This window comes from Triticum urartu, chromosome 7A (assembly GCF_056163025.1).
Source record: "Triticum urartu cultivar PI428250 chromosome 7A, HENAU_Tu73, whole genome shotgun sequence".
NCBI classification, from domain to species: domain Eukaryota; kingdom Viridiplantae; phylum Streptophyta; class Magnoliopsida; order Poales; family Poaceae; genus Triticum; species Triticum urartu.
In genome coordinates this window covers 177,819,093-177,891,181 of record NC_141879.1, presented here as the reverse complement: position 1 = coordinate 177,891,181, position 72,089 = coordinate 177,819,093, and the positions used below count along the sequence as shown (strand labels likewise).

The window sequence follows — 72,089 nt, the reverse complement described above, 5'->3', positions numbered from 1 at the left end:
TAACATTTACTTTAAAGAATGATGGTTACCATATAATGTGCGGCATAGCTGCAGATCTAAGATGTTGCAGATGAATTCGGAGAAAATCCGGAGGGCCAGCATGTTATGCGACAGCTAGAGGCTGGCAAACGCGTGCTGACTGAGGTTAGGCGGGAGAAAAACAATCTCCAAGACGCCAATATTAAGCTGAGCGTGGAACTAAAAGACGTTCGGGGCCAGCTTGCAGACTCCGAGAAGGAGAATAAGCGGCTTCGGCGCGGCATTTTCAGTAAGTGCTTGAGCGAATCCTTTTAAAGGAGTTCGGTGAAGAAGCCGACTAACAGCGTTATGTCTGTAGGTATGCTGACGAGTCGTCCCGCGGAGGAAATGCCTGGGTCTGCGGGTGATCTTCTATCCAAGCTGTCACATCTGCACGAACAAGTTCGGCAGGTGATGCAGGGTGTTGCCCAGGCCTTGTGGCCGTCCGTCTCCCTGCTAGAGGGCGTTGCAGAGCTTGCGGAGAAGCTCAAGGGAGCACGGCGGCGCTTCCGATTATGGAAGATATCGGCCTGCCGACAGGGTGCCAGAGAAGCCTGGGCCATGGTGAAGACGCGGTATACCAAGGCAGACCCAAATCACATGGCTGAGGTCGGACCTGTGGGGCCCGACAGAAAAGAGATCCCCGTTAGCTTAGTTTATGGGCAAGTAGAATTAGCCGCAAAGTATTCCCAACAGGATTGTAAGCTAGACTGCCTGTTGGATGGTATAGAAGAGGAATTTAGTTAGTCTGCATGACTATGTAATGAAAGTGACATGTATAATGCCTTCTAGCCGGATAGTAGATCATTTGTCTTGGCGGACCTTTTCGCTTCAACCTCGGGACCTGATAGTCTGAAGTGTATCCGAATACCCGTGCAGTTATATAAGAACCGGGGTATGCGTGGAGACCAGGCGTAGGGGTCATAAGGGCTTGAACAGACAAGTGACCAACTAGTTATGTTATATTACATGGGTAGTAAGAAACATCTTCCAGGGAGAATAGTTCCGTTAAGGGTTCCTTTCCCTGGGTAAGCATGCCCTAAAGTGCATGTCCGGACTGCGATATGAAACGCTGGAAAAACATCTGGGGGCAGATATGGACAATAAATAAAAATCATCTTTTGTTCACCGACCGAATATTCCCTTAAGAACGCTAGCTTTCGGCTTCACCCAGTCTGAGGTACACATCCGGCTGACCCGGCAGTAACAATCGCAGAGGTGCTCCCTTATGCCCTAGCCGAATTAACGGGAACGTAGGGAATAAATACAAGAGCCAGGCAACCCAGCTTGGCCAAAACTTAAGTCATATCGATGCATATAATGGCGAAAAAGGTACATGCGGAAGCGTGACACATGTTCGGGGCCTGAGGCCCAGATAAATGATTAAGCTTCTGTGAAAGAAGCCCCCAGGTATTATGAGCGCGGCTAGCGCATCTATAGTGTGCAAGCGAGGCACAAGTTGGCCCTTAAAGGCCTAGAGAAAGAGTAAAGGAAGGAAGAAAGAAAAGCAAGACTGATAATGTATATGCAAGAAATGGACGAAAGGAGGGGACGAACATAGAGTCTGGCGCTAGGCGTAGAATCTTCGGAGCCTGGCCGCGTTCCATGGGTTCGGCTCGAGTCGACTAGTCGATGCATTCCGCAGTCGGTACGCTCCACCGGTCAGAACTTGGTCAATAATGAAGGGACCTTCCCATTTGGGCTCGAGCTTGTTCTTTTTCTTATCCGGCAGGCGTAGAACTAGTTCGCCAACGTTATAAGTTTTGGCCTGTACTTCTCTGCTTTGGTATCTGCGAGCCTGTTGCTGATAAAATGCGGAACGGGCATTGGCTATGTCGCTCTCCTCCTCCAGGGTGTCCAGACTGTCCTGCCGATCAAGCTCGGCTTCTCTTTATTCGTACATGCGCACTCGAGGTGAGTCATGAATTATGTCACAGGGCAAGACCGCCTCTGCGCCGTACACCATAAAGAAGGGTGTGTATCCAGTACTACGATTCGGCGTTGTCCGCAGCCCCGAGAGTACGGAGTCGAGCTCCTCTACCCAGTGCATGTTAGACTCCGTTAAGGAACGCACTAATCTGAGTTTAATGCCGCTCATTATAACACTGTTTGCTCGCTTGACTTGGCCGTTGGTTTATGGGTGATAGACTGAAGCGTAATCGAGCTTGATGCCCATTTTGCTGCACCAGAGTTTTACCTCATTGGCTGTGAAGTTTGTGTCATCGTCTGTGATGATGCTGTGGGGGACGCCATAACGGTGGACGACCCCAGATATGAAGTCCATCACTGGTCCGAATTCGGCTGTTTTAACAGGCTTGGCCTCTATCCATTTGGTGAATTTATCCACCATGACTAGTAAGTATTTTTTTTTCTTGTGGGTTCCCCTTTAAGGGGTCCAACCATGTCAAGCCCCCAGACCGCGAAGGGCCACGTAATAGGGATTGTTTGGAGGGCGGTGGGTGGCATGTGGCTTTGATTCGCAAAGAGCTGGCAACCGGCGCAACGTTGGACCAAGTCCTGTGCATCTGCCCGGGCCGTTGGCCAATAGAATCCTGTACGGAAGGCCTTGCTTACAAGAGCCCGGGCTGCGGCGTGGTGACCGCCGTGTCCGGTGTGGATTTCTTCCAACAGGTTCCGCCCTTCCTCTTCGGAGATGCACCTTTGAAGGACTCCGGTAGTGCTTTTTTTATACAATTCTCCCTCGTGGACCCTGTAGGCCTTAGATCGCCGCACTATGCAGTGTGCCTCATTTTGGTCCTCCGGAAGTTCCTGCCTAGTTAGGTAGGCCAGGAATGGTTCTGTCCATGGGGCTATAAAGGCCATTATTACGTGGGCTGAAGGTGTGATTTCAGTGGTGGAGCCTCCGACTGTGTCAGAGTGTTCGGTATCGGGCATTTTGGCCGGGTCCGAACTATGGTTACCGGTGTCCCCTTCCCATACTACGGATGGTTTGAACAGCCTTTCCAGAAATATGTTGGGAGGGACCGCATCGCGCTTTGCGCCGATGCGGGCGAGGATATCGGCCGCCTGATTGTTTTCCCGGGCTACATGGTGAAATTCGAGCCCCTCAAACCGAGCTGACATTTTTAGGATGGCGTTTCGGTAGGCCGCCATTTTCGGATCTTTGGCGTCAAAGTCTCCATTTATTTGGGATATTGCAAGATTTGAATCCCCGCGCACCTCTAGGCGCTGAATGCCCATGGAGACTGCCATCTGAAGACCATGCAACAAAGCTTCGTATTCGGCTGCGTTGTTGGAGTCTGTGTACAATATTTGCAGTACGTACTGAAGGTATCTCCGGTTGGGGACGTCAGGACGACGCCAGCCCCTAGACCAGCCAGCATTTTAGAACCGTCGAAGTTCATGATCCAATTGGAGTATGCGCCGTACTCTTTAGGGAGTTCGGCCTCCGTCCATTCGGCGACAAAGTCGGCCAATACTTGTGACTTAATGGCTCGTCGAGGTTTGTATGTTATGTCGAACGGGAGGAGCTCAATAGCCCATTTGGCAATCCGGCCCATAGCGTCGCGGTTGTCTATAATATCATTAAGTGGCACTTCCGAGGCTACTGTAATCGAACACTCTTGAAAGTAGTGTCGCAGCTTCCGAGATGCCATGAATACCGCGTAGGCTATCTTTTGATAATGTGGGTACCGCGATTTGCATGGGGTGAGGATAGTGGATACATAGTATACCGGCTTTTGAAGAGGGAATTTATGTCCATCAGCTTCTCGTTCGACGACGAGCACTGCGCTTACAACTTGATGAGTTGCCGCAATGTACAACAGCATTGGTTCGCCGATGTTTGGCGCGGCCAGGATTGGGTTGGTTGCCAAAATGGCCTTTATTTCTTCCAATCCGGCTGTGGCAGCGTCCGTCCACTCAAAGTGTTCGGTGCGCCGAACGAGGCGATAAAGGGGTAAAGCCTTTTCTCCTAAGCGGGAGATAAAGTGGCTTAGAGCCGCCACACATACTGTTAACTTCTGGATTTGTTTGAGGTCTGTTGGGGTAGCCAACTGTGACAAAGCTTGGATTTTGGCCGGATTAGCTTCAATACCTCTACTGGAGACAATGAAACCCAGGAGCTTTCCAGCTGGTATGCCGAAAACGCATTTTTCCTGATTGAGCTTAATGTCGTATGTTCGGAGGTTGTCGAATGTGAGCCTCAAGTCGTCTATCAAAGAGTCGACGTGTTTAGTTTTGACGACCACATCGTCTACGTATGCCTCTACTGTTTTGCCGATTTGTTTCTCCAGACATGTCTGAATCATGCGCTGATATGTTGCGCCGGCGTTTTTGAGCCTAAAAGGCATTGTGTTGAAACAAAAGGGACCATATGGTGTGATGAATGTCGTTGCGGCTTGGTCGGACTCCGCCATCTTGATTTGGTAGTAACCGGAGTATGCGTCGAGGAAACACAATGACTCGTGTCCTGCGGTAGCATCGATAATTTGGTCGATGCGGGGGAGGGGGAAGGGATCCTTTGGGCAAGCTTTATTGAGGTCCTTGAACTCGACACAAAGGCGCCAGGATTTATCCTTCTTTGGTACCATCACCAGGTTTGCTAGCCAGTCCGGGTGTTTTATCTCTCTAATGAATCCGGCCTCCAATAACTTGGCTAGTTCCTCTCCCATGGCCTGTCTCTTAGGTTCGGAGAAACGCCGAAGAGCTTGCTTGACCGGCTTGAATCCCTTTAGGATATTGAGGCTATGCTCGGCCAGCCTGCGTGGGATTCCTGGCATGTCTGAGGGGTGCCAGGTGAATATGTCCCAATTCTCGCGCAGGAACTCTCGTAGTGTGGCGTCCACGGCGGGTTTTAACTGTGCCCCGATGGAGGCTTTTTTGTAGGGTCCATTGGGTGGACTTGGAATTTGACTATTTCATCCGATGGGTTTAAAAGAGGTGGACTTGGATCTATTATCGAGTATCATGTCGTCCATGTCCACTCTGGAGCATAGCGTGGTTAGCTCCTTAGCCAAGAGGGCTTCAGATAATGCCTCGAGGGCTAGTGCGGCTGTTTTGTTTTCGGCTCGGAGTGCTGTGTCCAGATCACTAGCGAGGGTGATGATTCCGTTGGGCCCGGGCATTTTGAGCTTCATGTACCCGTAATGGGGTACGGCTTGGAAGATCGTGAACGCCTCACGTCCTAAAAGGGCGTAGTACCCACTGCTGAACGGGGCCACTTGAAATGTAATTTTTTCGGACCTGTAATTCTCTGGCGTACCGAATACCACATCTAGTGTGATTTTCCTAGCGCATCATGCCTCCCGACTGGGTATGATTCCCCTGAAGGTTGTGCTACTTTGCTCTATGCGGTTCCAGTCTATTTCCATTTTTTGAAGAGTTTCCTCATAGATGAGGTTTAATCCGCTGCCGCCGTCCATGAGTACTTTGGTGAGTTGAAAGTTTTCCACAATTGGACTGAGGACCAGTGCGGCTGGTGCTCGGGCTGTTTGGAATTTAGGATCGTCACTGGCATTGAAGGTAATAGCCGTGTCACTCCATGGATTTATTGCTGCTACGTGGCAGATTTCGACCATGCTGTGGAGTGTTCGCTTGCACCTATTATTTGACGCAAAGGTCTCAAAGACTATTAACACCGTATTGTTATCCACAGGATGGTGCTCTGTGGCATTTGGTATAAGAAGATCATCACCTCTTTTGGCCACCTGCCGGAGTATCCAACATGCTCTAAGGCTGTGTGTTGGTATTGTATCTGTTGTACTGTGAATTTTGCAGGGTCCGTTAAGCCATCCCTCTAGTACAGTTCCATGCCCTGTAGAGGGTTTTTGTTTCTTTGCAACTAGCTCGGGCGTCTTATGATAGTGCACCCTTTTACTTCGGACTGGGTGTATATTCGGAGCCGGATTATCCCAAAATTTCGTTTCGGTTTTCCAGGCGCTTTCCATCGCACAATACTTTCGTACTATGGACGCCAAGTCAGAGAAGCGTGATATGTCACGGCGACTTAAGGCGTTAAGGATTCCCTTGTCTGTGCAATTATTGCAGAAAAGTGAGACTGCATCTTCCTCGCGACAGTCCTTAACCTTGTTCATCACAAGGAGGAGTCTGGCCCAATAATGATGTACTGTTTCATGGGGCTCTTGCCTGATGTGGGAAAGATCATTTATGTCTGGGTGGGTGGGTGGATTTGAGTCCGAACCCCTACCTGATCTGAGACCCAGGGGCCGAGGAGTTTCCAATCTTGGAAGTTCGGGTTCCGGAGTGTTACACGATAAGTTTGGCCCGCTGCCTGATTCTAGGTTCAGGGCTTGGGTAATGTCCTCCCGTAAGCGGGTATCCGGCTCGGAGAGCTCAGGAATCCGGACATAGTTAGTCCTCAAAATAGAGGAAGAGGTGCCGCATTGTTCCTCCACCACCGCAACGTGATGGGTGACCGGTGGAGAGTTAATCTCCCTTTGATCGGGTTTAAGCCCAATCCGATCATAGTTCGTAGTGACTCCCAAGGCGGCGATGCGATCCAAGAGATCGTTTAGGTAAGAGAGCTCCATTGGATCCATCTGCTCGGCGACTTCCAAGCCGACGTGGAGGCTGTTTTTGATGACCCGAGAAGTCATCGTCGGTGCTGCGGCCGAACAGGTAGTTATGAAGAAACTGCCTAGCAGGAGAGTTTGGCCGACAGCCAGAGCTCCCCCGACAGTAATGTTGCTTTTAACAACGAGATGAGGCATCCTTCCTTACGGCGATGTCACATAGGAACTCCCAATGAAAGCACCAATGTCGGTGTCAAAACCGGCGGATCTCGGGTAGGGGGTCCCAAACTGTGCGTCTAAGGCAGATGGTAACAGGAGGCAGGGGACACGATGTTTTACCCAGGTTCGGGCCCTCTTGATGGAGGTAAAACCCTACGTCCTGCTTGATTTATTCTTGATGATATGAGTATTACAAGAGTTGATCTACCACGAGATCGGAGAGGCTAAACCCTAGAAGCTAGCCTATGGTATGATTATATGTTGTCCTACGGACTAAAACCCTCCGGTTTATATAGACACCGGAAAGGGCTAGGGTTACACAAGGTCGGTTACAAAGGAGGAGATATACATATCCATATTGCCTAGCTTGCCTTCCACGCCAAGTAGAGTCCCATCCGGACACGAGACGAAGTCTTCAATCTTGTATCTTCATAGTCTAACAGTCCGGCCAAAGGATATAGTCCAGCTGTCCAGAGACCCCCTAATCCAGGACTCCCTAACCAGTTAATACAATTCTAGCATGAATAATAAACATTTATCATGATATAAGGAAATAAATAATAACTTTATTATTGCCTCTAGGGAATATTTCCTTCAGTATGATCACCACTTGTGCTTCCAAAACCCTTTAAACTAGTTTTGCCACTTGAGTCCACTATATCTACCTATATGCGGTATTCTTTTGCCGTTCTAAGCAAATTTGTATGTGACATCTCTACTTTTCAAAATAAACTTCTCTTTTGTGTGTTCGTACCGCTCGCGAGGCGGTGAGGGGTGGCTAATATTTTCCATGCTAGATGTGTTATTCTCACGATGAGTGTTTATTCACTTGTCATTGCACGAGAATAAGGCAAAGGTATTAGGGATGCCCGGTCCCGAAATGAAAAATGAATTTACTATATGTTGTCAAATAATAAATTACTTGGAAAGTGTTGGTATGGAGGGCACCCATGGATACGGTTAGCCATGGAAAGTGAAAGTATGGTGGAAAAAGGAATAAACCTTATTTTCTGTTTGGGAACCGCCTATGATATATCTAGCATGGAAAGTGTTCGAAACTCTAAGTCGTTTTTGTTGGTGGGAAAAGCAGACCTCCCAAAATGTTTTTTATCTCTAAGTTTTTTCGCTTTGAGCTCTAGAACCTCTACAAATCCCTACTTCCCTCTGTGAAGGGCCTTTCTTTTACTTTATGCAATTTTTAATTTGAGTCTCCATCCTCTCTTATAAAAGCACCAACTAGGAGGCATTATGATCGTACTTGAGTATTGGGTGTAGTTAATATGCGAGTGTGTTTCATGAATGGATCAACGTTCGAGCATGATGGGCTAGGAATAACTTATTTTAGCGTTGATATTTTGAAAGACATGGTTGCTTGTTGATATGCTTGAGTATTTAAGTCGTCATGTCAAAACTAGACAATTTCTTTGAACCATATAAAAGTCCAAATGTCCATGCTATAAAGAAAAGAATATGAGATGACATGTTAGGCAGCATTCCACATCAAAAATTCTGTTTTTATCATTTACCTACTCGAGGACGAGCAGGAATTAAGCTTGTAGATGCTAATACGTCTCCAACATATCTATAATTTTTGATTGTTCCATGTTGTTATATTATCATTCTTGGATGTTTTACAATCATTTTATATCATTTTTTGGTACTAACCGATTGACATAGTGCCAAGTGCCAGTTGTTGTTTTTTGCATGTTTTTTACATCGCAGGAAATCAATACCAAACTGAGTCCAAATGCAACGAAACTTTTTGAGGATTTTTTTGGACCAGAAGACATCCAGTGGGCCGGAGAAGCGCCTGGGGGTGCTCAGAGGGGAGCACAACCCACCAGGGCATGCCTGGGGGCCCAGGCGCACCCTGGTGGGTTGTGCCACCTCGGGTGCCCCTCCAAACCGCCTCTTTGCTCAATAAATACCCCAATATTTTAGAAACCCTAGGGGACTCAACGAAAATCAATTGCAGCCGCCGCAGAGTGTAGAACCACGAGATCCAATCTAAACACCCTCACGGAGGGGTTCACCACCTCCATCGGTGCCTCTCCGATGATGCGTGAGTAGTTCTTTGTAGACCTACGGGTCCGTAGTTAGTAGCTAGATGGCTTCCTCTCTCTCTTTTTTTTGATTCTCAATACAATGGTCTCCTGGAGATCCATATGATGTAAGTCCTTTTGCGGTGTGTTTGTTGGGATCCGATGAACTTTGAGTTTATGATCAGATCTATCTTTTTATATCCATGAAAGTTATTTCAGTCTTCTTTGATCTCTTATATGCATGATTGCTTATAGCCTCGTATTTCTTCTCTGATATTTGGGTTTTGTTTGGCCAACTTGATCTCTCTGATATGTGGGTTTTGTTTGGCCAACTTGATCTATTTATCTTGCAATGGGAAGAGGTGCTTTGTAGTGGATTCGATCTTACGGTGCTTGATCCCAGTGACAGAAGGGGAACCGACACGTATGTATCGTTGCTATTAAGGATAAAACGATGGGGTCTATTTCTACATAAATAGATCTTGTCTACATCATGTCATCGTTCTTATTGCATTACTCTGTTTCTCCATGAACTTAATACACTAGATGCATGCTGGATAGCAGTCGATGTGTGGAGTAATAATAGTAGATGCATGCAGGAGTCGGTCTACTAATCTTGGACATGATGCCTATATAATGATCATTGCCTGGATATCGTCATGATTATTTGAAGTTCTATCGATTGCCCAACAGTAATTTATTCACCCACTGTTTGCTATTTTTCTCGAGAGAAGCAACTAGTGAAACCTATGACCCCCGGGTCTCTTCTTTAATATATTTGCCTTTGTGATCTATTTTCCTTTGCTTTTATTTTCATATATATTAAACCAAAAATACCTTGCGGCACTTTTCTTTTATTTGGCATTCGATCTATCAATATTTACAACTTTCTCCCAGCTCCGCGCAATTTCTGGCGCCATTACTCGAAAGGGATTGACAACCCCTTTAACACGTCGGGTTGCGAGTATTTGTTATTTATGTGTGCAGGTGATGTTTACATTGTGTTGTTTGGTTCTTCTACTGGTTCGATAACCTTGGTTTCATCACTGAGGGAAATACCTACCGCCGCTATGCTGCATCATCCCTTCCTCTTTGGGGAAATACCGACGTTGCTTCGAGCCGCATCAAAAGGATTTTCTGGCGCCGTGGCCGGGGAGGATCTTCAACATATACCAGGTTCCTAATCACAAATCTCATCTCCTTGCAATTTACATTATTTGCCTCTCATTTTCCTCTCCCCCACTTCACAAAAATTTGATGTTTTATTCACCCTCTTTTTCGCCCGCCGTTTCTCATCAGATCTATCATTTGCTCGCAATCATGAGTGATTTCGGTATGACACCAACATATTATGGCCTAATTCCTAAGATGGGACGTACAAGCAATCTGGATGCTAGAACATTTATTTTGGGGCAAGGGAATGTTACGGGAAAGGAACATATCCGAGAATTTTTCAATTGTGTTGGAAATCTAAGTCTTGATGATGCTCCTATACTTAGAACTACCAGATCTTATGCGGATGCTATTTCACCGCTAGTTCTGAAGCTTGAAACTAAATTTATCCGTACTCATCCTACCTTGCAAAGATTGTTTTGTCAGCTACCCATTATAAAAAAACAAAGCTAAAAAGTTAGCCACTCTTGTCCTTATGAATGAGTTTGACTATATAATAGGGGAACCTAGGGAAATTTTTAATTTTTATGGTATGAATCGTGAAAAATTGGCGATAGATGAAATTATTTACAATAGCGATTATGTGTAAAGACATTTGCTTGGAGATAATCAAATATTTGATAACAATCTTAAAAAGGAAGTCCCTATTTTAGGTATAATCCATCAGGTTTTTAATAATGTTAATGAACATTATTCTTGGATTGTTGCCGGAAATCAAACAGGTTATCATGATAAGCAACTTAATAGTGCCAAAGTTTCTATGGACAATATGTTTTATGTTCTCTTTACAAAACCTCATGACAAAAATACCTCTAAAGAAACTAAGAAGAAAGATGACAAAACTCAGATCCTTGCTTTATGCCTAGCTAGGGGCGTGAAATAATAGCACTTGTTGGGAGGCAACCCAATGAATAAAATTTATTTTTGGTTTTTGCTTTTTGTTCTTGAGTGTTTGCACATGCTACTATTATGATTGTGTTTTTGTGTGTTTTAATTACTGTTTGTGCCAAGCAAAGCCTTTAGGATCTTCTTGGTTGATAGTTGTTTGATCTTGTTGAAAAACAGAAACTTTGTGTGCCAGTCACATAATTATTTAAAATCACAGAAGCGCGATAAAATCCTGAATTTTTTACACAAGTTTGATATACAAATTACCTAGGACGTCCTAATTTTTCAGGACTTTTGGAGTTACAGAAGTATTCAAAGTTTTGAGATTTCTACGGATTGTTCTGTTTTTGACAAATTCTGTTTTCTTTGCGTTGTGTGCTTGTTTTGATGATTCTATGGTTTTCTTTAATGAGTATTCGCCATAGAAAAGTTGGAATACAGTAGATATAATGCAAGAATAAAATATGAATTGGTTTGCAATAGTACTTATAGTAGTGATCTGATTTCTTATACTAACGGATCTCGTGAAGGTTTTGTTGAGTTTTGTGTGATTGAAGTTTTCAAGTTTTGGGTGATGTTACGATGGGTGAAGGAATAAGGAGTAAGAAGAGCCTAAGCTTGGGGATGCCCATGGCATCCCAGGCTATTATCCAAAAAGAATCAAGCAACTAAGCTTGGGGATGCCAGCGATTGGCATCCCCTCTTTCTTCTAACGACCATCGGTATCCTACTTGAAGCTATATTTTTATTCGTCACATACTAGGAGTTTTGCTTGGAGCGTCTTGTATGGTATGATTCTTTCATTGTTTTGCTTTGTGTTCTAAGTCATGAATCCTTGCTGGAGACACCTATTTGAGAGAGCCAAAATTATGCCATGACTTGTTTGAATTGCTCTCTATGCTTCACTTAAATCTTTATCAGCTATGGACTTGCTCTAGTGCTTCACTTATATCTTTTTTAGCACGGTGTGCTTTAGAATTTTTGAAGAAATGCTCTCATGCTTCACTTAGATTAATTTGAGAGTTAGTAAATTTTGAAGAAATTCCCTCTTGCTTCACTTGAATTAATTTGAGAGAAAGAAATATTATGCTCATGATCTTTACTTATATTTGTTTGAGCTATCAAAAGCAACACATGAAAATTAGTCCCAAAGTGATAGATATCCAAGAAGGATATAATAAAAACTTCCATGAAGAACATTGGAAAAAATAAACCTGATTCCTTGTAATATTTTTGAGATATGATGATGTGATATGTGAGTAATTTTGCTTTAGTAAGAATATTGGTGTTAAGGTTTGTGATTCCCTATGCAAGCACGAAAGTCAATAGTCATGCAATGAAATTACATCCTACTTGTGATGCATTATTCTGTGTTAATTATGCTTAATGCTCGCTTATGAGATTATTCATTTCTTGGTTGGTCGCTTCTCAATCTTTTGCTAGCCTTCATTTTGCACTAAGTATGATCACCACTTGTGCATCCAAAACCCTTTAAACTAGTTTATCCACATGAGTCCACTATATCTACCTATATGCGGTATTCTTTTGCCGTTCTAAGCAAATTTGTATTTGCCATCTCTACTTTTCAAAATAAACTTCTCTTTTGTGTGTTTGTACCACTCACGAGGCGGTGAGGGGTGGCTAATATTTTCCATGCTAGATGTGTTATTCTCACGATGAGTGTTTATTCACTTGTCATTGCACGAGAATAAGGCAAAGGTATTAGGGATGCCTAGTCCCAAAAAGAAAAATGAATTTACTTTATGTTGTCAAATATTAAATTACTTGGAAAGTGTTGGTATGGAGGGCACTCATGGATATGGTTAGCCATGGAAAGTGAAAGTATGGTGGAAAAAGGAATAAACCTTATTTTCTGTTTGGGAACCACCTATGATATTTCTAGCATGGAAAGTGTTCGGAACTCTAAGTCGTTTTCATTGGTGGGAAAAGCAGACCTCCCAAAATGTTTTTTATCTCTAAGTTTTTTCTCTTAGAGCTCTGGCACCTCTACAAATTCCTACTTCCCTCTGCGAAGGGCATTTCTTTTACTTTATGCCATTTTTAATTTGAGTCTCCATCTTCTCTTATAAAAGAACCAACTAGGAGGCATTATGATCGTACTTGAGTATTGGGTGTAGTTAATATGCGAGTGTGTTTCATGAATGGATCAATGTTTGAGCATTATGGGCTAGGAATAACTTACTTTAGCGTTGATATTTTGAAAGACATGGTTGCTTGTTGATATGCTTGAGTATTTAAGTCGTCATGTCAAAACTAGACTATTTCTTTGAACCATATAAAAGTCCAAATGTCCATGCTATAAAGAAAATAATATTAGATGGCATGTTAGGAAGCATTCCACATCAATAATCCTGTTTTTATCATTTACCTACTCGAGGACGAGCAGGAATTAAGCTTGGAGATGCTGATACGTCTCCAACGTATCTACAATGTTTGATTGTTCCATGTTGTTATATTATCATTCTTGGATGTTTTACAATCATTTTATAGTCATTTTATATCATCTTTTGGTACTAACCTATTGACATAGTGTCAAATGCCAGTTGCTGTTTTTGCATGTTTTTTACATCGCAGGAAATCAATACCAAACTGAGTCCAAACGCAACGAAACTTTTTGAGGCTTTTTTTGGACCAAAAGACATCCAGTGGGCCGGAGAAGCGCCTGGGGGTGCTCCGAGGGGAGCACAACCCACCAGGGCTCTGCCCCTACGAACCGCCTCTTTGCTCTATAAATAGCACAATATTCCAGAAAACCTAGGGGAGTCGATGAAAATCAATTACAGTCGCCACAGAGTCTAGAACCATGAGATCCAATCTAAACACCATCACGGAGGGGTTCACCACTTCCATCGGTGCCTCTCTGATCATGCGTGAGTAGTTCTTTGTAGACCTACGGGTCCGTAGTTAGTAGCTAGATGGCTTCCTCTCTCTCTCTTTTGATTCTGAATACAATGGTCTCTTGGAGATCCATATGATGTAAGTCCTTTTGCGGTGTGTGAGGGAGTCCTGGATTAGGGGGTCTCCGGACAGCCGGACTATCTCCATTGGCCAGACTGTTAGACTATGAAGATACAAGATTGAAGACTTCGTCTCGTGTCCGGATGGGACTCTACTTGGCGTGGAAGGCAAGCTAGGCAATACGTATATGGATATCTCCTCCTTTGTAACCGACCTTGTGTAACCCTAACCCTCTCCGGTGTCTATATAAACCGAAGGGTTTTAATCCGTAGGACAACAATCACAACATACAATCATACCATAGGCTAGCTTCTAGGGTTTAGCCTCTCTGATCTCGTGGTAGATCTACTCTTGTACTACCCATATCATCAATATTAATCAAGCAGGACGTAGGGTTTTACCTCCATCAAGAGGGCCCGAACCTGGGTAAAACTTTGTGTCCCCTGCCTCATGTTACCATCCGGCCTAGACGCGTAGTTCGGGACCCCCTACCCGAGATCCGCCGGTTTTGACACCGACATTGGTGCTTTCATTGAGAGTTCCTCTGTGTCATCGCCATTAGGCTTGATGGCTCCTACTATCATCGATAGCGATGCCATCCAGGGTGAGACTTTTCTCCCCGGACAGATCTTCGTATTCGGCGGCTTTGCACTGCGGGCTAATTCGCTTGGCCATTTGGAGCAGATTGAAAGCTACGCCCCTGGCCATCAGGTTAGATTTGGAAGTTTGAACTACACGGCCGACATCTGCGGAGACTTGATCTTCGACGGATTTGAACCACAGTCGGGCGCGTCGCACTGTCGCGATGGATATGACCTAGCTCTGCTGCCGAACAGTACCCCAGATGTCGCGCCCGCATCAGCTCCGACCCTTAGTTTGGAGCCAACTGCGCCAATCGAGGACGGGTGGTTAGACACCGCCTCAGGGGCTGCGGTCTCAACGGCGATCGAGCCGAACACTTGCACAATCCTCTGCGCAGCCCGTGACTCTAAGGTGTCGGACTCTTTTTCTGACTCCGAACCGCCCGCGCCCCTGCCAATCGAATCCGATTGGGCGCCGATCATGGAATTCACCGCCACGGATATCTTTCAGCACTCGCCCTTTGGCAACATTCTGAATTCACTAAGGTCTCTATCTTTGTCAGGAGAGCCCTGGCCGGATTATGGCCAACATGATTGGGATGCGGACAACGAAGAAATTCGATGCCCACCCACCACCCACTTCATAGCCACTGTCGATGATTTAACCGACATGCTTGACTTCGACTCCGAAGACATCGAAGGAATGGACGACGATGTAGGAGACGAACACGAACCAGCACCTATAGGGCACTGGAAAGCCACCTCGTCATATGACATACATGGTGGATACACCCAACGAAGGCAATGGCGACGAGATAGCGGAGGATGACCCCTCCAAGAAGCAACCCAAGCGCCGACGTCACGGCGCCGCTCTAAGTCCCGCCAAAGAAAAAGTGGTGATACCGACACAGGAGATAATAATACTCCGGATAATGCCAAAGACAACAACAATCCCCTCCAGCAGGATTTAGAGTAGGAGGATGAAGGAGCCAGCTCCCCCGAGAGAGCGGCAGACGGAGAGAAGGAGGATGATCACATGCCCCCCTCCGAAGACGAGGCAAGCCTCGGCAACGATGAATTCGCCGTCCCAGAGGATCCCGTCGAACAAGAGTGCTTCAAGCGCCGACTTATGGCCACGGCAAACAACCTGAAGAAAAAGCAGCAGCAGCTTCAAGCTGATCAAGATCTGCTAGCGGACAAATGGACTGAAGTCCTCGCGGCCGAGGAATATAAACTCGAGCGTCCCTCCAAGAGTTACCCAAGGCGCAGGTTACTTCCCCGACTGGAGGAAGAAGCGTATGATATGGCTGATCGGCCACCTTGTGGCCGCGATAGAGAGGCATTCCAGCCAAAAGCTCAGCCTCCACCCCAACGCCATTCAAATAAAAAGGCATGGGGAGATACGCCAGACCTACGAGACATATTGGAGGACAAGGCAAAGCATTCAAGATCGATCTACGGATCACAAGGGCACACCACTCTGCGAGACGACAAACGTCATGCCGGATACAGTAAAAGCAAATCCGGCCGGGCCGAACACAGCGGGCAAGACCCATTCGAGATGCGTCGCGATATAGCCCAATACAGAGGCGCCGCACACCCCTTATGCTTCACAGACGAAGTAATGGAACATCAATTCCCAGAAGGTTTCAAACCTATAAACATTGAATCATACGACGGCACAACAGACCCCGCAGTTTGGATTGAGGATTTTCTCCTCCACATCCACATGGCCCATGGCGATGACTTACACGCCATCAAATACCTCCCATTAGAACTCAAAGGACCAGCGCGGCATTGGCTTAATAGCTTGCCAGCGGACTCCATTAGCTGTTGTGAAGATCTGGAAGCCACATTCCTCGACAACTTTCAGGGCACTTATGTGCGACCACCAGACACCGATGACTTAAGCCACATAATTCTGCAGCCAGAAGAGTCGGCCAGACAATTCTGGACTCGGTTCCTTACAAAGAAAAATCAAATCGTTGACTGTCCGGATGCAGAGGCCTTAGCGGCTTTCAAGCACAACATCCGAGATGAGTGGCTAGCCCGGCACCTTGGTCAGGAAAAGCCAAAATCTATGGCAGCTCTCATGACGCTCATGACCCGCTTTTGTGCGGGAGAAGACAGCTGGCTGGCTCGCAGTAATAACATATCAAAGAACCATGGTACCTCAGATACAATAGCAGGTCACGTCGCAACAAGCATAAGTGCCGCATTAACAGCGAAAATACTGAGGATACGGCAGTCAATGCCAGATTCAAAGGCTCTAAACCCGGTCAGCGGAAAAAGCCGTTCAAACAAAGTACGCCGGGTTCGTCCAGCTTGGACCGTATACACGATCGCTCGTGTCAAATACATGGTACCCCAGACAAGCCAGCCAATCACACCAACAGGGATTGTTGGGTGTTCAAGCAGGCCGGCAAGTTAATTACCGAACACAAGGACAAGGGGGCGCATAGCGATGACGAGGAGGAGCATCGGCAGCTGCACACTGGAGGACAGAAGAGGTTTCCCCCGCAAGTGCGGACGGTGAACATGATATACGCAACCCACATCCCCAAGAGGGAGCGGAAGCGTGCGCTCAGGGACGTATATGCGTTGGAGCCAGTCGCCCCAAAGTTCAACCCTTGGTCCTCCTGCCCGATCACCTTCGATCGCAGGGACCACTCCACTAGTATCCGTCATGGCGGATTTGCCGCACTGGTCCTAGACCCAATCATCGATGGATTTCACCTCACTCGAGTCCTTATGGACGGCGGCAGCAGCCTAAACCTGCTTTATCAGAACACAGTGCGCAAAATGGGTATAGACCCCTCAAGGATCAAACCCACAAAAACGACCTTTAAGGGCGTCATTCCAGGTGTAGAGGCCCATTGCACAGGCTCAATTACACTGGAAGTGGTCTTCGGATCCCCGGATAACTTCCGAAGCGAAGAGCAAATCTTCGATATAGTCCCGTTCCGCAGTGGTTATCACGTGCTGCTCGGGCGAACCGCATTTGCTAGATTCAATGTGGTACCGCATTATGCATACCTCAAGCTCAAGATGCCAGGACCACGCGGAGTTATTACAGTCAATGGAAACACAGAACGCTCTCTCCGAACTGAGGAGCACACCGCGGCCCTTGCAGCAGAAGTGCAAAGCAGCCTCTCAAGGCAATCAACCAGTCCGGCGCTTCAAAACTCGGACACCTTCAAGCGCGCTCGGGACAATCGGCAAATAGACCGCCTGGCGCGATCTGAGCTCGCGTAGCAATGCGGCGGCCACCCCAATCCAAGCCCAACGGCAATATTCGCGCCGCGCGTACATAATTACGCATTAAAAATACCATGGGCACAGGTGGGGAGGGGGGGCACAATTGCGGCACGCCCCAAAACACAGCCTAAACCGCACTAGGGGCTTCCCGTTTGGTTATTTTTTCTTTTTTCAGGACCTTAATCTCTGGAAACACTGCCCGGCAGCATTATTGCCGAACACATGATGCAGCAACCAAGAAGGCAGACATCTACGTTATACAACAGAATTCCCAGGTTGATCTCAGATTTCATATCATCCCTCAGCTCGCCCTTGGAAGGGACTTAGTCCTACTTTTTGCTTATCGCACTATCTGTATCACTCTGCTTTAACACAACTTTTTTATAAACAATGCATTACATTACGACCATTATTGCATTTTTTACATATATATGTGTGTTCATTAACGACGCCTTGCAACCGTACACTTTGGTATGGCCAATACACCAGGGGCTCACGTACCCCACAATGCGGTGTGAAAAGTCCGAACACTTTCACAAGTGCGGCACCCCGAACTTATAGCATTATATGCATCAGCTCCGAATCATGTCTTTGGTGAAATGTTGGGTTTGCCCGGCTCCTATGTTTTGGTACCTTACGTTCCGCTCTATCGGCGAAGGTAGCGCTAGGAGAACTACTGCGATTGTGCCCCGGTTCTGCCGGGCTGAGCACCTCAGTAGAGAAAGCTAAAACTGACTGTCATGATAAGGCGAGAGACTGGTCACTGTTCGGCGAGGTTTTTCGAGTCCCTAAAGACTTATGCCGCTTAGGGCGATGGGCCGGCCCTGTCCAGCTTACAGGAGTGTATCGCGTCCCGAATTCGGCCTTCCGAATATCAGGGGCTTCGCCGAAATTTAAAATTATAGAATTCTATGGCTAAGTGAGAGTGATAAAGCATTATTAGTCCGGTTGCCTTGTTCGTTGTGCTGAGAACCTCCCTCGAAGGACCCAAATATGGGAACAAGAGTGCTCAGGTTTATCCCGAACACCCCAGCACTCGTGGCATGGGGGCAGAAGCCGAGGACTAGCCATCTCTCAGATTGGATAAACAGCCAAACAGAAGGTAATATTTTAAATTCAAACAAGTGTTGCATAGCGCATATGAAACATGTTTTCATAAATATAGGATAAAATGAGCGAGTTTACTCAAATATTACATCTTTCGAGCACTCATCCGCAATGAGACGGGCACCCGGCAGAACACCCTCGTAGTACATCTTGGGGTGGCGGTGCTCCTTGCCCTTCGGCAGCCCCTCCTTGACCAGCTTCACGACGTCTAGCTTGACCCACTGCAATTTCACACGGGCAAAAGCCCGACGTGCACCTTCAATGCAGACGGATCGCTTGAGGACCTCCAGCCGTGGGCAGGCATCCACAAGCTGCCTCACCAGGCCGAAGAAGCTGTTCGTAAGGGCGTCGCCAGGCCACAGCCGGACTATAAATCCCTTCATGGCCTGATCGGCCGCCTTATGTAGCTCGACCATCTGCTTCAGCTGGTCGCTCATCGGCACCGGATGTTCGGCCTCAGCATCCTGAGACCAGAACAGCTTCTCCATCGAGCTTCCGTCCTCAGCCTGGAAAAATCGTGCGGCATCGGGCACACTGCGGGGCAAATCTGCGAATGCTCCTGAAGAGCTCTGGATCCGGGTAAGTAATCGGTAATTTACTTTTACATGCTTGCTTTGCATATAGAAAGCCTTACCCGCCGCTATCTTCTTCATTGCGTCGATCTCCTAGAGGGCCTTCTGGGCCTCGGCCTTGGCACTCTTCGCGCTCTCAAGGGCCGCGGCAAGCTCAGACTCTCGCGTCTTCGAGTCAAGCTACAACACTTTGTGCTTTGTCACGAGAGCCTGGAGCTCTTGTTGCACCTCGCCCACCCGAGCCTCGTGCTTCTCTCGCTCAGTGCGCTCCTGGGCCGCCTTCTCTTCGGCCTGGGATAGCGCTTGCTTCAGGGTCGCCACCTCGGTCGTGGCCCCTGACAAACATACAATGATCCTGTCATTTGGCAATCACGTCCTTTTTCTCATATATACATATCTATAGACGGGGTATTGCTTACCCTTGTTCTCCTCGAGCTGCCTCTTAGCAAGGCCGAGCTCTTTCCGGGACCCCTCGAGGGCCTCCTTCAGTACGGCAACCTCCGCAGTTAGTGCGGCGGACGCCAGCAGCGAAGCCTGCATATGCATATTGACATACTTATATTAGACTCCTGCGATATTGTTTGATCCTCTGTTCGGCTTTTCTTTGTGAACACGGAACAAAGCATCAGGGGCTACTGTCTATGCGGTAATACTTCTACTACATTTTAAACACACTTACCTCAAAGCCTGTTAGAAGGCTGGCACAAGCTTCAGTCAATCCGATCTTGGCGGACTAAACCTTCTGGATCACCGCACTCATGATAGTGCGGTGCTCCTTGTCGATGGAAGCGCTGCGAAGCGCTTCCAGCAGATTGTCCGGTGCCTCTGGATGGGCAGAGGTCACTGGCACAGGCGTCTGGCCCCTCTTAGAAGGAGGCCGCCTGCCCGAATCCGGAACCGCTGGAGGGTCCGGCACGGTGTTCGGCTGAGGGCCGAACTCAGAGCTCTCGGGGGCCCCGTCCCCGCGGCTCCCGGAGTCCGGAAGGTCGCCTTGAGGTGCCTCCGAGACTGGCTCCCCTCGATCCGGTGCCTCTTGAGACAACACCTCGGTGTCTTCGGCAGGATGGGGGGAGGTGGCGGTCGGGACTGGATCGCTATCCATGTCCGACGAGCCCAGGGAGTCGTCCGATGATACCTCGATATTGGCTCGGGGCGGCCTGCATAATTGTGTTCGGCGTTAGGGAAAGCAGTGCGACAAAGGAATCCTACGGGTAACTTTGGCATACGAATACTTACGATCTCCCCGGGGGCTTGACCCTGGGCAATCACTCGCCTTCGCCTTCATCGGCGGCGGTGGAACTGTCCGGAAGGAGAGTCCTTCCCTTCTTGGACCCTCCGGCCTCCCCGGTTGGGGCGGCCTTCCTTTTCTTGTCTCCCCCAATCGGTGGGAGCATCCTCTTCCTCTTCTTCCTCGTCTTCGGGGGAAGAGTGCGCCACAGAGTCATCGGACGGCGAGTCCGGTGACGCCTGGCATCGGGAACTCTTTCGAGCTCCCTTGGCCTTCTTGGTCTTCTTTGGCACCTTATAAGGGGCCGGAGTCAGCATCTTCGTCAGAAGAGCATCTGCGGGGCCTTCGGGCAAGGGAGCCGGACAGTCAATATGTCCGGCCATCTTCTGCTAGTCCTGTCAAAATCATGGGGGTTTAGATCCCGCATAGAGTCAATCTATATAAAAACAAGTATCATGTAAAAGGTAAAGCAGCTTACCGCACTAGCTTGGCACTTCGCGCTGAATCCGCGATCCTCGGTGATAGGGGGAGGGACCTCGGCACTCTTGAACAGCACCCTCCAGGCGTCTTCATGAGTCGTGTCGAAGAGCCTGTTCAGAGTTCGGTGCTGCGCCGGATTGAACTCCCACAAGGTGAACTCCCGTGGTTGGCACGGGAGTATCCGGCGGATGAGCATGACTTGGACTATGTTGACCAGCTTGAGCTTCTTGTCCAACATGTTTTGAATACATGTTTGGAGTCCGGTCAGCTCCTTCGAACTACCCCAGGACAGGCCCTTCTCTTTCCAGGAGGTGAACCGCATGGGGATGCCAGATCAGAACTCGGGGGCCGCTACCCATGCGGGGTCGCGCGGCTCGGTGATGTAGAACCACCCCGATTGCCACCCCTTTATGGTTTCCACAAAGGAGCCCTCGAGCCATGTTATGTTGGGCATCTTGCCCACCATGGCACCTCCGCACTCCGCCTGGCGGCCGCCCACCACCTTCGGCTTGACATTGAAGGTCTTCAGCCATAAGCCGAAGTGGGGCTTGATGCGGAGGAAAGCCTCGCACACGACGATAAACGCCGAGATGTTGAGGATGAAGTTCGGGGCCAGATCGTAGAAATACAGGCCGTAATAAAACATGAGCCCCCGGACGAAGGGATGAAGAGGGAATCCTAGTCCACGGAGGAAATGGGTGAGGAATACCACCCTCTCATGGGGCCTGGGGGTGGGGATGAGCTGCCCCTCATCTGGGAGCCGGTGCGTGATGTCGTCAGGCAGGTATCCGGCTCTCCTCAGTTTCTTAATGTCTCCCTTCGTGATGGAGGAGACCATCCACTTGCCTCCCGCTCCGGACATGGTTGGAGAGGGTTGAGGTGGAAGTGAGGACTTGGGCGCTAGAGCTCGAGTATGCGGGAGCGGATGAGCAAAGGAGGAAGAAGGCGTGGATAGAAAGATGAATCCTTATCCCTTTATATAGGCGGACGAAACTGAGCGTCCACTTGCCTGGTAAAACTCGCTTATCCCCCAAGCGCCGCAATTGATGGCGTGGTTGGGTTACCCACGCCCGTATTGATGAGAATCCCGTAATAAGGGGACACGATCTCTGCTTTGACAAGACGTGTCGAAAAACTGCCTCGCGTTATGTGCGGGGCTGGTTAAAAGAAACGGTTCGAATAATCACCGGGCCATGACATAACGTCATGTTGCCAGAACAAGCCAGCAAATTAGACCTGTGAAAATATTATTCTCTCTACGGTGGAATGTGGAACTTATTTTGCAGGGTCGAACACTATCCTCGTATTCAACTTCTTCTGTGATGTAATCGGAGAAGGAACCCGCCTTGCAATGCCGAAGACAACATTGCGCGCCGAACTCATCGTCATTGAAGCCTGGTTCAGGGGCTACTGAGGGAGTCCTGGATTAGGGGGTCTCCGGACAGCCGGACTATCTCCATTGGCCGGACTGTTAGACTATGAAGATACAAGATTGAAGACTTCGTCTCGTGTCCGGATGGGACTCTACTTGGCGTGGAAGGCAAGCTAGGCAATACGTATATGGATATCTCCTCCTTTGTAACCGACCTTGTGTAACCCTAACCCTCTCTGGTGTCTATATAAACCGAAGGGTTTTAGTCCGTAGGACAACAATCACAACATACAATCATACCATAGGCTAGCTTCTAGGGTTTAGCCTCTCTGATCTCGTGGTAGATCTACTCTTGTACTACCCATATCATCAATATTAATCAAGCAGGACGTAGGGTTTTACCTCCATCAAGAGAGCCCGAACCTGGGTAAAACTTCGTGTCCCCTGCCTCCTGTTACCATCCGGCCTAGACGCACAGTTTGGGACCCCCTACCTGAGATCCGCCGGTTTTGACACCGACAGTGTGTTTGTTGGGATCCGATGAACTTTGGGTTTATGATCAGATCTATCTTTTTATATCCATGAAAGTTATTTGAGTCTTCTTTGATCTCTTATATGCATGATTGCTTATTGCCTCGTATTTCTTCTCCGATATTTGGGTTTTGTTTGGCCAACTTGATCTATTTATCTTGCAATGGGAAGAGGTGCTTTGTAGTGGATTCGATCTTACAGTGCTTGAACCCAGTGACAGAAGGGGAACCAACACGTATGTATTGTTGCTACTAAGGATAAAACGATGGGGTCTATTTCTACATCAATAGATCTTGTCTACATCATGTCATCATTCTTATTGCATTACTCTATTTCTCCATGAACTTAATACACTAGATGCATGCTGGATAGCGGTCGATGTGTGGAGTAATAGTACTAGATGCAGGCAGGAGTCGGTCTACTAATCTTGGAAGTGATGCCTATATAATGATAACTGCCTGGATATCGTCATGATTATTTGAAGTTCTATCAATTGCCCAACAGTAATTTGTTCACCCACTATTTTCTATTTTTCTTGAGAGAAGCCACTAGTGAAGCCTACGGCCCCCGGGTCTCTTCTTTAATATATTTGCCTTTGTGATCTATTTTCCTTTGCTTTTATTTTCATATCTATTAAACCAAAAATACAAAAATACCTTGCTGCACTTTTATTTTATTTGGCGTTCGATCTATCAATATTTACAACTTTCTCCCGACTATGCACAATTTCTGGTGTCGTTACCCGAAAGGGATTGATAACCCCTTTAACACGTCGGGTTGCGAGTATTTGTTATTTGTGTGCACGTGATGTTTACGTTCTGTTGCTTGGTTCTCCTACTGGTTCGATAACCTTGGTTTCATCACTGAGGGAAATACCTACTGCCGCTGTGCTGCATCATCCCTTCCTCTTTGGGGAAATACCGACGTAGCTTCGAGCCACATCAAGAATCAAAGAAAGATAAGAAGCAATCTAGCTACTGGCTATGGACCCGTAGGTTTGAGGTAAACTACTCACGCTTCATCGGAGGAGGAATAGAGTTGATGTAGAAGCCCTCTATGATCGAATCCTCATCTGGCAAGATGCCGGAAAAGGCCCCTAGATGGGATCTCATAGGTACAGAAGTTTGTAGCAGTGGAAAAGTGTTTTTGTGGATGCTTCTGGGGGTTTGGGAATATATGTGAATTTATAGGACGAAGAGGTAGGTCAGGGGGGTTGGAGTAGGCCACAAGGCTGGGGCGCGCCCCCCTGGGGTGCTCCCCTGGGGATTTTCATCTACTCCAAGGTCCTCTAACTTGGAGTCCAAGTCTCACAGGTGTCTTCTGGTCAAAGAAAAATCATCACGAAGGTTTTATTCCATTTGGTATTCCTTTTCTACGAAGCTCAAAAACAAGGAAAAAAATAGAAACTGGCACTGGCTCTAGGTTAATAGGTTAGTCCCAAAAATAATATAAAATAGCATATTAATGCATATAAAACATCCAAAACAGATAATATAATAGCATGGAACAATCAAAAAATATAGATACGGTGGAGACGTGTCAGCGCCCCGCCATCCTTATTTACCGGAGAGGGAAGGAAATAGGAGGTAGGAGGGAAGGAAGGGCGAGGCCGAATCCACCCCCTTTCCTTCTCCCTACCCCTCTTTCCTTCTCCTGTGGTTCAGCCCATATGGGGGGTACACCGGCCCCTGGTGGCTGGTGCATAGGCCCATATCTTTTGCTGGGGGTGCCTGGAACCCCATCTGGTGATCCGGTATGTACCTGGTACCCTCCGAAACACTTCCGGTGTCCGAATACTATCATCCTATATATCAATCTTTACCTCTCGACCATTTCAAGACTCCTCGTCATGTCTGTGATCTCATCCGGGACTCCGGACAAAATTCGGTCACCAAATCACATAACTCATATAATACTATATCGTCATCGAACGTTAAGCGTGCGGACCCTACGGGTTCAAGAACTATGTAGACATGACCGAGACACCTCTTAGGTCAATAACCCATAGCGGAACCTGGATGCTCATATTGGCTCCCACATATTCTATGAAGATCTTTATCGGTCGAACCGTTATGACAACATACGCAATTCCCTTTGTCTATCGGTATGTTACTTGCCCGAGATTCGATCGTCGGTATCTTCATACCAAGTTTAATCTCGTTACCAGCAAGCCTCTTTACTCGTTCCGTAATACATCACCTCGTGACTTGATACGTCTCCAATGTATCTACTTTTCCAAACACTTTTGCCCTTGTTTTGGAGTCTAACATGCATGATTTGAATGGAACTAACCCGGACTGACGATGTTTTCAACAGAATTACCATGGTGTTATTTATGTGCAGGAGCAGACGTTCTCAGAATGACCTAAAACTTCACGGAGCAACTTTTCAGAAAATATGAAAAATACCTACAAAAGATGAAGGCCAGGGGGCCCACCACCTCTCCACGAGGGTGGGGGGCGCGCCCCCTACCTCGTGGGCCCCCTGTTCCCTCTCCGACTCCAACTCCAACTCCATATATTGAGTTTTGGGGAGAAAAATCAGAGAGAAGAAATCATCGCGTTTTACGATACGGAGCCACCGCCAAGCCCTAAAACCTCTCAGGGGGGCTGATCTGGAGTCCGTTCGGGGCTCCGGAGAGGGGAATCCATCGCCATCGTCATCATCAACCATCCTCCATCACCAATTCATGATGCTCACCGCCGTGCGTGAGTAATTCCATCGTAGGCTTGCTGGACGGTGATGGGTTGGATGAGATCTATCATGTAATCGAGTTAGTTTTGTTAGGGTTTGATCCCTAGTGTCCACTATGTTCTGAGATTGATGTTGCTATGACTTTGCTATGCTTAATGCTTGTCACTAGGGCCCGAGTGCCATGATTTCAGATCTGAACCTATTGTGTTTTCATCAATATATGAGTGTTCTTGATCCTATCTTGCAAGTCTATAGTCACCTATTATGTGTTATGATCCATTAACCCCGAAGTGACAATAATCGGGATACTTACCGGTGATGAACATAGTTTGAGGAGTTCATGTATTCACTATGTGTTAATGCTTTGTTCCAGTTCTCTATTAAAAGGAGGCCTTAATATCCCTTAGTTCCCGTAAGGACCCCGCTGCCACGGGAGGGTAGGACAAAAGATGTCATGCAAGTTCTTTTCCATAAGCACGCATGACTATATTCGGAATACATGCCTACATTACATTGACGAACTGGAGCTAGTTCTGTGTCACCCTAGGTTATGACTGTTACATGATGAACCGCATCCGGCATAATTCTCCATCACCGATCCATTGCCTACGAGCTTTCCACATATTGTTCTTCGCTTATTTACTTTCCCGTTGCTATTGCTATCATCACTACAAAATACCAAAAACATTGCTTTTACTACCGTTACCTTTTGTTACCGTTATCACTACTATCATATTACTTTGCTTCTAAATACTTTGTTGCAGATATTAAGTTTCCAGGTGTGGTTGAATTGACAACTCAGCTGCTAATACTTGAGAGTATTCTTTGGCTCCCCTTGTGTCAAATCAATAAATTTGGGTTGAATACTTTACCCTCAAAAACGGTTGCGATCCCCTACACTTGCGGGTTATCAAGACTATTTTCTGGCGCCATTGCCGGGGAGCATAGCTCTATTCTTTGAGTCACTTGGGATATATATCTTCTTATCATTATGAAGAACTTGAGAGATCCAAAAACCAAGATCTATCCCTTAACTACGAGGGGAGGTAAGGAACTGCCATCTAGCTCTACACTTGATTCACCTTCTGTTTTGAGTAAGCTTGCGACACCTACACCTGCTTCTGCTATTCGTTCTGATATGTTGCATGTTATTGATGATGCCACTTCTGCTATGATGATACTTATGATGAAACTACCTCTATGCCTGATACTACTATGCCAGTTAGTGATTTTCTTGATGAACAACTTGCTAGGGCTAGAGAAATTGAAAATATTGAATCTGATGATACTGATGAAAGTGATGATGAAGAATCACTTGTTATTCCTAAGGGTTATGTTTTTGATCAAGAAACTTCTTTAGCTATTTTAGCTTGCAAAAATAGAAATGAACTCAAAAGGTTATTAGCTAAATGGAGTAAGCAATCTCTAAATGCTAGAATGAAACCTGGCCCTACTTTTGCTACTTCACCTATCTTTGTTACTGATAAGGATTATGAATTCTCTGTTGATCCTGATATAATTACTTTGGTTGAATCCGATCCTTTTCATGGTTATGAATCTGAAACTATTGTGGCACATCTTACTAAATTGAATGATATAGCCACCCTGTTCACTAAAGATGAGAGAACTCGCTACTTTTATATCCTTAAAATATTTCCATTCTCATTAAAGGGTGATGCTAAGATATGGTTTAATTCTCTTGATCCTAGTTGTGTGCGTAGTCCCCAGGATATGATTTATTACTTATCTGCTAAATATTTCCCTGCTCACAAGAAACAAGCTGCTTTAAGGGATATATAATTTTGTGCAAATTGAAGAAGAGAGTCTCCCACAAGCTTGGGGGAGGCTTCTCCAATTACTTAATGCTTTGCCTGATCATCCTCTTAAGAAAAATGAAATACTTGATATCTTTTATAATGGACTAATCGATGCCTCCAGAGATTACCTGGATAGTTGTGTTGGTTCTGTTTTTAGGGAAAGAACACTGGATGAAGCTGAAATTCTATTGAATAATATGTTGACAAATGAAAATAATTGGACACCTCCAGAGCCAATTCCTGAGCCTATTCCTAAACCAACTCCGAAGAAGAGGGGTATTCTATTTCTCAGTCCTGAAGATATGCAAGAGGCAAAGAAATCTATGAAAGAAAAAGGTATTAAAGCTGAAGATGTTAAGAATTTACCTCCTATTGAAGAAATACATGGTCTTAATTTACCGCCTGTTGAAGAAACATATAATCTTAATCCTTTACCTATTGAAGAAACTCATGGTCTTGATAACCCGACACAGGTAGTAAAGGTAAATTCTCTCTATAGATATGATAAAGCTGAAATCCCATTTACTAAATTTGCTAGCCCATGCTTAGATGAGTTTGATAAATTTATGGCTAAGCAAGAAGACTTTAATGCTTATTTTGGTAGACAATTGAAATACAATTCAATATGCTTGAACACTTGGGTGATTATATGGCTAATGTTTAAGGTGAACTTAAACTTATTAGTAAACATGCTTCTATGGTTACCACTCAAGTAGAACAAGTACTTAAAGCTCAAAATGATTTGCTCAATGAATTGAAAAGTAAAGATAATGATAATGCTGTTAGAGTGGCTACTAGAACTGGTAGAATGACTCAGGAACCTTTGTATCCTGAAGGCCACCCTAAGAGAATTGAGCAAGATTCTCAGAGAAATAATATAGATGTACCTAGTTCTTCTAAAAATAAGAAAAAGAAAAATGGTAGGACTTTGCATGCTTCTAGTGATCCTATTGTTGAAGCACCTGAGAATCCAAATGATATTTCTATTTCTGATGCTGAAACTCAATCTGGTAATGAACCTGAAACTAGTGATAATGTTAATGATAATGTTCATAATGATGCTCAACCTAGTAATGATAATGGCATAGAAACTGAACCTGCTGTTGATCTTGATAACCCACAATCAAAGAATCAATGTTATGATAAAAAAGACTTTGTTGCTATGAAACATGGTAAAGAAAGAGAACCATGGGTTCAGAAACCCATGCCCTTTCCTCCCAGACCATCCAAGAAAAAGGATGATGAGGATTTTGAGCACTTTGCTGAAATGATTAGACCTATCTTTTTGCATATGCGATTAACTGATATACTCAAAACCAATCCTTATGCTAAGTACATGAAAGATATTATTACAAATAAAAGAAAGATACCGGAAGCTGAAATTTCCACAATGCTTGCTAATTATACTTTTAAGGGTGGAATACCAAAGAAACTTGGAGATCCAGGAGTACCCACTATACCATGCTCTATTAAAAGAAACTATGTTAAAACTGCTTTATGTGATCTTGGAGCCGGTGTTAGTCTTATGCCTCTCTCTTTATATCGTAGACTTGATTTGAATAAGTTGACACCTACTGAAATATCTTTGCAAATGGCTGATAAATCAACTGCTATACCTGTCGGTATTTGTGAGGATGTGCATGTTGTAGTTGCAAATGTTACTATTTTAACGGACTTTGTTATTCTTGATATTCTCGAGGACGATAGTATGTCTATTATTCTTGGAAGACCCTTTTTGAATACTACAGGGGCTGTTATTGATTGCACTAAAGGCAATGTCACTTTTCATGTTAATGGTAATGAGCATACGGTACACTTTCCGAGGAAACAACCTCAAGTTCACAGTATCAATTCTATTGGAAAAATTCCATCGATTATATTTGGGGGTTTTGAATTTCCTCTTCCTACTGTCAAGAAGAAATATGATATTCTTATTATTGGGGATGTGCATATCCCCATTGAGGTAACATAGTGCTATTCGAAATTTCTCCGGTTCCATGTTATTCGGAATGAGTTCATTAACAATACTTGATCAACCTTGTTAGTGGATTCCTTTTGATGATCATGAGATGGATGAAACTAGAAGGCACAACCTTCTGTACCCCACTTTTACTTTCTGTTATTTATATTAAATAAAATAAAAATAAATACTTTTCTGTCTGTTATCTGATTATCCGTGCAATATAAAAATACCTCGAAAATAAAAGTTCTCCAAATGCCCTGAAATTTAAATATGATTTTTTCCAGAATATTTGAGAATATTTGGCACTGAGAACACATCAGGGGGGCAACCACCTGCCCACGAGGGTGGAGGGCGCGTCCTACCCCCTTGGGCGCGCCCCCTGCCTCGTGGGCCCACGGTGGGCCTCCTCCACTTATCCTTTCACCCATACACTTCTTCTTCCTCCCACAAACACGAATACCCAGCTCAAGCACAAGTTCTAGCTCACTTTGCTGCCATTTTCGATCTCCTTGCTCAAAGCACCTCTCACAAAACTGCTTGGGGAGATTGTTCCTTGGTATGTGACTCCTCCATTGGTCCAATTAGTTTTTGTTCTAGTGCTTTATTCATTGCAAATTTTTTTTGCTTAGGTGACCCTATTCTTGAGCTTGCATGTCAAATTTATATGGTCAAAAGTAGTTTTGATGCATGATATAGGCTCTAGGCACTTGTAGGAATAGTTGCTATCAATATTATTAAGTTTGGTTTACTTTTATTTTGAAGTTACTAAAATTTTCAGAATTATTCAGAAAATGATGAGGAGACTTTTAAGGGGCTCATCGAGCTAAAGCTCGAAGGAAAAGGCACCAAAGCCTAAGTATAATCTGCCTCGCACCGCGGAGATTCGGGCGTGTGAATGGCCTTCCGATGATTTCTTGAGAGCAGCCGGGATTTATGAAGATTTTCATGAATTGGCTAAAAATGCAGGCCTCACCGCTTTCCTCCACGGCCAATGCGATCAGTATCTCTTACTCACAAATACCTTTGTGCAAAACTTTCATTTCCATTCTAGGAGCTCACCACCTACGGTGGAGTTTCATTTATATGATGAGCATAAGGAGATGTCACTTTATGATTTTTGTCGAGTTTGTTTAGTCCCGTTTGAGGGCAAGACAGAAGAACCACATCGCGATGATGTGGAGGGGTTTATTGACACTATCACTGTAGGGGAAACAAGGAAGGTTTCCGATGCACGAATCATTAGCATACTTTTTCCTGTTTTATGTTACTTTGCATTATTTGCTAGTCGTTGTTTAATTGGTCGCGGAAACAATGGAAACCTTAGTATCCCTGATATTATTATTTTGCTCCACGGTTTATATGGTGATAACTCTGTTAGTATGGGCGGCATTATTGCTAAATGGTTAAGTCTGAACCATACAAAGGGCCCCATCTTTGGAGGCATCTATGCTTCACGCCTAGCTGCACATTTTAACATACCTGTTAGGCATTATGAGAAGGAAGAAAAAGTGCTGCCTCGTGTTTATTTAGATTATAAAAGTATGGTGGCACATGATATTAAGAATCGGGAAGGAGAGCTTAAATATCAATTGTTCTTTAATAAACATCATCCTGAGACTATTACCCTGCCTGCTCCTTCTTTGTTTGATTTATCTGTAGGCACGTACCTTGTTCCGTTGAAGGCTATTCACGCCTACCGGAACCCTGCACCAGCCGTGGAGCCAGAGTCGGAACCACAAGTTGATCCTTCACGACAGTCTAATTACCAGTGGGATCCGGAGATGATTGTCAGCCAGTGGCAAGCGGAGTCTTCCTCTTCTTCTTCTTAGTACGACCCCAACTATTATTATGGGTATCCGCCAGGCCAGCCATGGCCATAGACCAACTTAGGCCAAAAGCCTAAGCTTGGGGGAGTACGTATTTCCCACCGACATTACATTTATGTTCACACACCCATTGCTAGATGTCGGTGCTCATACTTTTTCATTGTATCATCCATGCTAGTTTAATTCCCTTTTTATGTTTTCTTCTTGTGTGTTTAATAAACCTTAAGAAAAACCAAAAAAAATAGTTGTAGCTTTTAATCAGTTTAATTTCCATGCTTGTAGTAGTAATTAAAAAAGAAAACCCAAAAATATTTCTTGTTCTTCTTTTGCTTGTTGGGAGCTTTCCCGTGTAAATAGTTTTATTTCTTTTCTTTTCTTTGGGGGTCGATAGGAGAAGACCATAATTAAATTGTTGAAGTGGCTCTTGTATGCATTATTGTTTATCTGACAAAAGAGCCCATATTGCCGTGTCTTCTCATGTTTATTGAATGCCTGTAGATTCCATCTTAGTCCAATGCATGTGCACTATTATTATTATTCACATCATTCGATCGTGCAAGTGAAAGGCAATTATGATGATATATGATGGACTGGCTGAGATGAGAAAAGCCGGTATGAACTCGACCTCTTTTGTTTTTGTAAATATTATTAGTTCATCGTTCCTGATTCAGCCTATTATGAATAAACATGTTTGCAATGACAATTAGAGATCATAGTTTCTTGTGACATGCTTGATTATCTATGAGTTATAATGGTTTACCTTGCGTGCCAACATGCTATTGAGATAGTTATGATGTGGTATGATAGGGTGGTATCCTCCTCTGAATGATTTAAGTGACTTGACTTGGTGCATGTTCACGCATGTAGTTGAAACAAAATCAACATAGCCTTCACGATATTTATGTTCATGGTGGATTATATCCTACTCATGTTTACATTCGGTGTTGATTAATTTTAATGCATGTTCATGACTGTTGTCGCTCCTAGCTGGTCGCTTCCCAGTCTTTTGCTAGCCTTCACCTGTACTAAGCGGGAATCCTACTTGTGCATCCAATCTCTTAAACCCCAAAGTTATTCCACATGAGTCCACTATACCTACCTATATACGGTATCTACCTGCCGTTTCAAGTAAATTTGTATGTGCCAAACTCTAAACCTTCAAATAAATATCATGTTTTGTATGCTCGAATAGCTCATGTATCAACTAGGGATGTCTGTATCTTCCATGTTAGGCGGGTTATTCTCAAGAGGAGTGGACTCCGCTCCTCACTCATGAGATAAATGGCTGGTCACCGGGATGTCCAGTCCCATGCTTTATGCAAACTAAATCAAAATAATTGCAAACAGAACTCCCCCTGGGACTCTTGTTAGTTGGAGGCACTCGTTGTTTCGAGCAAGCCATGGATTGATGCTTGTTGGTGGAAGGGGGAGTATAAACTTTACCATTCTTTTTGGGAACCGCCTATAATGTGTGTAGCATGCAAGATATCGCCATCTCTTGGTTGTTATGTTGACAATGAAAGTATACCACTCAAAATATTATTCACCTCAGTTTCAAAACCGAGCTCTGGCACCTCTACAAATCCCTGCTTCCCTCTGCGAAGGGCCTATCTATTTACTTTTATGCTGAGTCCTCATCCTCTAATTAAAAAGCACCAGTTGGAGAGCACCGCTGTCATTTACATTCATTATTGTTAATTTACATTGAGTATGACTTGACTGGATCTCTTTTACCATGAATTACAATGTCTAGTCAGTCCTTAGTCTTTAAAGGTGCTCTGCATTTATGTTTTGCGGTCTCAGAAAGGGCTAGCGAGATACATCTTGTTATATCATATTTACGATTGTTTTGAGAAAGTGTTTTCATCCGAGATTTATTATTATGGCTCGCTAGTTGATTATGCTATTGATATGAGTAAACTTGAGACCTATGCGTTATTGTGAATGTGGTTAGTTATAATCTTTGCTAAAAACTTGAATGCTGGCTTTACATATTTACAACAACAAGAGCAAACAAAGTTCGTAAAAGTTTTTCTTTATCACTTTCAGTTTATCAACTGAATTGCTTGAGGACAAGCAAAGGTTTAAGCTTGGGGGAGTTGATACGTCTCCAATGTCTCTACTTTTCCAAACACTTTTGCCCTTGTTTTGGACTCTAACTTGCATTATTTGAATGGAACTAACCCGGACTGACGTTGTTTTCAGCAGAATTACCATGGTGTTATTTATGTGCAGGAGCAAACGTTCTCGGAATGACCTGAAACTTCACGGAGCAACTTTTCAGAAAATTGAAAAATACCTGCAAAAGATGAAGGCCAGGGGGGCCACCACCTCTCCACGATGGTGGGGGGCGCGCCTGCCCCCCTAGGGCGTGCCCCCCTACCTCATGGGCCCCCTGTTGCCTCTCCGACTCCAACTCCAACTCCATATATTGAGTTTCGGGGAGAGAAGAAATCATCGCGTTTTATGATACGGAGCCGCCGCCAAGCCCTAAAACCTCTCGAGAGGGCTGATCTGGAGTCCGTTCGGGGCTCCGGAGAGGGGAATCCATCGCCATCGTCATCATCAACCATCCTCCATCACCAATTTCATGATGCTCACCACCGTGCGTGAGTAATTCCATCGTAGGCTTGCTGGACGGTGATGGGTTGAATGGGATCTATCATGTAATCGAGTTAGTTTTGTTAGGGTTTGATCCCTAGTGTCCACTATGTTCTGAGATTGATGTTGCTATGACTTTGCTATGCTTAATGCTTGTCACTAGGGCCCGAGTGCCATGATTTCAGATCTGAACCTATTATGTTTTCATCAATATATGAGTGTTCTTGATCCTATCTTGCAAGTCTATAGTCACCTATTATGTGTTATGATCCGTTAACCCCGAAGTGACAATAATCAGGATACTTACCATTAATGATCGTAGTTTGAGGAGTTCATGTATTCACTATGTGTTAATGCTTTGTTTCGGTTCTCTATTAAAAGGAGGCCTTAATATCCCTTAGTTTCCGTAAGGACCCCGCTGCCATGGGAGGGTAGGACAAAAGATGTCATGCAAGTTCTTTTCCATAAGCACGTATGACTATATTCGGAACACATGCCTACATTACATTGACGAACTGGAGCTAGTTCTGTGTCACCCTAGGTTATGACTGTCACATGATGAACCGCATCCGACATAATTCTCCATCACCGAACCATTGCCTACGAGCTTTCCACATATTGTTCTTCGCTTATTTACTTTCCCGTTACTATGGCTACCATCACTACAAAATACCAAAAACATTGCTTTTACTACCGTTACCTTTTGTTACCATTATCACTACTATCATATTACTTTGCTACTAAATACTATGCTGCAGATATTAAGTTTCTAGGTGTGGTTGAATTGACAACTCAGCTGCTAATACTTGAGAGTATTCTTTGGCTCCCCTTGTGTTGAATCAATAAATTTGGGTTGAATACTTTACCCTCGAAAACTGTTGCGATCCCCTATACTTGCGGGTTATCATGACCAAATCCTTAGTCGTTTGCTTGCAAGCTTAGAGGGCCCAGAGATACCTCTCCGATACTCGGAGTGACAAATCCTAATCTCGATCTACGCCAACTGAACAAACACCTTCGGAGATATCTGTAGAGCATCTTTATAATCACCCAGTTATGTTGTGACGTTTGATAGCACACAAGGTATTCATCCGGTATCACATCATGTAGACATGTGTTCGAGAACTATCTTCGGAGATATTCCAACTGAACAAACACTTTCGGAGATATCTTCGAGAACTATGTAGACATGTGTTGTCATTTGATGAACGGGATCACATCATTAGAGAATGATGTGATGGACAAGACCCATCCGTTAGCTTAGCACTATGATCGCTTAGTTTACTACTATTGCTTTCTCCATAACTTATACATGTTCCTATGACTATGAGATTATGCAACTCCCGAATACCGGAGGAACACTTTGTGTGCTACCAAACGTCACAACGTAACTGGGTGATTATAAATGTGCTCTACAGGTGTCTCCGATGGTACTTGTTGAGTTGGCATAGATTGAGATTAGGATTTGTCACTCCGATTGTTGGAGAGGTATCTCTGGGCCCTCTCAGTAATGCACGTCACTATAAGCCTTGCAAGCAATGTGACTATGAGTTAGTTACGTGATGATACATTATGGAACGAGTAAAGAGACTTGCCGGTAACGAGATCGAACTAGGTATTGAGATACCGACGATCGAATCTCGAGCAAGTAACATACCGATGATAAAGGGAACAACGTATGTTGTTATGCGGTTTGACCGATAAAGATCTTTGTAGAATATGTAGGAGCCAATATGAGCATCCAGGTTCCGCTATTGGTTATTGACCGGAGATGAGTCTCGGTCATGTCTACATAGTTCTCGAACCCGTAGGGTCCGCACGCTTAACGTTCGGTGACGATCGGTATTATGAGTTTATGCGTTTTGATGTACCGAAGGTTGTTCGGAGTCCCGGATGAGATCAGGGACATGACGAGGAGTCTCGAAATGTTCGAGACGTAAAGATCGATATATTGGAAGGCCTTATTCGGACATTGGAAAGGTTCTGAGTGGTTCGGATATTTATCGGAGTACCAAAGAGTTACGAGAATTCACCGGGGAGTATATGGGCCTTACTGGGCTTTAGGGGAGAGAGAGGGGTTGCCTAGGGCAGCCCCCCCAGGCCTAGTCCAAATTGGACTAGAGGGAGGGGTTGCGCCCCCTCCTTCCTTCTCTTCTCTCTTCCCCTGCCTTCTCTCCTACTCATACTACTTGGAAAGGGGGGAATCCTACTCCCGGTGGGAGTAGGACTCCCCAGGGCACGCCATAGTAGAGGGCCGGCCCTCCCCTCCTCCACTCCTTGTTATAGGGGGAGGGGGCACCCCATAGACACACAAATTGATCATTGATCTCTTAGCCATGTGCGGTGCCCCCCTCCACCATAATCCACCTCGGTCATATCATTGCAGTGCTTAGGCGAAGCCTTGCGCCGGTAGCTTCATCATCACCGTCATCACGCCGTCGTGCTGACGAAACTCTCCCTCGACACTCTGCTGGATCGTGAGTTTGTGGGACGTCATCGAGCTAAACGTGTGCTGAACTCGGAGGTGCCGTGTGTTCGGTACTTGGATTAGTCAGATCGTGAAGACGTACGACTACATCAACCGCGTTGATAAAATGCTTCTGCTTACAGTCTACGAGGGTACGTGGACAACACTCTCCCGCTTGTTGCTATGCATCACCATGATCTTGCGTGTGCGTAGTATTTTTTTGAAATTACTACGTTCCCCAATAGTGGCATCAGAGCCAAGTTTATGCGTAGATGTTATATGCACGAGTAGAACACAAGTGAGTTGTGGGCAATACTAGTCATACTTCTTACCAGCATGTCATACTTTGATTCGACGGTATTGTTGGATGAAGCGGCCCGGACCGACATTACGCGTACGCTTACGCGAGACTGGTTCTACCGACGTGCTTTGCACACAGGTGGCTGGCGGGTGTCAGTTTCTCCAACTTTAGTTGAATCAAGTGTGGCTACGCACGGTCCTTGTTGAAGGTTAAAACAACACATACTTGACGAAATATCGTTGTGGTTTTGATGCGTAGGTAAGAACGATTCTTGCTTAGCCCGTAGCAGCCACGTAAAACTTGCAACAACAACGTAGAGGACGTCTAACTTGTTTTTGCAGGGCATGTTGTGATGTGATATGGTCAAGACATGATCCTAAATTTTATTGTATGAGATGATCATGTTTTGTAACGGAGTTATCGACAACTGGCAGGAGCCATATGGTTGTCGCTTTATTGTATGCAATGCAATCGCCCTGTAATTGTTTTTACTTTATCACTAAGTGGTAGCAATAGTTGTAGAAACAATAGTTGGCGAGATGACAACGATGCTACGATGGAGATCAAGGTGTCGCGCCGGTGACGATGGTGATCATGACGGTGCTTTGAAGATGGAGATCAAAGGCACAAGATGATGATGGCCATATCATATCACTTATATTGATTACATGTGACATTTATGTTTTATGCATCTTATTTTGCTTTGATTGATGGTAGCATTATAAGATGATCTCTCACTAAATTTCAAGGTATAAGTGTTCTCCCTGAGTATGCACCATTGTGACAGTTCTTCATGCCGAGACACCACGTGATGATTGGGTGTGATAAGCTCTACGTTCACATACAACGGGTGCAAGCCAGTTTTGCACACGCAGAATACTCGGGTTAAACTTGACGAGCCTAGCATATGCAGATATGGCCTCGGAACACTGAGACCGAAAGGTCGAGCGTGAATCATATAGTAGATATGATCAACATAGTGATGTTCACCATTGAAAACTACTCCATCTCACGTGATGACCGGACATGGTTTAGTTGATTTGGATCACGTGATCACTTAGATGATTAGAGGGATGTCAATCTAAGTGGGAGTTCTTAAGTAATATGATTAATTGAACTTTAATTTATCATGAACTTAGTCCTGATAGTATTTGCATATCTATGTTGTAGATCAATAGCTCGCGATGTAATTCCCCGTTTATTTTGATATGTTCCTAGAGAAAAATAAGTTGAAAGATGTTAGTAGCAAAGATGCGGACTAGCTCCATGATCTGAGGATTATCCTCATTGCTGCACAGAAGTATTATGTCCTTGATGCACCGCTAGGTGACAGAACTATTGCAGGAGCAGATGCATACGTTATGAATGTTTTGACAAAAGCTCGGTATGGTGACTACTTGATAGTTTAGTGCACCATGCTTTACGGCTTAGAACCGGGACTTCAAAAATGTTTTGAACGCCACGGAGCATATAAGATGTTCCAAGAGTTGAAATTGGTATTTGATACTCATGCCCGTGTCGAGAGGTATGAGACCTCTGACAGTACTTTGCCTACAAGATGGAGGAGAATAGCTCAACCAGTGAGCATGTGCTCAGATTGTCTAGGAACTACAATTGCTTGAATCAAGTCGGAGTTAATCTTCCAAATAAGATAGTAATTGACAAAGTTCTCTAGTCACTATCACCAAGTTACTAGAACTTCGTGATGAACTATAATATGCAAGGGATGACGAAAACAATTCCCAAGCTCTTCGCGATGCTAAAATCGGCGAAGGTAGAAATCAAGAAAAACATCAAGTGTTGATGGTTGACAAGACCACTAGTTTCAAGAAAAAAGGCAAAGGGAAGAAGGGGAACTTCAAGAAGAACGGCAAGCAAGTTGGTTCTCAAGTGAAGAAGCCCAAGTCTGGACCTAAGCCTGAGACTAAGTGCTTCTACTGCAAAGGGACTGGTCACTGGAAGCGGAACTACCCCAAGAATTTGGAGCATAAGAAAGATGGCAAAGTGAACAACGGTATATTTGATATACATGTTATTAATGTGTACTTTACTAGTGTTTATAGCAACCCCTCAGTATTTGATACTAGTTCAGTTGCTAAGAGTAGTAACTCGAAACAGGAGTTGCAAAATAAACAGAGACTAGTTAAAGGCGAGGTGATGATGTGTGTTGGAAGTGATTCCAAGGTTGATAAGATCACCATGGCACACTCCCTTTACCTTCGGGATTAGTGTTGAACCTAAAATAAATGTTATTTGGTGTTCGCGTTGAGCATGAATATGATTGGATCATGTTTATTGCAATACGGTTATTCATTTAAGTCAAAGAATAATTCTTGTTCTATTTACATGAATAAAACCTTCTACGGTCATACACTCAACTAGATCATGACGGTGGGTGTTGCCGCACCCATCCATTTTTGTAGTAAATTGGTAGAAATTTATGTAATTGTGTGGAGACACACAGCTGGATCTAATGGGCAGTTTGTCATGAAGTTGCAATTCTTGCTTAACTCCAAGTATCACTTCTTTTAGCATGTGGTCAATCAATTCCAAACGACTCAATTAGAGGAAGGTAGACCAGAGAAAAATGTTAAGAGGAAAAGGACCAGATTACATATATATATATATGTGTAATGGTAACTTCGCTCAAGCTGCTCATCGTTGCACCTGCCTATCTTGGCACACGCCATTTCCGTTACCCCATCCTCATGATGGCTGCAACACAAGCAATAATAACTGGACTATAATTTTTTACAGCAGACAAAAACTTCACAAATTTCATGTAAATAATACGTGGCTTGCACAGCCAGAACAGAAATCGTAAAATAATTTCAAAGACTAAAAATGGTATGCACAAACAAAGACTTGTGGTGAACTCGTACCTATACTATTGTTATCATCAATCAATGCTTTTCAGTGGAGTGCTTGAAGCACAACATGTGTAGCACAATCATCAGCGATGACACAGAATGGTGGTGGTTCTCTTCAGTGCCATCACATTCCTTAAAGATCCATCATGTGATGCATGCCATCTATTTTTCATACCCCATAAATTATCATGTTATTTTCAAATAAAGCAATCTCATCCACCAATTCCAGCTTCTATAGCTATCACTTCATCTATACTTTAGTTTTAGCTATGGATAGGAATTGGCGAGCACTAATTAAAGGAAGGTTCATCTATTGAAGAGAGGGCAGCAGACAGTTGTGAAATCTAGTAAAAAAATTTACCCACACTTTCAGAAATAAATACACAACCCTTCATCCTCTGCATCACATTTGGTGAGATAATTTGTGAAGTAAGCAGAATAGTAAAGTCAATGGAGCGGAGATTTTCCGGTAAAATGAAAGTGAATTTATAGTTGTATATCTCATATGTTGCTCTATAAGGTCCTAGACACAGTTGACGAAGTAGAAGGACCTGTTCCCTATGAACAGCAACATGCCTATTTAATTCGATGGAGTCTCGTATTCTCTCCTAAAATAACCTGACTAATCTCTAGTTTGGAGGTAGCCCTCATGGGTAGTTTCATCCACAATTATGTCACACAAGGGAAATAAATTTGTTTGAAATTCAAGATAGAATTTACAAAAAATGTTAGATGCAATTTTGAATAACAGTATGACCAACTAAATAAGTTTTCCCCCTGTTCACTATCAAAGAAGTGGTCGAGCACCATTGGAGAAACATAAATATTTATTGGTAAAAAGGGATACCTCAGTTAGCTAGTCGTTGCAGATTTTGCAATTGGTAAAAGTTGAAGTCTTATCAAATCCCCTACACTGTCGAAAAGTCCGTCTTATGAAGAATCTGCAATGTATCTTTTTTAGGAGAAGGAACACAAAGCTGTAGATGAGATCTACTTAGATAATTCGAAATTTCGTAGTTCATGCATCAACTTCCAAATGGGTAAGGCGTAAATCTTCTAATCCAATAGAACGGAGCTGAAATACATCAACCCAGAGAACCTGTTTGTGAGCAGGAAGAACAGTATAAAAACAAATTCTAAATCAAGATAGAATTGGGGATAGAGGGGGTGTAGGATTAGGAAGGAAAAGGATCGGATTAAATTAGAGACCTAAGAATTACCCATGGCTGTCGCGCGATGGTTTGCAGAAGTATGGTGGGTGGAGAAGTAGCGTCCGCACCATGGGGATTATATGGGCGTGTGTGAATTAAAGAAAAGCATGAAAAGGCATTCGTAACTGACCTGCAATTATCATCAGGCGGCTCATCGATTGCTATTGATGGGCTCTGATTAGTTTGTCAATGAATTGACAGAGTTCAGTCGTCAGCCGGCTGTTCGCCACCCAGGCCAGCCACCACCATCGTGTAGCGTGACCGGCTATGCAACCCGATGGACCCCGTGCGGTCATTCGGAGAGGCGCCCCATCTCGGTCGAACTGGAAGATGCCGTCGGACGCATTTTGGTGCGTCCCTGAGGGCCGCCGCCATGAGACGAAGTCGCTCCCTCTGCCATGCGAGGGTTGGTGCTTCCTTTTTTTGAGAAATGTGAGGGTTGGTGCTTCTGTGCAAACGAAAAGGAGGAGTGACTGATAGAGGCCTTTTTCCTTGGCTATGCCGATACAGAGATAGCCCATTAGGCCCAATTTTACATTAGGCGTCCGAAATTGTCACCGGAGCAGCAGCCCGTGACAGAAACTGCTTGGTTGTAGCGAACTTAGCGAGCAGAGGTGGGATTAGAAGCAATCGGATGACCGAAAACACTCAAATCTCAAGATCCAATGGCTGGGAGGGCTAATGGCCTGAGAGGGCAGGAAAAGTGCTCAGTTATGATATATCTAAATATAAATGGTTTATTGAATCTCGATCGTAGTGATACACATATTCATAATATTGAAGCCAAAAGGTGCAAAGTTAATAGTGATAGTGCAACTTATTTGTGGCACTGCCCTTTAGGTCATATTGGTGTAAAGTGCATGAAGAAACTCCATGCTGATGGGCTTTTGGAATCATGTGATTATGAATCACTTGATGCTTGCGAACCATGCCTCATGGGCAAGATGACTAAGACTTCGTTCTCCCGAACAATGGAGCGAGCAAATGACTTATTGGAAATAATACATACTGATGTATGCGGTCCGATGACTGTTGAGGCTCGCGGCGGGTATCGTTATTTTCTGACCTTCATAGATGATTTGAGTAGATATGGGTGTATCTACTTGATGAAACACAAGTCTGAAACATTTGAAAAGTTCAAAGAATTTCAGAGTGAAGTGGAGAATCATCGTAACAAGAAAATAAAAGTTTCTACGATATGATCGTAGAGGTAAAATATTTGAGTTAACGAGTTGGCCTTCAGTTAAAACAATGTGAAATAGTTTCACTAGTCACACCACCTGGAACACCACAGTGTAATGGTGTGTCCGAACATCGTAACCGTACTTTATGAGATATGGTGCGATCTATGATGTTTCTTACGGATCTACCACTATTGTTTTGGAGTTATGCATTAGAGACAGCTACATTCACGTTAAATAGGGCACCATCTAAATCCGTGGAGATGACACCGTATGAACTGTGGTTTGGCGAGAAACCTAAGCTGTCATTTCTTAAAGTTTGGGACTGCGATGCTTATGTGAAAAAGTTTCAACATGATAAGCTCGAACCCAAATCGGAGAAGTAAATCTTCATAGGATACCCAAAAGAAACTGTTGGGTACACATTATATCACAGATCCGAAGGCAAGATATTCGTTGCTGAGAATGGATCCTTTCTAGAGAAGGAGTTTCTCTCGAAAGAAGTGAGTGGGAGGAAAGTAGAATTTGATGAGGTAATTGTACCTTCTCTCGAATTGGAAAGTAGCTCATCACTGAAATCAGTTCCAGTGATGCCTACACGAATTTGTGAGGAAGTTAATGATGATGATCATGAAACTTCAGATCAAGTTACTACTAAACCTCGTAGGTCAACCAGAGTAAGATAAGCACTAGAGTGGTGCGGTAATCCTGTTCTGGAAGTCATGTTACTAGACCATGACGAACCTGCGAACTATGAGGAAGCGATGATGAGCCCAGATTCCGCAAAATGGCTTGAGGCCATGAAATCTGAGATAGGATCCATGTATGAAAACAAAGTATGGACTTTGGTGGAATCGCTCGATGATCGGCAAGCCATTGAGAATAAATGGATCTAGGAAGACAGACACTGATGGTAGTGTTACTATCTACAAAGCTCGAATTGTCGCAAAAATATTTTCGATAAGTTCAAGATGTTGAATACAATGAGATTTTCTCACTTGTATCGATGCTTAAAAGTCTGTCTGAATCATGTTAGCAATTGCTGCATTTTATGAAATTTGGAAAATGGATGTCAAACCTGCATTCCTTAATGGATTTCTTAAAAGAAGAGTTGTATATGATGCAACCAGAAGGATTTGTTGATCCTAAAGGTGCTAACAAAGTGTGCAAAGCTCCAGCGATCCATCTATGGACTGGTGCAAGCATCTCGGAGTTGGAATATACGCTTTGATACGTTGATCAAAGCATATAGTTTTATACAGACTCACGGTGAAGCCTGTATTTACAAAAGTGAGTGGGAGCACTACAGCCTTTCTGATAAGTATATGTGAATGACATATTGTTGATCGGAAATAATGTAGAATTTTCTGGAAAGCATAAAGGAGTTTTTCAAAGAAAGACCTCGGTGAAGCTGCTTACATATTGAGCATTAAGATCTATAGACATAGATCAAGACGCTTGATAGGTTTTTTCAATGAGTACATACCTTGACAAGATTTTGAAGAAGTTCAAAATGGAATAGTCAAAGAAGGAGTTCTTGCCTGTGTTTCTAGGTGTGAAGTTGAGTAAGACTCAAAACCCGACCACGACAGAAAATAGAAAGAGAATGAAAAGTCATTCCCTATGCCTCAGTCATAGGTTCTATAAAGTATGCTATGCTATGTACCAGATCTATTGTATACCCTGTCCTAAGTTTGGCAAGGGAGTACAATAGTGATCTAGGAGTGGATCACTGGACATTGGTCAAAATTATCCTTAGAGGACTAAGGAAATATTTCTCGGTTATGGAGGTGATAAAGAGTTCGCTGTAAAGAGTTACGTCGATGCAAGCTTTGACACCGATCTGGATGACTCTAAGTCTCAATCTGGATACATATTGAAAGTGGGAGCATTTAGCTAGAGTAGCTCCGTACAGAGCATTGTAGACACAGAATATTTACAAAATACATACGGCTCTGAATGTGGCAGACCCGTTGACTAAACTTCTCTCACAAGCAAAACATGATCACACCTTAGTACTCTATGGGTGTTAATCAAATAGCGATGTGAACTAGATTATTGACTCTAGTAAACCATTTGGGTATTGGTCACATGACGATGTGAACTATGGGTGTTAATCACATGGTGATGTGAACTATTGGTGTTAAATCACATGGCGATGTGAACTAGATTATTGACTCTAGTGCAAGTGGGAGACTGAAGGAAATATGCCCTAGAGGCAATAATAAAATTATTATTTATTTCCTTATTTCATCATAAATGTTTATTATTCATGCTAGAATTGTATTAACTGGAAACTTGATACATGTGTGAATACATAGACAAAACAGAGTGTCATTAGTATGCCTCTACTTGACTAGCTCGTTGAATCAAACATGGTTAAGTTTCCTAGCCATAGACATGAGTTGTCATCTGATTAACAGGATCACATCATTAGAGAATGATGTGATTGACTTGACCCATTCCGTTAGCTTAGCATTTGATCGTTTAGTATATTGCTATTGCTTTCTTCATGACTTATACATGTTCCTATGACTATGAGATTATGAAACTCCTGAATACCAGAGGAACATTTTGTGTGCTACCAAACGTCATAACATAACTGGGTGATTATAAAGGTGCTCTACAAGTGTCTTTGATGGTACTTGTTGAGTTGGCATAGATCGAGATTAGGATTTGTCACTCCGATTGTCGGAGAGGTATCTCTGGGCCCTCTCGGTAATGCACGTCACTATAAGCCTTGCAAGCAATGTGACTAATTAGTTATGGGATGATGCATTACGGAATGAGTAAAGAGACTTGCCGGTAACGAGATTTAACTAGGTCTTGAGATACCGACGATCGAATCTCGGGTAAGTAACATACCGATGACAAAGGGAACAACGTATGTTGTTATGCGGTTTGACCGATAAAGATCTTCGTAGAATATGTAGGAGCCAATATGAGCATTGAGGTTCCGCTATTGGTTATTGACCGGAGATGAGTCTCGTTCATGTCTACATAGTTCTCGAACCCGTAGGATCCGCACGCTTAACATTCGGTGACGATCGGTATTATGAGTTTATGCGTTTTGATGTACCGAAGGTTGTTCGGAGTCCCCGATGAGATCAGGGACATGACGAGGAGTCTCGAAATGTTCGAGACGTAAAGATCTATATATTGGAAGGCTATATTCGGACATCGGAAAGGTTCTAAGTGGTTTGGGTATTTATCGGAGTACCAGAGAGTTACGGGAATTCGTCGGGGAGTATATGGGGCTTATTGGGCTTTAGGGGAGAGAGAGAGAGGGGCTGCCTAGGGCAGGCCGCACGCCCCCCAAGGCCTAGTCCGAATTGTACTAGAGGGAGGGGTTGCGCCCCCTCCTTCCTTCTCTTCTCTCTTCCCCTTCCTTCTCTCCTACTCCTACTACTTGGAAAGGGGAGAATCCTACTCCCGGTGGGAGTAGGACTCCCCAGGGCGCGCCATAGTAGAGGGACGGCCCTCCCCCTCCTCCACTCCTTGATATACGGGGGAGGGGGCACCCCATAGACATACAAGTTGATCATTGATCTCTTAGCCGTGTGTGGTGCCCCCCTCCACCATAATCCACCTCGGTCATATCGTTGTAGTGCTTAGGCGAAGCCCTGTGCCGGCAGCTTCATCATCACTGTCATCACGCCGTCGTGCTGACGAAACTCTCCCTCGACACTCTGTTGGATCGTGAGTTCGTGGGACGTCATCGAGCTGAACGTGTGCTGAACTCGGAGGTGCCATGCGTTCGGTACATGGATCGGTTGGATCGTGAAGATGTACGACTACATCAATCGCGTTGATAAAACGCTTCCGCTTACGGTCTACGAGGGTACATGGACAATACTCTCCCGCTCGTTGCTATGCATCACCATGATCTTGCGTGTGCGTAGGAATATTTTTGAAATTACTACGTTCCCCAACAGGTGGACTATTCATGATGGTCGTATTGCCTTTCTTGAGCCTATGGGCAGTTCTTCCATTCCCAGTGCATGCAATCCAGGGATCCGAGCATACCTGGAAACCCTCTTGATTATCCAAGTGACATGAACCTTGTTGTGTCTTCGGCATTTGGTTCTCTCAAGTACTCTAATCCAAACACCTTGACCACTATAGTAGGAAATATGACCATGGCTTTGAGACATGTGTGATATGTCTCCACTTTTCCAAGCACTTTTGCCATTGTTTTACCCTCTAATTTTCATAATTTGGATAGGAACTAACCGGACTGACGTTGTTTTTAGCAGAATTGCTACAATGTTATTTTGCACAGAAAAATAAAAGTATATTAAGAAATTAAATAAAAATATGCCTCATTTTTTTCAAGGAAAAGGAGGGGAGCCAGAAGGTGGGGCCTAGGGGTGCCCAAGGCCACCACACAGCCCGGGCTCGTAACCCCCTGGCCGTGAGCTAAGGGCGCATGTGGCCCCTGGGGCACACCTCTTGATGCCCTTTGGCCTATATATGTTTAAACACTTGACGGAATTTATCATTTTTTATGTAGAACGTAGCCACTGTCATCGATGTTCTTCTCCCAAAGGGTTGTTTGGAGGTTGATAAAGCGAATTATTCTTCATCGTCATCACCAGTCACTTCTCCACCATCACTATCATTATCTCCTCGCTGATGTGTGAGTAATTTATAGGCACATGGGGTGGATGAGAATTGGATGAGATCCCTTATGTAATAAATGTCAGTCGTGTTAGGGTTTGATGCCTAGTGCCCTATATGTTCTAAGAACGACGTTGTCGTGACTTTACTATACTTAATGCTTGACATTAAGGCACGAGTGTTATGATTTCAGATCTGAACCGTTTAAACTTTTCATGAATATACATGTGTTATATATATATAAGTTGTATGCATGTGTTATAGTTCTAACCGAAGACCTCGAAGTGACAATAATCAGCGTACCAAAGGGAATGACTGTAATTTCAGGATTACATGTATTCATTGAGTGTTAATGCTTTGACCCGGTACATTTGGAAGGAGTACCTTAATTAAACTTAATTTTCATTAGGATCCTGCAAAAATGGAAGTGTGGGCAAAATATATTGTGCAAGTTCTTATTGCAAGAACGTACAACTACGTACAGAATACATGACTACATATGATTGATGAATTTAAGCTTTCTTATAGTTGCCATGTGTTATCACTATTACATAACTGATTCCATCCCTGTGATTTTCATTATCCATCTCCACACCTACGCTTTTGATCATTGTTTCTCTCTTAAAGTCACTTTTTCTCTTGGCAATTGTTGATAATTATTGGTTTAAACATTGTTCTATAATTCCACTAAAATCCATACATCGCATTTGCAACTAATAAATTCTCTCGAGCAAGTATTTGTTTCCAAGTGTGGTTGATTTGAGAACTTAGCTACTAAGACTTATAAATATTCTTTGGCTCCCCTTGCGTCAAATCAATAAATTTGGGTTGTGATTCTTCTCTCGAATACTGTTGTGACCTTCTATACTTGTGGGTTATCAAGACTATTTTCTTGCGCCGTTACCAGGAGCATATCTCTATTTATAAATTCACTTGGAGTAAACTTGTTTGTCTAAAGAAACTTGGAGAGTTGGAGCACACTTGTACTACCTCTTGAGCATGGGTTGGTTTTTCCTTGAAGAGAAAAGGGTGATGCAGCACAGTAGCATAGGTATGTCCCTCAGTTTTTGAGAACCAAGGTATCAATCCAGTAGGAGGTAACACACAAGTCACCTAGTACCTGCACAAACAAACAAGAACCTCGCAACCAACACGATAAAGGGTTTGTCAATCCCTTCACGGTCATTTACGAAAGTGAGATCTGATAGAGATAATAAGATAATTTTTTTGGTATTTTTATGATATAGATTGGAAAATAAAGATTGCAAAATAAACGGTAATAGAAATAGCAAATTGATATGAAAATAATATGATGGAAGATAGACCCGGGGGCCATAGGTTTCACTAGTGCCTTCTCTCAAGATAGCAAATTCTACGGTGGGTGAACAAATTATTGTCGAGCAATTGATAGGAAAGCGAATACTTATGAGAATATCTAGGCATGATCATGTATATAGGCATCACGTCCGCGACAAGTAGACCGAAAAGATTCTGCATCTACTACTATTACTCCACACATCGACCGCTATCCAGCATGCACCTAGAGTATTAAGTTCATAAGAACAGAGTAACACATTAGGCAAGATGACATGATGTAGAGGGATAACTCAAGCAATATGATATAAACCTCATCTTTTTATCCTCGATGGCAACAATACAATACGTGCCTTGCTGCCCCTGCTGTCACTGGGAAAGGACACCGCAAGATTGAACGCAAAGCTAAGCACTTCTCCCATTGCAAGAACGATCGATCTAGTAGGCCAAAACAAACTGATAATTCGAAGAGACTTGCAACGATATTTAAATCATGCATAAAAGATTTCAGAGAAGAATCAAATATTGTTCATAGATAATCTTGATCATAAACCCACAATTCATCGAATCTCGACAAACGCACCGCAAAAAGAATTACATCGAATAGATCTCCAAGAGAATCAAGGAGAACTTTGTATTGAAATCCAAAGAGAGAGAAGAAGCCATCTAGCTAATAACTATGGACTCGAAGGTCTGTGGTAAACTACTCACACATCATTGAAGAGGCTATGGTGTTGATGTAGAAGCCCTCCGTGATCAATTCCCCCTCCGGCGGAGCACCGGAAAAGGCCCCAAGATGGGATCTCACAGGTACAAAAGGTTGCGGCGATGGAAATAGGGTTTCGTGGTGCTCCTGGATGTTTTCGGGGTATATAGGTATATATAGGAGGAAGAAGTACGTCGGTGGAGCGGCGAGGGGCCCACGAGGGTAGGGGCGCGCCTACCCCCTGGACGCGCCCTCCTGCCTCGTGGCCTCCTCGCTTCTTTCTTGAAGTCCACTCCAAGTCTCTTGGATCACGTTTGTTCCAAAAATAGCTCTCCCGAAGGTTTCATTCCGTTTGATATTCCTTTTCTGCGAAACACTGAAATAGGAAAAAAAATAGCAATTTGCACTGGGCCTTTGGTTAGTAGGTTAGTCCCAAAAATAATATTAAAAGGTAAATTAAAGCCCATTAAACATCTAAAATAGATAATATAATAGCATGGAACGATAAAAACTAATAGATACGTTGGAGACGTATCAACTTGTTTGTTGAATTTATTATCCATCATGGAAAAAACTCAAGATCCTTAACCCAAGATCATTCCATCCAAGACAAGAAAAGGTACAACCTTATGTACTAGTGCAAATCTTGAATCACCTATTGTTTTGAGTTAACTTGTGAGACCACCACCACAACCACCTTCACATGCACATGCTTCACACTATGTTGTGTCACTTATAGTTGATTCTGTTTATGTTTCTAATGAAAATTATGATGATTCTTCGACTATGCTTGATAATATTGTTCCACTTGAAGATATTTTAGATGCTCATATTGCTAAAGCTAAAGAACTTGAGAATATTGAAAATCTTGAAATTATTCAAGCACTGGTCACAAACTATGTCATTATCATCAATCGATCACTACAGTTCTTCTAGTTCATTCCTATTCTCTGATCTTTGGAGCAACATTAATATGCTTGGATCTTGACGCCAACTGCTTAGTTATTGTTCTTAATTTTCCCTTATCTCTATTGTGTGCAACTTGTATGTTTCAATTGCAAATGAGTTGAGCAACAAACAAGAAACATGTCAAAGACATACACAGATATACTACTCCATCTTTATCAACTTATCTATTCTCTCGTGTCATGAGAAGCTTGAATATATTTTTCATCATCTGTCATCTTAATTGCATTGTATTGTACTTGCACCCTATCGATATGTTCTTCCTTTTACATTTCAAAATTGATTTGGACCGCTTGAAATACAAGTTAAAACAGAAATAATCAAGACTTCTCTTTGAGATGTAAAACTACAACTATACATAGTGAGGTCCTTGGTCCAACCTTTTTATTTGGGTAAACATAGGGAATGCAATTGACACTTTCACTTGCTAAAGGAATGATGAAAAGAATGTTGCGGATTTTAAATAAGAAATTGATTTTTTCAATAGTGAAATTCTTAAGGCCTAAAAAAACTTAACCCATAACAATGCACATGCATATTTGCTAGTCAATGAAAAAAGTGTGAAAAAATACGACCCCAAGACGGATGCTTGGAGCTACCATCGAGGATCGTTCCTAGGCGGTAAGCTTTTCAACTCCGCTCTTGTACGACTAGGGGTGCAGGATGGCGTCCCGCGTAGGCCTCCATATGAACGGCAATACAGATTGACCTAACTCACCATGACTCAATTATAACTAAATTGTCCACGTTTGTCTATGGAGCGGGGCGGATCGGCCGCTCCACTACACCCCTATGTACGTCACGGTAATCATCATCAGGCTAGGTCAATCTCTCATGTGGGGTATCTAATCCCAAATAGTTGTTCATATTTTTTTCGAAAAGGGGAACATAGCCCGGCCTCTATTGTTTTGCATATACTTGGTTTTTTTTTCAAATGGTTATGTACATCATGATAATGCAGAGGCCGGAGTCATTCATCTTTTTCAAATATTTTCTTTAACTTTTAAGATATCTACATTTAAACGGGGTGTACGTCTGTCCAGTGGTCCACGGGCTACCTGCCATACAATTCCCATTGTCCTGATTGATGACTACTTCTCTAAAAATCCAACGTATTTTCATCCGAAAAAAAATCCAACACATTTTTTTAAAGCTTTTGATCGGTTCCTCATCAATTATGGCAGTACGATGAACACAAAAAAATATAATACAAGGGAGAAGTATATTTTTCATCTCTTAACTCTTTCGAAAGTCTAGATGATCCCTCAACTTCAAAACCGACAAACCTTAGTCTCTCAACTCTTCAAACCGGGTAAGTTTAGTCCCTCGTCTCAGCAAAGCCGGTATTGCTGCTGACTCAGCATGGTTTTGACCAGTCTTCGCTGACGTGGCAAATTTTATCTCTCCTACTCATCCTATCCAAAGTTGAATCCTATCTACTCTTCCTGTGATCTCTCTCTAGTGGGCATTTGTTCGAGCAAGTGGCATGCGCGCCTGCTCTTTCGCCACTGGCATCACTTCATCACCCGGCTAGGCACCAACTAGGAGCACGCCGCCCGCACCACCTGCCGGACCTACATGCCTAGGCTGGTCGTCGACGATGGCCGATGGATCCCGGATCTCGGCCTTTCGACACGTTGACGATGGCCGCCGTCGTAGACGTTGCGGAGGCGCTTGTGTTCACCGGCTTCGTCCTCGTCGCTGATGCTCGAGTGGCGCGGTAACGTTCGCAAAATTGAGAGCCCGGCAGGCCGCTGGTCCGAAGGTGTGTAGGTGTGGTGAGATGCCGGCGAGGGCTCGCCGTTCTTGCGCACGCTGGTGGGTGCAGAGCATGACGAGCGGGTGCGCACCCACTTCTGCCTGTATTTGGCCACGCATTACGCCTCGGTGGTGCTCAGCGGACACGGCGGGCATGCCACTCAGCCTCCACGTCCGGGAAGGGAAGGACCCCGCGAGCCACAGATACACCATGTGTCATGTCCTTGTTCTGGGCCGCCACGACACGGCGAAGTGTGAGACGAACTCAGCTTCCGGTCGCAGCAGCTGAGCTGCGTCCTTCCAGTACATCCTTGAGGTAACGGTGGGGATGGTGGTGGTTGCGACATTGCAGATGGTCGGGGCCGTCCTTGGCTGGGCGCACGCCGCGTGTCATAGCCGGTGTCTTTTTTTTTTTTTGAGGGAGTCATAGCCGGTGTCTAGCAGACTAGAAGTGGCTTCTACCACGAGGATGCCATGGCCGATGTGGTGCGCGGCTGTACTGGTGCAGTCACATGGTGAGGAGACGTGGCTGCAGTTCTGCCTCGGGCAGAGCTTTCAGATATAAAAGTATCTAGCTCCAGCTTAGGTGGTGTTTGGTTCTCTAGTCCTATGACTTTTTTAGTCTCAACTAAAAAGTCTCTAGTCCCTAAAAAGTCTTTTCATATTTGTTTTCAGAGACTAAAAAGTTCCTAGTCTCTTGCTAGAGGTTATTAAATAACCATGTTGCCCATAGTATATAGAAAAATAACAATCAAACAACAATATGGAATGGCGGGCCAATGGATGCATAGAGGGGCATTGTTGAAAAAGTCTCAAAAACTCTTCTTGAGAGTCTTCTTCATTTAGTTCCAAATATCTAATTTAGTCCCTAAAAAGTCTCTCCCGTTTGTTAAAAAAGTCTTTAAAATGGACTTTTTCTAGTCCCTACACAAAAAAATGCCTGAAAACAAACACCCCCTTAAACACAAAGTGGTGTTTTCTTGATTGGTTAACTCTTGTGCGTACCCAAAAATCTGAGCTCTACCGGGTGATTGAAACCCTCTTCTCCCCTCGCCGGTCTTATTTTCATTTTGGTATTTCTTTCTCCCTGCTGGCAAATGGGACCCAATCACCTGTAAACTGACCTGTCAATATTTAGTCAAAACCATCTCCACATCACACGAAAACTACCCAAAATGGTACAAAGGATTAAAGTTATCCAGTTTGAAAAATTATTAAGGGACTAAATTTTGCTTGTTTTAAAGTTAAGGAACTATTTTTATACGTTCAAAAGAATTGAGGGACGAAAAATATCCTTCTCCTAAAATACAAATGCAACACTTATCCGAAGGATTTGTAGGTATCTTTTCTTTCAATAAAAAAAATCTAACTATACTACACATGGGATTTTTTTCATGGGAAGGTCTCTCACTCTCTTCTGGTGAGCCCATCCATGACTTGTAGAGAGCATGCATATTAGAGCATCTCCAACAGGCGCGCTAAATAGGCGTCGCGCCTCAAATATACTCAGTTTAGCGCGTGCAACCTGGCGGGTGGCTTCAGCGGGCGCGCAATAACCGTGCGCGCGGTATAAGGAGTTGGGCGCGTGACAGGAATCGCTATCTCGCGCGGTGTATTTGGGGCGCCCGCTTCCGCGCGCGGCACACTCGAGCGCTCGCGCTGCACTCTGTCTTCTCCGCCTCCAACACCCCGTGCGCGCCGGCGCCGGCGACCCGCACCCCATGGACGCACGCGCCGGCACCCCGCTCACCCCGTCCTATAGCCGCGACCTCCCCTCCCCCCGCCGCCGCCGCCGCCGCAAACCCTAGCCCGGGTGGCGTTGGCCTCGCCTCCGCCGGAGCTTCTCCGACCATCGGCCTCGCGCACGGCCTCTTCATGCTGTCGCGGATGACCTCGGCGGCGGGTGGCATCGCACCGGCGCCGGCCCGAGCCGCCGCCCCCTCCTCCTCAAAGCTCCCCAATGCGGCGCGGCCAAAGAAGGGCAAGACAACGGCGAAGAAAAACAAGGCGGCGGACGGCTTCGGCACCTCCAAGGCGAGGAGGAAGAAGCTTGCGGGGCGTGCGACGGGCGCGGCGGCTACCGAAGCGCCGGCGAGCTCACTCGTTGAGCCGGCGGCCGACGCGCACAACATGTTCGACGAAATGCCCCCAAGGTAAAAAAAATTCTAACATTTCATTTTTTTGTTATTTTTTGAATGCATTCACATATAGATAGCTTATTTGCATTGTTCAAAAAACTTTGTAGTCTCAATGATGATGCATACATGTCAACGATGGGTGTTGGCTCCAACAATTCGCATTGGTCTCAAACCAATGACATGTATTTCAAAAACCATGAGTTCGAGGTGGACGAGGAGGGTGAGGGCATTGTCGACGCACCGAAAGGAAGAGCGGGCAATTACACCAACGCCGATGACATCTTACTATGCAATACTTGGTTGCAAGTGTCGAGAGATCCATCCGTTGGAGGTGATCAAAGTAGAGATGCTTATTGGCTTCGGATGAAGGAACACTTTGATGTTCGCAACGTGAGTGGAATTGACCGCTCCGACCGATCACTTCGGTCCCGGTGGTCGACAATCAACTCAGATTGTCAAAGGTGGGCGGCCTGTCAAAAGGCGGTTGACAAGTTGAACCCAAGTGGCACAAATGAGGACGATAGAGTAAGTGGCATTTCATACATGTTCATCATACTTGTTGTTGGTGCTAACTTGCTTTGTTTTCATGTAGTCCAACATTGCGCAAAACTTGTTCAAAGAAGAGGAGAGGAAAACCAAGAAGGGGAAGATCAAGAAAGGAAGGATATTTACTTTGCCTCATTGCTATGAAGTGTTGAAGGATGATGAGAAATGGAAGAAGTGTGAAGATTTGGATGATTTGCATTTGAGCAACAAATGGAAGCAAACAATTAAGTTGGATGATGATGAGGATGATGCATCAAGTGATGATGGCAAGAGAAGCCCCACACCCAACTCGGTTTCATACTCGAAGCCAAAGCGACCGGATGGGTGCAAGAAAGACAAAACCGAAAAGAAGAAGAGGAAAGGAGATGATGAGCTCAAAAATGCTATGAAAGCTATTGTGATGGCAAGAAAAGAAGCCAGCGAGGTGAGGAAAATGGCAAGGAACCAAGATGCCGCGGCCGAGGAGAGGAGGTTGGCGGCCGAGGAGAGGAGGGCGGCGGCCGAGGAGAGGAAGGTGGCTTTGGAGGAGAGGAAGGTGAGCAATGAGAAGCGAACAAGATTGTTGGAATGGGAGAAGCACTTGTTCTTCTTGGACACATCTATCCTCAATGAGGTGCAAAAGGAGTATGCCAATCTTGCCCGTGAAAAAGTCTTGATCCAAAAAAGAACCATGATTCGCGCAATGGGTGGCGGTGGCCTTGGCGCCATGGGTGGCGGTGGCCTCGGCGCCATGGGTGGCGGTGGCCTCGGAGCCATCGGTGGCATGGGTGGCTTCGGAGGTACCGTGGGCGGTGCAATGGGGGGCATGGCTGGCTTTGGAGCACCCCCCGACGCTATGGCCACCATGGGAGGCATGAGTTTTGCTTCTCTCATGGGAGGCATGGGTGCACCTCCGGCCGCCATGGGCGGAATGTCTTTCGATGTGCCTCCTCGCACACATTCTCATGAAGATGCCGTTGAAGATCTTGCCAACACCATCGGAGCTTCACGTGATGCGGTGCGCGATGAGGAGAGGGAGGAAGATTCATCTTCGGAGGCGGAAGAATCGTCTTCCGAAGATGAGGACGAAGACGAGGACGAGGAATGATGTGTCTTTCATTTGTGTATTGAACTTGATTTGCATTTTGAATTTGGTTGGATGAACTTGTGGGCATAAACTTTTCTTCATCAACTTGTTTGTGTGAAATTTTATATATCATGTTCATTGTATTTTGAATGTTTCATCGACTTCATTTTGTGTTCAAAATGCCATATGCAATGCACCGGCGAGTCGCGCGCGCTGCATTTTAGCGCGGTTGCTAGAGCCAGCGCTGCGCGTCGCGTCAAACCAAGCGATGGGCGCGCGGCAAATCAGTTTTTTGCGCGCGGCGCGTTCGACGTCTGTTGGAGATGCTCTTAGTCTATGCATGCATGCCTACCCGCCAAGTTTGACCAGCAGTCAGCATCTAGGATTTTGACTATGTTTTGACCAGTGCTTGCCTCGCCAGGCTTGCTGCCAAAATGTTCCCATCGTCGTCTTTTTCGTCGTCCAGTACACCAATTGGCAATGGGCAATGAGCATATATCTCCTCGTGCATGGCATGACTGATGGCCACAGAATTCCCATCATCGTCTCAACCAATCAAATCAAATGTACCAATGGATATATATGTGCCCGGCTGTTCATGGAAGAGGCCCCCAACCGAAGTGAGAGACCGGTCACTTCCGCCGGAGCACCATGAGCACTCCACCCTCGGCATATGCCTTCCCCGTCCTCCTCCTCCTCCTCCTCCTCGGCGGAGCGGTCATCGCCTCCACCAAGAATAACAAAGACTGCCACCCAAGCGATAAGGCCGCGCTTCTCGTTGTCAAGTCTGCCTTCGGCAACCAGAGCCACTTCGCCTCGTGGACTCCTTCCACCCCGTGCTGCGAACGGCACGACGCCACTTGCAACGACGCCGGTCACGTCATCTCCCTCCTCTTCTTCGTGGATTTCACCCTTACGGGCACCATCCCGGACGCCATGTCCGGCCTCATCGAGCTTCTCGTCCTCAACCTCTATTACCTCACGGCCATCTCCGGCCATATCCCCAAGGGAATCGCCAAGCTATCCAAACTCACCTCGCTCAGCATCTCTCTCACCTCTGTTTCAGGCCCCGTTCCGTCCTTCCTGGGCGCACTGACCAAGCTCGGAGTGATAGATCCTATGGATCGTGGTAGGCTAGATCTTTCCGGTAACCTACCTTCCTTGGGTGCGGATGAGCTCGATCCAAAGCCGGCCATGGTGATGTAGGGGCCGGTGATCGCAGAGGGATCGAGATGGAGAGGTGGCAGTGGTGCTTCCCATGAGCACTGCGATTGCCCTAGATCGAAAGGGGATATCAGTGGGGAGTCTGGCGGCGCGGTGAACCTCGTACCGTGCGCCCCGGCCCCCACCTCTTTATATATCGCAGGTCATAGGGGCCCACCAACCATAGAACGGTTGGGCGCCCCCGATCAGGGCGCGAATAGATCAGGGCCCGATGGGCCGTTGAGCCCATTCGGTGGAGAGATCAACCTAACATTCTCCCCCTTGATCTCAACTTTTACTTTAACCTTATACTTTCTAGTTTATTTGTTTCATCACATATTGGTACATAGAGCATGTTTCATCATCACAGCTTAATTGCCGTTAGAATCATACAGCTGCAACATACGTTATGATCAGAAGCAAATTCTGTTCCTTTTGGGCCTATCCAGGAATTATAAGGCTTTCCCTTAAACCCATGACGGCTATGTATTCCTTGAACACATTGGGTGGTAAGCCTTTCGTTAGCGGATCCACAAGCATATCCTTTGTTCTTATATGCTCGAGACTTATAGTTTGATCCTGGATTTTATTTTTCACAACATAATACCTTATCTCTATTGTTTTGGCAGCATTACTCGACTTGTTGTTGTGAGCGTAAAATACTGCGGGTTGGTTGTCACAGTACATCTTTAGTGGTTTGTGAATACAATCTACCACTTTCAAGTCGGGTACAAATTTCTTTAGCCATATCGCCTGCCCCGTGGCTTCGAAGCATGCTATAAATTCTGCATACATCGTGGATGATGCAACTATTGAGTGCTTGGAGCTTTTCCACGAAATAGCTCCCCCAGCGAGAGTGAAGACGTATCCTGGCGTGGATTTTCTATCATCTCTGTCCCCCGCAAAATCTGCGTTTGAATACCCTTTTATCTCTAGGGAATCACTTCTCCTGTATATTATCATGTAGTCCTTCGTGCCTTGCGCATAACACAATGCTTTCTTTACCATCTTTCAGTGCTCCATGCCTGGATTCTCTTGATATCTACCGAGTACCCCGGTGATAAAAGCTAAGTCAGGGCGAGTGCACACTTGTGCATACTGTAAGCTGCCAACTGCCGAAGCATATGGTACTGCTTTCATTTGATCGATCTCGTACTGGTTCTTGGGACATTGGAATTTCCCAAAACTATCGCCCTTGGCTATAGGAGCAGGTGTGGCTTTACTCGCATGCATATTATACTTTTTAAGAACCTTTTCTAAATATGCTTTCTGCGATAGTCCTAAGACTCCATTGTTCCTATCTCAGTGAATTTCTATGCCCAAAACATGATGCTTCACCAAGATCTGTTATGTCAAAATTTGAGGATAAGTATTTCTTTGTTTCTTGTAGTAGACGAACATCACTGCTAGCAAGCAGGATATCATCCACATACAAGATTAGGAAAATATATTTCCCATTTTTAAATTTTGCATAAATGCAATTATCCTCAATGTTTTCTTTAAATCCAAAACTTTTAATCGTTTGATTAAACTTTAGATACCACTGCCGAGAGGCTTGTCTTAATCCATAAATGGATTTCTTTAGGCGGCATCCCATATTTTCCTTGCCTTCCATGATAAAACCCTTAGGCTGTTTCATGTAGACATTTTCTTTTAAATCACCATTCAGAAATGCCGTCTTAACATTCATTTGATGTAACTCTAAATCAAAATGAGCAACTAATGCCATTATGATTCTGAAGGAATCCTTCCATGAGACTGGAGAAAATATCTCATTGTAATCTATCCCTTCTCTTTGTGTAAATCCTTTTGCCACGAGTCGTGCTTTATACTTTTCTATATTCCCTTTAGAGTCATACTTAATTTTGTAGACCCATTTACAGCCTACTGTTTTGGCTCCTTTAGGAATTTCCTCTAAGTCCCAAACATCTTTGGAACTCATCGATTTCATCTCGTCTTCCATTGCCTTCATCCACATTGATGAATGAGGGCTTCTCATGGCTTCTTCATATGAGGTGGGATCTTTTTCCATATGAACCATTTCTGTGTTATAAACTTTAAAGTCAGTAGAAACAGCTGACTTTCTTGGACTTGTAGACCTTCTAAGGGCCTCAGTTTCTGGCACGTTCTGTGCCTCAACTTCTAGCACTTCTTCTAAAATTTGCTGTTGCACATCCCTTTCATGCTCAACAACGGGTTCAGTCGGCTCCTGACGGACAGGTTCCGGGTCTACCCCCATAGTTGTCATGGGTGGAGTTGCAACCGGTAGTGAGAAAAATGGCTCATGAATCATCGGATTAGGTGCATGCACCCTCTTCTCCTCAAGATCAATTTTCGAGCTACCAACCTCCCCCTCATCATTTCGTCCTCAAAGAAGGCTGCATGTCTCGTTTCTACAAACTTTGTATATCTATCTGGGAAGTAGAAACGAAAACCTTTTGATCTGTCTGGATAGCCAATGAAGTGGCAACTTAATGTTTTGGGATCTAACTTTGCAATGTTTGGATTAAACATTTTGGCCTCAGCAAGACACCCCCACACCCTGAAGTGATGTAGGGAGGGCACCCTTCCTGTCCATAGCTCGTACGGTGTTTTGGGCACCGACTTGCTTGGTACTCTATTGAGAATGTGAATGGCGGTTTTAAGCGCCTCCATCCATAATCCCAATGACAAGTTGGAATAACTCATCATGCTGCGCACCATATCCATAAGTGTACGGTTGCACCTTTCAGCTACCCCATTTTGCTGAGGTTCACCCGGCATTGAATACTGGGCGACTATGCCAGTCTCCTGTAAGAACTTTGCAAAAGGTTCAGGGACTTGGCCATATGGAGTGTGCCGACCATAGTACTCTCCCCCACGGTCGGACCTTACTATCTTTATTCTTTTATCATGTTGATTTTCAACTTCAGCTTTGAATATTTTAAATTTATCCAACGCTTCAGATCTTTCTTTGATTGGATAAATATAACCATAGCGAGAGTAATCATCTGTGAATGTTATGAACGAGTCATATCCATCCACACTTTTCACCGGAAATGGTCCACAAATGTCGGTGTGGATGATTTCTAGTGTGCTTGTGCTATGGATTGCACCTTTTTTGATTTTTTTATATACTTTCCTTTAATGCAATCTACACATTGTTCTAAGTCTAAGAATTCTAACTGTGGAAGAATTTCACTTTTGACTAATCTTTCTATTCTCCCCTTCGAAATATGGCCCAAGTGACAGTGCCATAATTTCGATGAGTCGAATGTTCTCTTTCTTTTCTTTCGTTCTTTATCCGACGCGGAAACATGTTCATTCACATTGCATACATAATGCACTTTTTCACGAAGTGATAACAGATAAAGCTCATCATGTAGCAAAGCATTACCAACATAAGCATTATTATACCAGATGGCACACTTGCCATGTCCAAAATAACACTCATAATTTTCTTTGTCCAAACATGAAACGCTAATTAAGTTTCTATTACATGAAGGAACATAAAGAACATCTCTAAGTAGAAGCTTGAATCCATCAGCTAACTCCAAGGAGATGTCGCCGACAGCATCAACTTCCGCTTTTATTCCATTGGCTACTTCAATGCCTCCTTCTCTTCTTAGCGTAGTCCGGGTCGAATGGAATCCCTGTAAGCAATTTGCAACACGAACAGTTGCCCCTGAGTCAATCCACCAAGCAGATTTCGAAAACTGTGTGTACAAGGATTCATTAACTAAGGAAACAATGTTGTTACCTTGCTTTGCCATTAAGGACTTCAGCCAAACAGGGCAGTCTTTCTTGTAATGCCCGGTCTGCTTACAGTGGAGACAAGTGTCTTTGTCCACTGGGAAAGACTATTGCTGACGCTGATGCTGATGGGGAGCTTTTCCTTGTGGCTTTGAAGGAGAACTTTTGTTGTTTTGATTGTAGTTCTTTTTCTTGTGGTCCTTCACATAGTTGAGTGTTCCACCATGTGAAGCTTTTAGTCTGTCCTCTTCTTGAACACACATAACAATTGTCTTTTCTATGTCCCATGTTCCAGATGACATATTATAATTCATAACAAAAGTTTCAAACTCCTTTGGCAGTGAAGAGCTTTGGTTTGATCTCCAGATCCTCATCCATGGGCTTTAACTTTGCTGCCATATTGCTCATCCTCAGGATGTGCTCTTTTATTCTACCACCTGTGTATTGTTCTGTCACAAGTTGTTTTAACACCTGGGTGGCATATATCTTTGAAGAGCCAGTGAACTGGCTCTTTATCTTTGTCAGCAACTCTGCTGCTGAAGTGCACTCTGCAATGGAGCCCACAATGGTGCTCTCAATTGTATTCTTTATAAAGGCCATGCATTTTTTATTTGCATTGACCCACTTTTGATTGTCTATGATGTAGGACATCTTCAAAGGAGCATAATCCGCCCCTCTTTTTATCCCATGCAGCATCATCAGTAGTCTCTCTTACCGGCTCTGTAGGTCTGACCGGCTGTGGTTCATCCAGAACCCAGTCCAGATCAGCACAAACAAATGCCAGTTCAACTTTCTTCCTCCACTCAGTGTCGTTGTCACCTCTGAGTGTCGGAACTTCTTTTAGGCAACCCATCAAGTGAAAGCCTCCTGAAATCACAATTTAAGTGACATCAATATAACAATCATATGCATTAATCTAACGTTGGTCAAATTAAACATATAATTGTCTATGCAATTAGATCTATATTACCGTTGGGCAAAATACTAGAAATAAATGCACCTTTAAATTTCAATAATAAAACATGATCATGTTATTAAACAACGTTGGTCATAAAAAATAACATAATCATATTTATTTTAATAATCACTTTAACATGCTCTTAAAAACTTAATACTATATAAACTTTTATTTTCTATGTAAAAGAGCATTAATTATTTATATACGCAGCGGAAAAACATGAATAAAAATTTACGAACTTTTTAATCTTTACAGAAACTTTTCTTTTACAAAATAAAAGTTCATGAACTTTTTTATTTTCTTTATAAAAAATTCATGAACATTTCTTTTCTGAGAATTTCCTGTTATCATTTTCAGGAATTTTTACTGTATACTTTTCTATTTTCTAAACAAAATTTTCGTTGGAAAAAATTACACAGAAAAAACTATTGTAAATCTGCCCAAAATATGGACAAAAGCACTGGAAAATTATATACAGAAAACAGCAGCTGAGCCCCTGCGTCGGTCTGGCGCGCGAGGCCTGCAGCGAAGGAAAGCGGCCCACGGCCTGCTCTCTGAGCCGCTCGCAGCCTGCTCAGCGCGTCAGCCAACCAGAGCCCAGCCGCACGAGTCCACTTTCGGCCCAGTGGCCCATCCCAGCGCTAGGGTTTGCATCATAGCCGTCGGATTGGATCTGACGGCCACGCGTTCGTTGCGGGCGAACAAAACCGACCGAAACGGCAGGGGCGAGGGGAAACCCTATCCATTTCCTCCCCTCACGCACCGCTCGTCTCTCTTTATTCTCCCCGGGCGTTGCTGTCCCGTTCACCGGGCCGCCACGGTACTAGGCCGGCCGCCGGCCACCGGAGACGGGGCTGATAGCCACCGCTCCCTCGAGCTCTCCTCCCTCCCCCTTTTTCTCTTTGCGTGAGCCTCCTGTGGCAGAGAGAGAGAGAGAGAGGAGCCCGTCTCCGATCTGTCTCCTCGCCCGGTCTGTGATGCAGCGGGGTCGGGGCTCCGCCGGCCGCCGGCGACGACAACGCGCCACCGCGTCGCCCGAGCACTCTTTTCCCCTTCTTTTCTTTTTACTGTCTCCATCCACCACCTTCCCACAGAGAGAAAGAGAGGCAACTGCCGCACGACGGCGACCTAGATGGACGGAGCGGCTGCGCCCCTGCCGACCCCTTCGCCGGTCGTGCGTTCCCCTTGTGGTGAGCGCACCGCTGTCGAATGGATCGGTGGTGGTGATCTTTGCCCCTGAAAAGGGGTCGTGTTCTTCTTCTCGATGCCTCGGCTTGCCGATGCGCATCGAGATCGATAGGAACAACGCGGCCTTGTGGCAACGCTACTTTTTCCGTTTCCTTGAAGGATTCGTTCTTTGCCCTGTCTAGGGTTCTTGGGGGAGGGGATCTCTATTTCTTTCTCTGTTTTATCTTTTTTACCGAAAAACATCTAACCAAGATGGCCTCATACCATTGATAGATCCTATGGATCGTGGTAGGCTAGATCTTTCCGGTAACCTACCTTCCTTGGGTGCGGATGAGCTCGATCCAGAGCCGTCCATGGTGATGTAGGGGCCGGTGATCGCAGAGGGATCGAGATGGAGAGGTGGCAGTGGTGCTTCCCGTGAGCACTGCGATTGCCCTAGATTGGAAAGGAATATCTGTGGGAAGTCTGGCGGCGCGGTGAACCTCGTACCGTGCGTCCCGGCCCCCACCTCTTTATATATCGCAGGTCACAGGGGCCCACTAACCATAGAACGGTTGGGCGCCCCCCGATCAAGGCGTGAATAGATCAGGGCCCGATGGGCCGTTGAGTCCACTCGATGGAGAGATCAACCTAATACAGAGAACTCACCCTCTCCTCCAACTTCCTCTCCGGCACCATCCCGGCGGCGCTCGGGGGCCTCCGTTACTTAGACTCCATCGACCTCAGAAACAACAGCCTCACAGGCACCATCCCGCCACTCTTCTCCAAATCCACTCTTCTCCCAGTCCTTTTGCTCTCCGACAACCACCTCTCCGGCTCCATCCCGGCCGAGTTCGCTGCAGTCGGCTTCCTGCAAGTCGACCTCTCCCACAACGCTCTCACCGGCGACGCGTCCGTGTTCTTCGGCAGGACAAAGGAGCTGCAAAGCATTGACCTGTCCCACAACGCCCTCAGCTTCGACCTCTCCGGCGTGGAGTTCCCGGAGGAGATGCAAGCCATGGATGCGAGCCACAACGCCATCCGCGGCGGCATCCCAGCGCAGGTGGCGAATGTAACGAACCTGCGGCAGTTCAACGTGAGCTACAACAAGCTGTGCGGCCAGGTTCCGGCCGCCTTGGCGAGGTTGGATGTCTACAACTTCCAGCACAACAAGTGCCTCTGCGGCGCCCCACTCCCAAATCCATGCAAGAAATAATTTAAGCATCGTTTATGTCAACGGATGCCAGACCAGATGTATTTATGTAATCTTTGGCTGAAATAAAGCCAAACGCATATGCGATTTTAGTAGCTCTTGTTCCGTCTATTTATCTTTGAACTCTGCTACAAGGCACACACATTTGTTGAGATAAGAATGGAGTCTAAAATAAACCTCAACTCTGCTACAAGGCACACACGTTTGTTGAGATAAGAATGAAGTCTAAAATAAACTTTGAGGTTGTAGGTACCGACGCAAATAAATCCTCTCCTCTAAGGTGCTCGAAGATGCTCCAGCTCCTCAGAAAATAGCGCTAGTACAGAGATGTTCGGCAGACAGCTCTGCTCCCTATTCATGTGGAGCTGGGCAGGGGACCAGGAACGAGCGAGTTGGCATGGGCACGCGGACCGTTTTCACTTAGGCCCCTATTTGGTTCTAAATAAGTCATCAACTTATAAATCGAAAAGTGCAAAAGGTGACTTATTTTGTCAAACAGACCTAACTTATAAGTCACGCCAACTTATAAGTCATAAGTTGCTTCACCCAGCTTAAAACTTATAAGTCATCCCCTTTTGCATGAGTCCCACCATCTTTACATAAAAAAACAAGGTGGGAGGGTGTGCTCAGGTGATTTATAAGTCAGGTGATAACCAAACAGACATGACTTATAAGTCACTGGTTTTAAGTCACCTGACTTATTGAAACCAAACAGGTCCTTAGCGGTTTCTCAAAAAACTTAGCGGTGGCAGTTTCTTCGTAAATCTTATCAACTCCTTGATATAAGGATCTGAGATCTCAGAAATAGCAGCTCCACATTTCTCACCAGTAACCAGCTCCACTCCCCGTTTTCTACTCCACGGAATTTACCTGTTCGGTGTCTCCACCAACTCCAGGAGTGGAGTTGAGGAGCGGAGAGCATCCAAACACGCCCTAAATCTCTGAATTTGATACCCTGTATTTACACATCCCAGGCAATCCCGGCCTTGCATGAGTAAAATATTGTTTAGTCTAATAAGAAATGCACAATCCCAGCCGGGATTGATTGTTACTCTTGGTGACTACATTGTCGTACTTGTCATCTCTATCTTCTATCCCGAGTCTTGTGAGACAGCGTCAGTTTGCATCGATTGCATCGATGGCACTGCCAAGCAACTACACGGCCCGGCACAACCAAAAAATGGCCCCGATCGGAATCGAGCCATCCAGCGTGAACTGCCTCCGGAGAAACAGGATCGTCACGAGGCGGAAAGAAAGCAACCGCGGGTTCCCTTTGCGAGCCGCCAGCGCCGCTCCTGGTTCCCTCTCTCTCCGTCAGCCGCTCCGGCGGCGGGAGAAAGGGGGGGACCTCATTTGTGTGTTGAATGGGTTCTCAATAGGGTTAAGATTGAGGGAGTTGCCGCCGAGGCTGCTGCGGCGCAGTCGTGTCTCCATTCTCGTTAAGGCAGGGCTCTTGCCTTCGTTTAGGAGCCAACAGGGTAAGGGATCCCCGGATCTCATCAAGGTCGCGGGCTATGGTGTCTGGAGGTCAACCGGTACTGGCTTGGTTGGTCCTCGGATGGGTGATGATTGTGTGGAGACAGAGATTCTTCTTCCTCATCGTCGGTATGATTTCATGTTGCGTCTCTTCCTCCTTCTTTGTGATGCTATTGGAGGGATATCCTGGTTTGCTCGAGTAGTTGGCGCGACTGCAGCGTCGGAACTGGATTCAAGTTCTCTTCCATCTGGAAGGGGCACATACATCGATACTCAAAGCCGCAGATGGCGAAGGCTAGTGCAGGCGTGTTGGATGCATATGTATGTCCATATCTTTTCGGTGCGGGAGTGAAGAAAAGGAGGAGCAGCGCGGCGACGATTATATCATAATTGAAGATGATGGTCTGCTTAGGTCTAATTGCAGATGCGTGTGTTGCAGAGGTCTTATCGTACGTTTTAGGGATGATGACATAGAGCTCCAGAGATCTTTGTATTTTACTGATTGTTTTAGGGCGCCCTTTATTATTTTGATATTTGTTCATGTGTTAGAGTGCACTTGTATGGATTAAGGACTTTGTATTATTTTATTATTTGAATACAAGCATATTTTCTCAAAAAAAAACTACACGCCCCGGCAAGAACCCGACGGGCCTGCCCTGGAGTGGGGAACACGACCCGGGCGCCAGCTATATGGTGGTAACCCTACAAAAAAAGCTATATGGGTGGTTCGGCCGAACCTATTCACCACGGAAGCCTTTCACATGCATGAAAAATATCACGTACTAGCACTGCTAATGTAGCGAACCAACCTCTGGTTGAGATGGTTAGGTGGACAGTGGTATCCCCAACCCACCAAGGTTCAAATCCTGATGACTTCGTAAAATCTCAAGATGATATGCCGGCTCAGTCTTTCGAAGGTGCTCATAAGGATAGGGTGTGCGTGTGTGCTAATGTAAGGATTAGTAGTTGAAAGAAATTAAATAAAGTGGCTTCCGCCAAACATGTTAGGAGGTTTCAAAGCCTTCCGCTAATGCAAAGGAAAAAAACAGTGAGCAACGACTTTTCGCGCTCCATACTGAGAGAAATGAGGGATACGTAGTGGCTTCTAATTAACCAGATGATTGTCAGAACTCCCACAAAGTTCCCCCTTATTTGGATCCAGTTTGCGGAAAACCGAACATCCAGACATCCATTCTTAATTTCACTTGAATCTCGTTCAGTTCTGCTTGCAGGCAATGTTGATTGCCAATTGTGCATTTTATCTCAAAACTAAATGTACTAAACTGCCCTTTTAACCAAAGGGGCAAGTTGTAATCTTCACCATGATATACACCGTAAGTCGTAAACTTTCTTATCTTAAGGGGTGTACAAAAGAATAACTCTCACGGACATCAATAAACCTACACGCGCGGACGATTATGGAGGTTTTACTTAATCTTTCCGACTAGTCTCATCCACAACTTTCAATCCCAAGCACTCACATTAGCCAGTCCGTTGATCCCGTGAACCTAGCATTGCTCGTGGTGACATACTAGCATCGAAAATCATGATTTAACCTCTAAGAACAGCCAGAGTACTGGTGTACTACATACTCACTCAGATTCAAAAAATAACTGGAGTTCTAAGTTTGTCCAAAGGCAATCACGGCTCTCGCGGCCTCGTCGACCCTGCGAGCGATCGGCCGCGCCCCTCTGTGCCTCCTCCCTGAGCCCTCCCCCTTCCCTCCCTCCTTGCCGCCGTTGCTGGCATTCGGCGCTGGCGGTGGAGGCCGCTGGATATTCCCCTCTCGGGTTGCGCTGACGCGGGGCGGGGCGGCTCCGCGAGGTGCTCCTAGGCGGCGGCGGGGCTCTCCGGCGTGGTGATGGGCGATCTACTAGGCGGCGGCGGGGCTCTCCAGCGTGGTGATGGGCGATCTACTGGGCGGCGGCGGGGCTCTCCGGCTTGGTGTGGTCGATCTACTGGGCGGCGGCGCTGCCGTTGGCGGCGGAGTGACGCGGCGGCGTGATCTGGCGATGCCCGCTGGGCCCAGATCTAGGCCCTTCGGGCCCCATCTGGGTCTGAGCGGGCCGGCGACGGGGAGGGTCGTTTGCGTGGCTTCCGGGAGGCGGGAAGCGTTGATGGGCGGGTGGCTGTTGGCGGTGCTGGTGCCGCCCTGCTGCAGCGTGGCCGGCGGGGCTTTGCGGGCCTGATTTGGGCCTGGCCGGGCCAGGGGTGACCCGGTATGCACTGTTGCCGCGTACGGACTGCGACCGCGACGGTGTCGGAGGCACGGGCCTCCCGCACGACGGCGGTGGAGATAGTTCTCTCTCGCGCGACTTCGATGTTGCTGCTCCTGTCACCTGGTGCATCTCTCTCTATGCTCTTGGTCTCGTGGTGGTGATCTCAGCGAGGCGGCGTGGGTGACGTCAAGACCGTTGTGGTGCATGCTGGCGGGCGGTGAGGGGGCTGGTCGGCTTCGACCCGGTTGGACTGTGGGGTTTGGAGTGCGGGAGAAATCTCTTGCCGGCTCTTCCGGCTCCGATGTGGTGACATCTACAGGTGCCGCCATCCCTTCCTGAAGGGTGTTGAAGGTATCCATGCCTCACTCCGTTTCGCGTGTTAGAAGAAACTCTAGGACACTTTCGGGCAGCAGCGTCGTTGAGGTCGCATCCCTTTTTGGAGGTGTTGCTTGGTACACGGTAGATCGAAGTCTTGGTCTGTGGTAGGTCGATTCCGAAGGGCGCAGCGTTCACGGGTTATCCGTACTTTGTCGAGTTGCCGTTGTTGGCATTTCTTTCTTCTTCTTTATTCTTTCTCTTTTCTTTTGGCTTGTTGTGCTTCTCGCCCAAGCAATTGCTATGTGATCGGTGTTGGTTCCTTTGTAATACAAAGGCAGGGAAATCCCTTTTTAGGTAAGTTTGTCCAAGTTGGACCAACTCTATAGAAAAATTTCCTATGATTTACAACACCAAATACAGAACAATACGAAAATATATGGCATAAAGAATTTCAAGAGACTAATTTCATGTTCTAGATGATAACATATTTTTCTATCAACTGGAACAAACTTAAACAAGTTCGACTTGAGACAAATCGAGAACTTCAATTATCCAATTATGGAATGAAGGTGGTACAAATCAACTGCATCTTGCAAAGTAACTCATTTCGTCATCGGTCATCAGATTTGCATGATCTGTTAATCGACAGAATGCCTTAAGCAGACGACACCAAAAATTAAGCTGCATAGCCCAATTGAGATCCACAATAGACAGGGAAATGACTAGCACAATGCGGTACAGAGTCCGATTGTTCATGCGTCTCTATATACAGACTTATTTAGTGACAGAAACGTCCACAATACAGCTAACTACGTATCATACACCAGGCGAACAGTCTGACAGAGCCAAGCTTCTCGTTTGGCAGCCTACGGAAGAACGGTTCTCACCACCTTCCTGTCCACCCCAAAAGACTGCATCATGGCGAAGAGTTGGTTAGTTAAGATGCATTATCATATACAGTTCAGAAGGTTACTCGAAGCTAAATTGGAACTGTCAAGTCTACTCCATTGTCAAATGAGGTATGATCTCAGTAAGGCACTTGGAATAATAGTGTGATTTCACATTTTGAAAATATGACATACATGAATCGGTTCTATATGAAAAATAATACTGAAGCATATCATCATTGGCATCTGCTTACCTCCAGACCGCAGTCATTGACATATACATTCTTGAACAGCTCGGACGTATCTGGCATCGGGCTTTCCTGCAGGTATTGAATTGTACAAGGCACCTCATGAGCACAATTATTTCAAATAAATTGAATAACTTTTAAGACATCAGACGTGTAGCTGCATTTCATACCTTTGCTTTGGCAATTGCAGTGTCAACTTCCTTCCTGATTTCCTTCTCCATGTCCTAGAAGAAAGAATAGATTGTCACAGTGAAAAAAAGAGCATGCAGCTACTTAAGATTTTCTGCATTGTGCAATCCACCAAAACAGATACTATGAGATATCATTCTAGGTCATATGCTTTCTGATACTTAATTTTTTCTAGTTACAGTGCCATACCTTGAGCTCCTGGACTGTTGCCAAGTCATGGGTCAATAATAGCTTTCTGACCCGCTCAATTGGATCACGCTCCTGTTATATCATGACAAACAACTAAGCTCAGAAGGTCAATCTTTGGTAGAACACAAAATTCAAGCAGAGAGTTGCCAGCAATCTTGACCTGTCTTATTCCTGCAATCTCATCTCTAGTGCGGTAAGTGCTGCCTGGATCTGACATAGAATGACCATGGTATCTGTATGTGTCCATCTCAAGAATCTAAAACACCAGGAGAATACACAAAAACATGTTACCCAGTAGCTATCTTCCAAAATATAATCTACAGGGAAAAAGTTACTACAACATGTAACATCGCATTTTATAACCAGAATGAAAATTCTATCATGCTCTTTTAATGGCCAATTGAGAAACTAGACAATTAGAAGTACACTGAGTATGATTACACTTGGTACACAAGATCGCAGGTGCAAAATCAGCACTTCCCAGGGAAGGGGGAGATTCACTAACATAAAAGCACGAGAAGCCAGACAAACAATCAACAACTTGTAACATGGGTGAACTTTCCTCTCTTTTTGTTTTGTTCATGGTGACCAAATATAGAGTGATCCACTATAATAGACAGTGTGCATATCTGTGGTTCATTCTTTAAAATCCATATAAATCATAACAGGTAGAAAAAACAGAAACACCTCCCCTAGCCATGCAAAACCAATTTGATGGATCTCACAAGTACAAAAACTACACAAGGGTACGCCCCCCCCCCCCCCCCCCCAGAAGCTAAATGAACAACAATACAGTGTGAACAATAACAAAAATGGCATGCTCTTAATGTGTCAACTAGCTATCAACACTGAACCTGTACATACCAGCTAATCTAGTAGGGCATTACTGAAGCAGGGCAGCAGTCAATCTTAAGCTAGCACCAGAAAGACACATGAAAATTCAAAATTATCAACGGTTGCTAGCTATTAGTGTCGAACCAATCCAACAGAGGAATTATCAACCAGCAGCGTATTTGAATTTCTGACCCAATCCATCCCCGATGGATCCCGAGAAGTACACACACGCACAGGATCTAGTCAGAGTGACAAGTTTCCTGAATACTTACAATCGGTCCATTTTCAAGAACATGTTCTTTGGCAAATTTACAAGCCTGCTTCACCGCAAGAAAATCCATCCCATCAACCTGCATCAAACACAAGGTATTAAATAATGAAAATCCACGACCAGCATCCAGCTTCAAAATTTTCACTGGAAACAGGACACTTCAATGAAAGAACAACTGAACCTATTCAGTCTCAAGCTGATACTAGGTGGTGTGCTGTTCATCTATAAGAACAACTGAATCTGACAAATACAAACATAGTGTGGTATTCGGTAGTCCAAGAGGACGCGAAAATCAGAACGATTAGCTGCTCTGTTTCATCATATAATCCATATGGCAACATGAAAGATAACGGTGTAACAAAGCACCGAAAACAAAATTGCATTCAGTTCAAATAAAATTGCATTTAAAGTTCTCATCAACGTCAATTGAGCAGTTCATTTCATATGGACAGCAACTCTAAGGTAAACCAAACTGACAAGAGTCCGAGTCTGTACCTTCAATCCGGGCACATAGTCCCCGCGCTTGTAGTACGCGGGGCTCTTGGAGGCCTTCCACTCGGCCGTCCCCATCCCATCTGAACAAATCCAACAGTTAATTAATTATAACTGGAAATTGCACTGACGAACACTCTGAAGAATCTGAAGAGTCTGAAGAAGCACTGACAGTGGTTGTTCTCGCAGACGAGTATGACGGGCAGCTTCCAGAGCGCGGCCATGTTGAGCGCCTCGAAGAGCTGGCCCTGGTTGGCGGCGCCGTCGCCGTAGAGGTCGAAGGTGACGGTGCCCTCCTTCCGGTACCGCTGCGCGAAGGCGAGGCCGCAGCCGAGGGGCACCTGCGCGCCGACGATGCCGTGCCCGCCGTAGAAGTTGGCGTCCTTCTTGTAGAAGTGCATGGAGCCGCCCTTGCCCCTGGAGCAGCCGCCGACGCGGCCCATGAGCTCGGCGAAGGCCGCGACGAGGTCGCCCCCGCGGGCGAGGTAGAGGCAGTGGTCGCGGTAGGCGGTGATGATGGCGTCGCGGCGGGTGATGGCGGCCTCCATGCCCACGGCGACCGCCTCCTGGCCGTCGTAGAGGTGGCAGAAGCCCCGGATGAGCTTGGCCTTGTAGAGCGAGTCGGCGGCGATCTCCGCGCGCCGCATGAGCGCCATGTCGCGGAAGGCCGCGGCGAGCTCGCGCGGGGTGGTGGACACGTCGCGCGACGGCGGGTCCACGATGTGGGACGTGAAGGGGACCGAGGTCTCCACGGTGAGCGGCTCCGTGGAGTCGGAGACCGCGCGGGCCAGCGGCAGCAGCGGGGACGCGCGCTGGGCGGCGGCCGGGCTGAGGCGGCGGAGGATCGCCGCGGCCATGGCGGGGGTTGCTCTGCTCGCCCTCGCCGGGTTCAGGGGAATCTGCGGGATTCTGTGACAGGGCAGAGGAGCACTGGGCGGGCTGGAGGGGACGGGAGCGGAGTGGAGCGTCGACGAGGTAGTTGGGGAGGCGGGGCAGGGGCGTGTGGCGCCGCCGCGTGGTGCGGATTCGTGGGCGCGCGGTGGCGTGGCACGGAGGGGTGGGGCGCGTGGCGTGCCGAGCGTCGACGGGAGGGTGGAAAGGGCGCCAAACAGGAGCACGTACTACTCGCGTTTTCTCCGTCCGTGCGCGAGCGATCGACGGTCCAGCTTTGCGCCGACGGCTACAGCGGCGCCGTGTCACGGGGACGCTAACGCCGCAACAGGAGAAAGCGAGATGCGGTCGGCGTCCATTATGGCAGCACTTGAGCGCCCGTCGTGACGAGTTCGTGACCCCACGATCTGTCAAGTACGCACGACGTTGAAGCGGGCGGTTCCGTCACGTGATTCGGGCGTACAGTACGAACGGTAGGCACGGTTTCAGGCAGTGAGTAGTGGAGTACGATGCACGTTGTGCTGCTCGGTTGATCCTTCGAGTTTGCGGAGAATCAAACCTAACCCGTGACCGTGAGTGAATCGCGACGCTTTATTATTAGTAAAAAGTAGCAGTAAACAAAGGAGCCAAAGGGCACAGGTGTCTCGCCGGTGAAGCGACCAGAGAGTTCCAACGGCGACACATGGTCGTCCTCCGTTGGGCTCCGGCCGGCCGTCGCTCTCGAGCTGCCAACTCATGTTGTCTTGCCAACCGAGGTTTGATCAGTCAAAAAAGGCTTTCTATTTCAATTCAGCCGACTTTCTTAGCCAGCTCTG

General features: G+C 45.5%; 3 protein-coding genes and 1 pseudogene across 3 annotated transcripts; 2 read left to right on the top strand and 2 right to left on the bottom strand.

Moving 5' to 3' along the window:
* The first annotated feature begins 51,122 nt into the window (after window positions 1-51,122).
* Window positions 51,123-55,008, top strand: LOC147958865 (uncharacterized). The gene is made up of 4 exons (XM_087532341.1): window positions 51,123-51,199; window positions 52,830-53,390; window positions 53,483-53,900; window positions 53,968-55,008. The coding sequence occupies exons 1-4, from the start codon at window positions 51,123-51,125 to the stop codon at window positions 55,006-55,008; spliced, it is 2,097 nt and encodes a 698-aa protein (XP_087388467.1).
* Window positions 55,009-55,626: 618 nt separating this feature from the next.
* Window positions 55,627-63,427, top strand: LOC125523122 (polygalacturonase inhibitor-like). Its single transcript, XM_087532340.1, has 2 exons — window positions 55,627-56,189; window positions 62,708-63,427. The coding sequence occupies exons 1-2, from the start codon at window positions 55,639-55,641 to the stop codon at window positions 63,261-63,263; spliced, it is 1,107 nt and encodes a 368-aa protein (XP_087388466.1). The 5' UTR covers window positions 55,627-55,638; the 3' UTR covers window positions 63,264-63,427.
* Window positions 59,776-60,330, bottom strand: LOC147958864 (uncharacterized; annotated as a pseudogene).
* A 4,423-nt stretch (window positions 63,428-67,850) lies between the features above and the next one.
* On the bottom strand, window positions 67,851-71,442 carry LOC125523132 (pyruvate dehydrogenase E1 component subunit alpha-2, mitochondrial). Its single transcript, XM_048688183.2, has 8 exons — window positions 70,556-71,442; window positions 70,387-70,466; window positions 69,893-69,970; window positions 68,947-69,042; window positions 68,787-68,858; window positions 68,579-68,632; window positions 68,415-68,480; window positions 67,851-68,184 (listed from the first exon to the last, which is right to left on the bottom strand). The coding sequence occupies exons 1-8, from the start codon at window positions 71,238-71,240 to the stop codon at window positions 68,140-68,142; spliced, it is 1,176 nt and encodes a 391-aa protein (XP_048544140.1). The 5' UTR covers window positions 71,241-71,442; the 3' UTR covers window positions 67,851-68,139.
* Window positions 71,443-72,089: the final 647 nt, after the last annotated feature.

Excerpts from the sequence above, each read along its gene's own strand:
- LOC147958865 (XM_087532341.1), top strand. The coding sequence starts at position 51,123 with ATGGCCGCCGTCGTAGACGTTGCGGAGGCGCTTGTGTTCACCGGCTTC. Across the intron at positions 51,200-52,829 it reads GCTGATGCTCGAGTGGCGCG|GAATCGCTATCTCGCGCGGT; the intron begins GTAACGTTCGCA and ends GGCGCGTGACAG. Across the intron at positions 53,391-53,482 it reads TTCGACGAAATGCCCCCAAG|TCTCAATGATGATGCATACA; the intron begins GTAAAAAAAATT and ends AAAACTTTGTAG.
- LOC125523122 (XM_087532340.1), top strand. The coding sequence starts at position 55,639 with ATGAGCACTCCACCCTCGGCATATGCCTTCCCCGTCCTCCTCCTCCTC. Across the intron at positions 56,190-62,707 it reads CCAAAGCCGGCCATGGTGAT|AGAACTCACCCTCTCCTCCA; the intron begins GTAGGGGCCGGT and ends AACCTAATACAG.
- LOC125523132 (XM_048688183.2), bottom strand. The coding sequence starts at position 71,240 with ATGGCCGCGGCGATCCTCCGCCGCCTCAGCCCGGCCGCCGCCCAGCGC. Across the intron at positions 68,633-68,786 it reads CAACAGTCCAGGAGCTCAAG|GACATGGAGAAGGAAATCAG; the intron begins GTATGGCACTGT and ends TCTTTCTTCTAG. Across the intron at positions 68,481-68,578 it reads CTGCAATTGCCAAAGCAAAG|GAAAGCCCGATGCCAGATAC; the intron begins GTATGAAATGCA and ends CAATACCTGCAG.